At 46.4% G+C, this 70152-nt stretch overlaps 3 protein-coding genes across 4 annotated transcripts; 2 read left to right on the forward strand and 1 right to left on the reverse strand.

Annotated features, from left to right (window-relative positions):
* Window positions 1–5711: 5711 nt before the first annotated feature.
* Window positions 5712–12729, forward strand: LOC309326646 (snaclec rhodocetin subunit delta-like). 2 transcript variants are annotated; one of them, XM_081835529.1, is made up of 6 exons: window positions 5712–6150; window positions 7088–7156; window positions 8417–8526; window positions 9332–9451; window positions 11067–11206; window positions 12202–12729. In XM_081835529.1, exons 1-6 carry the CDS (start codon window positions 6084–6086, stop codon window positions 12224–12226), a joined length of 531 nt encoding a protein of 176 aa, XP_081691655.1. In that variant the 5' UTR covers window positions 5712–6083; the 3' UTR covers window positions 12227–12729. The 2 variants fall into 2 exon arrangements, with proteins under 2 accessions (XP_081691655.1, XP_081691654.1); XM_081835528.1 differs by having other exon boundaries at window positions 11067–11193.
* A 299-nt stretch (window positions 12730–13028) lies between these two features.
* On the reverse strand, window positions 13029–23208 carry LOC309326570 (extracellular calcium-sensing receptor-like). The gene is made up of 5 exons (XM_081835413.1): window positions 22908–23208; window positions 20232–21044; window positions 17215–17442; window positions 15010–15133; window positions 13029–14263 (listed from the first exon to the last, which is right to left on the reverse strand). The coding sequence occupies exons 1-5, from the start codon at window positions 23163–23165 to the stop codon at window positions 13350–13352; spliced, it is 2337 nt and encodes a 778-aa protein (XP_081691539.1). The 5' UTR covers window positions 23166–23208; the 3' UTR covers window positions 13029–13349.
* Window positions 23209–31686: 8478 nt separating this feature from the next.
* On the forward strand, window positions 31687–49638 carry FIS1 (fission, mitochondrial 1). The gene is made up of 5 exons (XM_081835533.1): window positions 31687–31849; window positions 41379–41511; window positions 43747–43823; window positions 47260–47365; window positions 48215–49638. The coding sequence occupies exons 1-5, from the start codon at window positions 31805–31807 to the stop codon at window positions 48310–48312; spliced, it is 459 nt and encodes a 152-aa protein (XP_081691659.1). The 5' UTR covers window positions 31687–31804; the 3' UTR covers window positions 48313–49638.
* The last annotated feature ends 20514 nt before the right edge of the window (window positions 49639–70152 follow it).

Here is a 70152-nt window from a genome sequence, read left to right on the forward strand (position 1 = left end):
TTTATGTGGGGCGATTCCCTGCCAACCCGTTCGGGTTGTCTTGTGTCTCTCTCTTCGTGTTGTTTAAAGAACCAGTGGGGTTGCGCTGACCTAGGGTGTGGTGGGTGGGGGGCTAGTGGGAGTAGAGTGAGATTTGGGTTAAAGAGTAGGGGGTAAGTTGTAGGGAGTTTCCTATATATAGTCATATAGGTGTTTGTTTGGGGTATTTTGGGCCATCTGGCATTTAGCCGGTTGGTCCTAGGTCTCAGCTGGTGTGGAAGGCCATGTTCAAGGACAGGCCATCTCCCCTGTTGTCTGCGATAGGGGGTGATCAGCGAGACAGTGTGAAGTGACTTTGTAACGTCGCTGTCAGGTATAAGGTTCGTAAGCAATGTTGCCAATGTTATAAGCAACATTGTTGGTGTGTTGGGGTGGGGATGTGGGTGCTGGTACGCTCTGGTGCCACCATATTGCTGGTTGGGTATCAGATTTTAGCCTGATTGTGGGTTGTGTTATTAAGGTTGGAGTTGTTTTTCCTTAGTATGGAGTATGAGGATGTTGAAGGTGTGGGTGATGGGGAATGTGGTTGAGGTCGTCTGGACTGGTGTTGGGGTGGGGGTTTCTGTGGGGGTGCGGGGCTGGGGGGAATGTTGATGGTGTTAACTAAATCTATGTTTTGGGGGGGGGAGAGGGGGAAAAGGGGGGGGGAGAAATCACCAGTCCTTCGGTTTGTGGGGTTTTTTCCTGGTTGCTTCATTGAGCTGCAGTTGTTGTTGTGCTTGTCTGTATTGGTTTGCGTTGTTCTGCCGCTTCTGTTGTTTCTTTTTGCTCTGTACCGTCGTCCAGTTGCTTGCTGTTGTTTCCTCGTGGTTGGGGCTGTCACTTGGTGGATTTGTCGGTTGCCATTCCGGTGGGAGGTCGAGTTCAAGGTTCTTTAGTAGTTGCAGGGCCTCAGGTATGCTGGTAACCATGTGTTGTGTTGTATTGGTTGTTACAATGAGACGGAAGGGGAAGCCCCATCGGTATTTGATCCCTGCTTGTTGGAGACGCTGGGTGCATGGGCGCAGGCTTTTCCTCCGGTTTAGAGTATCCTGAGATAGGTCCTGTAGGGCCAGAATGGGGGTTTCTCCATATCGAAGGTTGGTTGAGTTTCTGAGGTTGTTCCATACCTCTTCCTTCTTTTTGTAGCGCGTGAAGCATACAATGATGTCTCTTGGGGGGGCGCTGGGTTTTGGCATAGGTTTTAGGGCTCTGTGAGCCCTCTCCAAGTCATCTGCCTCAAGTTTCAGGCCTGGGATTGTGTTTTTCAGCCAGCGTATAATTAGGTCTGTTGGGCTTTTCTCCTCTGCTTTTTCAGGAAAGTTGCGGAAGCGGATGTTACAGCGTCTATTGCGATCTTCAAGGTCGGCTTGCTTAATTTTCATCTCTCTGTGTTCTGTTTCCATTTGGTTTACCAGTTCGTCCAGTTTCTTGTTCACACGTGCGTTCTCCTCCCGGTATTGCTCTATTATTTTTTCTTGCATTTGGTTTTTGTTCTCTAGAGCTTCCACTTTGGAGGTTAGATTGTTGATTAGTACCTGCATGGGAGCCATTGTGGCCTTCAGTGTTTCTTCTAATCTTGCTTCCATTTCCCTCAGATCTCGTTTCGTTATTGGGTGGTCATCATCTTGAAGGGGAGTTACCATCTTAGCATTGTTTGCCATCTCCCTGGTTGGTGTAATCTCAGTCTCCCTGATAGTTTTGGTTTGAGGTTGGCTTGGCGTCCACTTGGGGTAGGGCGTGTGGTGGTTAGGAGTTGTGCCTGTGGTGATTCCTGGGTATTGTTGGGTTGTTGAGCTGATCAGGCTTTGTTGGCTGGTGGCTTTTCCAGAGCGTTTGGATTAGGCGGTCATTTGTGTCACTTCTAGCCTGTGTTTTAAGAACTTCTCTTGGGTTTTCTGTAGTTGCCTCAGCGGTGCCGCCGAGGCTGGGGGGGAGGGCAGGTAAGCAGAGGTGGGTAGACTAACGGACAGACAGTTCATATAAAGGGAGGGGGGTTAGCAGGTAGAGATGCAAGAGATTAGAGGGGTGGGGCCAGGGGGAATATGTGTTTAGGAGGGGGTTGTATATACCCAAAGGGGTACTGGGGTCCAGTTAAGGTGGAAATTGGGGTTGGGAGTGCGCTTAGAAACAGAGACAGACAAATAGGCTATATGTAAAGGGTGGAGGGAGAAAAGGGAAGAAGAAGAAGAAGAAAGAGAGAAGAAGGGGGAGGTGGGGGGGAGAAGGGAGACTGGAGTAAGAGAGAAGAGAGAGAGACAGACAAAAAGAGTTGAGAGGAGAGATAGTACAGTAATATCAGAGGTATTAGATTGCAGCAGTAGTTTTAGCTATAGTATGAGGGGGCAAATTATGATAGGGTGATATGAATGTGTGTATGTGTTTCCTTTAGGGGAAGGAGGGGGATGGAGAGAGGGAGGAGGGAGAGAGAATGAGGGGAGGAGGGGGAAGGGTGGGGGAGGGAAGGAGAAGAAAAGAGAGGGGGAGAGGGGAGGAGGGAGGGAGGGTGAGCTGCTGCAATGGTATGGGGGAAAGTCTTATTTCAAAAGAGGGGGTGGGGGGGAAAGGGCTCCCCTCTCAAAAACAAACTGACGGACAGGCTAAAAAAGGGGGGGTTGATTTTAAAAAATAAAAGGGATAGAAAAAAAAAATTGGGGGTGGAAAATGAAAGGTGGGATAAGGGGAAAAATGAGGAGGGGTGAAGAGAGAGAGGGGAGAGCAAAAAGGGAGAGAAAAATAAAAGGGGGGAGTTGAGGGAGAGAGTATCAGTAACAATAGCAGTGATATAGAGGAAATTTTTGTTTTAAAAGAGAGTGGTGGTCGTAGCTGGGGGCGAAAGATTCCCCCCTCAAGAACAAGCCAACAAATAGACAAGAACGGGCTTTAAAAAGAGAGAGGGAAAAAAATGTGTGGTGTTTTTTTTTTAAAAAAAAATAAAATAAAATAATAATAATAATAATAATATTTTCCCCTAATTATTGTTGTTATTTTTTATTTGTAAAAAAGTAATTAAAAATGTACAGGTAAAAGATAAAAATGAGAATTAAAGGTAAAAAAAAAAGGGGGGGGTTGTCTTTAGAGAGATAGATAGAGCTTTTTATTTAAAAATGAAAATAAAAATGAGTAAAGTATAGGTAAAAGAGGATAGGTAAAAGAGAGTGGAAAGTCTGGGGCGAAGTGGCAGTCCCAGGAAATGGCCTGTGATGGTTCAGGGCTGTTTTCTGGGTACTGCCATTTTAATTCTTAAGAGGGGGGTTTGAGGTGAAAATAAAATGAGGTTTAAATTGAGGGTGTGTGTGTGTGGAAAAGTGTGTCTTTAAATAGTGTGTAGAAAAGATAGAAATAAAAATAGAGATTCAAATAAAGGGTGGCTGCAGCAGCAGTGGCCCCTCTCTTAAAAAGAAAAATGATAAAAGTAGGTATATGGGGGGGGGGGAATAAAAAAGAATTTCTTTTTTAAGAAGGGGGGGAGAGGGGTAGGAAGGAGTTAAAAAAAGGGATTTTGTTTGTTGGCTGTTGTTTTTTATAGAAAAAAGGAGAAAAGAAGGGGGTAGTTTCTTCCTTTCTGTGATCTCCTTTGTCATGCGGCTTTGCATGGAGGGGTAGGCTCCGGTCGGCTCAGCCACGTGTTTTTTTTTTTTCCGCAGCGTCCTTTGCCTTCCCGTGTTCACCTACCTCCCCTCTTCCTTGTCGGCAAAGCTAGGGCTCCTCTTTCTTTCTTTCTTTCTTTCTTTCTTTCTTTTTCCCTTCTTCCTTCCTCCTTCTCTTTTTCTCCCTCTCTGCGTTAGCTCCACTGTCTTCCTGGATTTGGAGCTCCTCTCGGCTGTTGGGGGGGCGGGTCGGGTGCCTTTCCGGCTCAATCAAGGTCGCGGGGGGGTGTTTTGGCTCCCTTGAAAGACGCCCCGGGCACCCCCGATTCCTCTCCGTTGGCAGTGCTGGCAGCAGCAGATCTGGGAGCCCGGGAATCGGCCAGACAGAGCCTTTCACTCTGGCTGGCTTCAGGAGCTCTTTTCTCAGAAAGACGTCTTTCTGAGACCCTGGAGAGCTGTTGCCATTCAGGATATTGTGTCCTTGAACTCCGATAATGCCTCACACGTACCTGGATGGAGAAGGGTGTGCGAGTTTGTGTAGGAGCTCCTTCTTTCCCAATTCTGAACCAATCAGTTGTTCCATATCCAGTTGTAACTGTAGCTTCTTGTCCCACATAGAGATTTCTCAGGAGACAGATGAGGTAATCAGGCACTCCCATTTCTTTAAGAACTTGCCATAGTTTGCTGTGGTCGACACAGTCAAAGGCTTTTGCATAGTCAATGAAGCAGAAGTAGATGTCTTTCTGGAACTCTCTAGCTTTCTCCATAACCCAGTCCATGTTTGCAATTTGGTCTCTGGTTCCTCTGCCCCTTCGAAATCCAGCTTGCACTTCTGGGAGTTCTCAGTCCATGTACTGCTTAAGCCTGCCTTGTAGAATTTTAAGCATAACCTTGCTAGCGTGTGAAATGAGTGCAATTGTGCGGTAGTTGGAGCATTCTTTGGCACTGCCCTTCTTTGGGATTGGGATGTAGACTGATCTTCTCCAGTCCTCTGGCCACTGCTGAGTTTTCCAAATTTGCTGGCATATTGAGTGTAAAGGGCCTTACCCATCCTTTTATTTTCCATCTTAAGCAACCACATAACGTTGTTGTGAAGAAGTGGACAGGTTCCTTGTCCCCAGCTCCTTCAAGGAAGAGCAGGATTGTTGTTGTTGTTGTGGTTGTTTTAAAAAAATGGTTTTCACATTTATGACAAAGAAAAAAGAAAAACATTACAAGACATAGAACAAAGAAAAAAAGACATAAAAAAGAGTTAATACTTCAAATCCCTAATTTCATTACATTAATAACTGACTTCCTCAAATCCCCTCTAACTGAATTTCATTATAACACCTGTTTAACAGTTCTCCAAATTCATATTTCCAATAATATTAACTCCTTTCATTTACTAACCTCTTCTCCTTTATTACTATTCTAATCCTTAATATTTACTAGTACATATTCTTATTCTACCCCTAAGCCTAATAATTTCTTCCAAGAATTTTCTATTTATCTTCTATTACTATTCTTATTCTACCCCTAAGCCTAATAAATGTTTTGAAATGAAATAAATAAGCAATGGGTTCCCGCTTATTATCTTTTTAAAAAATAATATTTATTCAAAATTTTAAAGGTTACAAAAAAGGAGAAAAAATAAAAATAAAAACACAGAAAAAATACAATCATTTAAAAAAGAACAAGAACAAATCAAACCTTTACATAGCTTTCTTCCTTTACTTATTTCCTTGACCACCTCACACCTCCCATTTTTGTATTCTAATTCAAATTGTTATTTCAGCAAATTCTTCCAACCTTGTTTTTATCTTAATAATCCGTTTTAATATACTGTAATTTTACGTTTTCTCTTTCATCAATTCATTTTTACTTAATCCTTTATATCATTTCTGCCAAAACCACATAATTTTCATTTTCCAACATCTTTCTAACAATCCTTAATTTTACAATATTTTTGAAGATAAACTTTAAATTTTTCCCAATCTTCTTCCACCGACTCTTCTCCTTGGTCCCGGATTCTGCCAGTCATCTCAGCCAATTCCATGTATTCCATCACCTTTGTCTGGGTTCCCGCTTATTATCACACAGTTCTTGAAGGCAGATCAGCCCAGTCACGCTTAAAAACAAAACAAAAACCACTTACACTAGCACTAGCTCTTATGGTTGCATAAGAGGAGGGAAATGGAGTTTTCTCAGCGGGAGGACCCTGCAGAAAACCTCACCTCAACTTAGGTCACAATGTACACCATACATGATAAGACATTTATACCACTTTTACAGTCATGGTTTTCCCCAAAGAATTCCAGGGACTGCAGTTTGCCCCTCGCAGAGCTACCACTCCCAGCATCCCACTCGGTATTTGGGGGGACGATGTGCTTTAAATGAGAGAGGTTGGGGTTTGTTTGGAAGTAGTTTTGCCTTTTTCAGCATCGTTTGCTTCCGTAGCAGAGCTTCCACGTTCCCGAATCCTCCTCATCAGAGATGGCGGCTCGGCTTGCCCAAGTTCTCCTGCCCATCGCTCTGGTGATTGCAGGCACCATGGTGGCAGGTAAGGCTATCGGGAAAAGACAGGCAGAGATGGCTCTGGGGTTGTTTTTCGGAATGGAGGTGGTAGGCAAAGCATCCTCTGTTGTGCCCCACACCTCAGTTGCTAGTCCTTGGTGAGCTTGCCTCATATTATTTATGATAATAATAAAATAAGAATAATAATGAAATAAGAAGTTTGGTGATGATGAGATACCATATTGCGTACTTTAAAATGAGAGTTAAATCTCTTCTTTATCCTTGTGGGTTAATGGCTGTGGGTTGTATCCAACTAAGTCCAACTTGGAGTCGAGTACCGAAATTCATGCACCTGACAGCCATGCCCACTAGTTGTAGTAATAATAATAATGATAATAATAATAATAATAATAATAATAATAATAATAATAATAATAATATAATATATTTATACCCCGCCCATCTGGCTGAGTTTCCCCAGCCAATCTGGGCGGCTGCCAATCAAGTGTTAAAAACAATACAGCGTTAAATATTAAAAGCTTCCCTGAACAGGGCTGCCTTCAGATGTCTTTTAAAGATAGGATAGCTGCTTATTTCCTTCACATCTGAAGGGAGGGTGTTCCACAGGGTGGGCTCTCTGTCTGGTTCCCTGTAACCTTACTTCTCACAATGAGGGAACCGCCAGAAGGCCCTTGGCGCTGGATCTCAGGGTCTGGGCTGAACGATGGGGGTGGAGACGCTCTTTAATGGGTTGTATTCAATTAAATCTGACTCAGAGGAGACTCGTAGAAAACCTCAGTTGGTCATGTCTGTTAACTTCAGCGGGTCAACTCTGAGTAGGACTAGTATTGCATGCCACCCAGTGGGCTTTCTCTGAATAGGGCAAACAGTAGATACAACCCAATATGTTACTCTTCTTCTTTCTGCATGCTTTTTAAAAAAATTACTATAACAAAAAAAGAAAATAGATGTTTTCTGCTAAGGTTCTGGAGACTCCATGGAAACAGTTGAGGACAGTGGTGAAGACGACGACAGATCTATGGAGAGGACAGGTCTGTGTGTATCATTTTGCTGTGAGTCAATAAGTTGTTAGGGCCAGAATTGAGGGTTAGCGTGGTCATTCATCTGCCCAGGGTCCATATACAATGGTACCTTGGTTCTCAAAATTAATCCATTCTGGAAGTCCATTCGACTTCCGAAACGTTCGAAAACCAAGACACGGCTTCTAGTTGGCGCAGGTACCCCAGAAACAATAGCCGACGACCGCATCAAACGTTCGGCTTCTGAAAAGCGTTCAAAAACTGGAGCACTTACTTCCAGATTTTTGGTGTTTGGGAGCTGAAATATTCGAGAACCAAGGTTCCACTGTACTCTGGATGAATAAGCTCATCTGATCATCGCCTCACTTTCTTAGTTCCCATGGAGGGAGACTCATCACCAGAAAGACATCAGCTGTCAAAAGTTTTTTGTCAAGTCTGCCTGCCTACCTGCCTGCCTAACATCTATCTTTCTATCCATCTCTATCTCTATCTCTATCTCTATCTCTATCATCTCTATCTCTATCTCTATCTCTATCTCTATCTCTATCTCTATCTCTCTCTATCATCTATCTATCTATCATCTCTATCTATCTATCTATCCATCTATCTATCTATCATCTATCTCTATCTATCTATCTATCTATCTATCTATCTATCTATCTATCTATCTATCTATCATCTATATCTATCATCTCTCTCTCTCTCTCTCTCTCTCTCTCTCTCTCTCTCTCATCTATCATCTATCTATCTATCATCTATCTATCTATCTATCTATCTATCTATCATCTATCTATCTATCTATCTATCTATCTATCTATCTATCATCTCTATCATCTATCTATCATCTATCTATATCTATCTATCTATCTATCTATCAATCATCTATCTATCTATCTATCTATCTATCTATCTATCTATCTATCATCTATCTCTATCTATCTATCTATCTATCTATCTATCTATCTATCATCTATTTATCATTTGTCTATCATCTATATATCTATCTCTTTCCCACCCTTTTAAAAGATCCCTCAAGGAAGAAATTTGCATAAATTCACCCCCTGAAATGAGAGGCGCTGAGTTAGCCCACAGGTCAATTTAGCTCAGTGCTGTCTGCACTGACTGCCAGCAGCTCTCCAGGGCTTTCAGAGAGCGGATATTCCCATCCCTACCTGGAGATGCTGGGGACTGAACCTGGGACTTTCTGTATGCAAAGAAGATGTTCTGCCCTTGTCCTGTCCTCTCATAGAAAACTGCTTCCTTCCTTTCCAGGACTCATTTGTCCTTGCACTCAGGGATGCTGTGCCAATGCCTGGTTTCAATACAAAGATGCTTGTTACCTACCAGTCACAGGTGACACTCAGGACTGGAGTACAGTTAAGGTACATTGTGTGTGTGTGTGTGTAAGAATCTTCAAACACCAGTGGATAGATTAGGAGATCCAAACATATGTGATCCTAACTTTTTGTGGATGGGATATTTTAATCCTGCCTTTTACAAATGTGGACATGTTTTAGATTTTTCTATGCTTTGTTTTGTGATTATTTAAAGGTTTGCATTTGCAAGAAAACTAGTAAGTTGATGATGATGATGAGAGCAATAATAATAATGGATTAACAAATCTGTCAATTTCACTTTCTATAAGTTTATCATTTTCCCAGGCACAGTGATTGACATTTCTGTATCAATTCGTGTTACTTTTTTCAAATTAATGAAAACTCATTAAAATCGTCGTGAAAATTCACCAGCACCGTGGTGCAAATTTCTCCTAATATTTATTTATTTATTTTATTCGGTCAATTTATATACCTCCCTATACCAGGAGGTCTCAGGGCAGTTCACAGAACAAAATAAAAATAAAAAACACCTTTTTGTATGCAATTTTGCCTGAAATACAGATTTTTGGTAGGTATTTTCCTGCATCTAATGCATTTTTTTGTTATTTTTCACCAACAGATGCATTCTTATGCATGCTTTCTCCTAATTTGTGCATTTCCCATTATTTCCATTAAACATTACAAACAGCAAATATAACCACACAAAGATAATGCATATGGACCTTTGTACAGATTATTTAGTTAGAGAAACCACACCACAAGATTAGAAAAACTGTGACTTTTTAAAGTTTTTCATGCTCTGGAAAGAGATTGCAGTCCCACCAATGCTACTCTTCTTATTTCATATCAGGAGAACTGTGAGAGATTCGGTACCCATCTAGCCTCTGTTCATAGCGATGACGAGCAAAGCTTCATCTTTCACGTGATGGGGCAACGAACGCGTTACTGGATTGGTGCAGAGGGAACTGATGTAAGAACAAGGGAGTGGGCGGGATCCACTGTTAGTATTGCACATAAAGGTAAAGGTAAAGGGACCCCTGACTGTTAGGTCCAGTCGTAGCCGACTCTGGGGTTGCGGTGCTCATCTCGCTTTATTGGCCGAGGGAGCCGGCATACAGCTTCCGGGTCATGTGACCAGCATAACAAAGCCACTTCTGGCACCAGAGCAGCGCACGGAAACGCCATTTACCTTCCTGCCAGAGCGGTACCTATTTATCTACTTGCACTTTGACGTGCTTTCGAATTGCTAGGTTGGCAGGAGCAGGGACCAATAAATGGGAGCTCACCACGTCGTGGGGATTCGAACCACCAACCTTCTGATTGGCAAGTCCTAGGCTCTGTGGTTTAACCCACAGCGCCACCCGTGTCCCACAATGAGTATTGCTCATATCCACAGCTTATTATACCACGGGAAGTGCTGGTGGCAGATTTACCTGTCTCAGCATTTCTGGACCTCTGAAAGTTTTTGAGGGAAGTCAGTTTTGACTTTGGCCAACACATCTGTTGGTGGTGGTAGGTGAAGCATCTTCTGCAGGGCAACCGATTGGGAAAGAGTGAGAAAACGCATCAAAGGTTTTCTTCAGGTTAGTTGTCTACTTGGGGCAGACGAGTGGGGAAATTTCAAAAGCTCTTCAGAAAGGCATATATAGATAACTTCCTGTACAGTGGTACCTCGGGTTACAGACGCTTCAGGTTACAGTCTCCTCTAACACAGAAATAGTACCTTGGGTTAAGAACTTTGCTTCAGGATGAGAACAGAAATCGTGCGGCGGCAGCGGGAGGCCCCATTAGCTGGTACCTCAGGTTAAGAACAGTTTCAGGTTAAGAACGGACCTCCAGAATGAATTAAGTTCTTAACCCAAGGTACCACTGTATATGACACTGATGTTCCTACCTTACTTCTCGTGACTTTAAAGAATCCAGTATTAAACGTGTCTATTCTAGAGTAATTTTCCTTTTTTAAAATTTTTATTTATGATTTTCAGTTTTATACATCTCAATAATTTTACAGTCATTTCAAAACTCGACTTACTTTCCCCTCTTTCTGTGGTTCCTTAAATCTGTTTTTTATATTTTCTGCATAGTTCAAATTAACTTAATCATTTATTCATCTACTTTAAATGTATACGCTTATAAAACTGTAGGTTATTACAATAATCCTTCCAATGTTCTTATCAGTTTGCAGTTTATTTGTAAATATTCGATAGACCATTTCCATTCTTTTATAAAAAGTTTGTTATCTTGATTTCTTATTTTTCCAGTAAGTTTCACCATCTTTGCGTATTCCGTAATTTTTTGTGTCCATTCTTCTTTCATCGGGACTTCTTCTTCTTTCCAATTTTGGGAAAACAACATTCTTGCCGCTGCGGTCGCATATTCTAGAGTAATTCCAACTGAGTTCAATGGGACCTACTGCCAGGAAAAGGGGTAAAGGGTTGATGCGTGAGGCTCAATTACCTGGGGGTAAGTTCGATTGAATTCAACGCGTCTTACCTCTGTAGGTATAGGAGTGTTTCCTCAATTTCTCAAGCAGTGGCCCCTCCTGGTTCACAACGCTAATTCTTCTTTCACTGTTTGTTCCGTAGGATCCAGCCGCGCCCTGGAGATGGACCGATAACTCCACGTGGCGGTATGAGAAATTTGGGCAGCCTTTACGAACGAGCAACCCTCTGATACCCATGGCACTGGCAGTCGACAGATCAAAAGATAAAGGTTCGGGGCAGGGGTAGGCATAGCCGGGTGCACACCTTGAGTGCACTCAGCACATATCAGCCAACCAACTTCCACTGTTGCATGGAAGTAATGGAAATGGATGGTGGAGAGATAGAATGACCTTTGAAGCAGAACAGAGGTGAGGTTTGACTCTGTACGATTCTTGTGCTATGTATTTATTTCATTTCTTTATACTGCCCCTCAGCACAAGAGTTGCAAGGTGATGTACCACAAAATAAAATGCAACACAGTGCACTGCCGAAATGAACCTAGGAAACTGCCTTAGACTGACTTTAAGTTTAAGTATGTTTCTGAGCACAATTCCAAGTGTTGGTGCTGACCTTTAAAGCCCTAAATGACCTCGGCCCAGTATACCTGAAGGAGCGTCTCCACCCCCATCGTTCAGCCCGGACACTGAGGTCCAGCGCTGAGGGCCTTCTGGCGGTTCCCTCATTGCGAGAAGTGAGGTTGCAGGGAACCAGGTAAAGGGCCTTCTCGGTAGTGGCGCCCACCCTGTGGAACGCCCTCCCATCAGATGTCAAGGAAATAAACAACTATCTGACTTTTAGAAGACACCTGAAGGCAGCCCTGTTTAGGGAAGTTTTTAATGTTTGAAGTTTTGTTCCGTTTTTAGTGTTTTGTTGGGAGCCACCCAGAGTGCCTGGGGAAACCCAGCCAGGTGGACGGGGTATAAATAATAAAAGTATTATTATTATGAGTGGGGCTCGGCACTGACTGGCAGCGACTCTCTAGGGCTCCAGGTAGGAGTGTTTCCTGGCCCTATCTGGAGATGCTGAGGATTGTGCCCCGGCCCTTGTGCATGCAGAGAAGATGCTCAGCCACTGAGATACTGGAAATGAGGCTTGGATAACCTCTGGCCCACAGGTCAAACTTGACCCAAGGAGGTCATTTCCCCCAACCGTGCACACCTGCCCCACACCTGATGTCAGATATACTGCTACTCAGATTTCTTGGTCCCCCTTTTCAGCTGCCTCACCTTTCTTTCAGGTATCTACTGGATCAATGTACCTAAGAGTAATCAACACATGTACGTCTGCAAATACCTTCTGTATTGAGGATGCACCCCAGGGATAAAAGAGAATTGCATCTGGTTTTAAGAAGCTATTGTGTGCCTTTGCTTAGCGACTATTATTCCGGTAGCTGAAATTGTTCTGGAGCAGATGGATTTCCAAACAATTGCTCTCAGATCATAGCCAACCGAATAGTGAACTTTTGAGTTTCACAGTTAGGAAAATGCTTCTGACCCGTAGAGAATTTTTGACTTATAAGGAGCCTTCAGAAGTGTGATGCCCCACTTGCATTCTGAAGTGAAACAGTCCAGCAATGAGTGTACTGTGTACCTCTTTTGAATACTAGTTGTGAGAATGTTCCATCTGTCAATGGAACAAGGGAAAACCCAGGAAACTAAATGGGAAGCCGCTACACTATTTATTTCGCATTTGCAGGATGGGCTGAAAATGTACATGCATGTTTTCTGAAGTGATTTGGAGCAAATATTAAAAACAAGGGACGGCTTGACTGTTTTACTAAATTTATCTCTCGTACTTAAAAAAAAAAAGTCTGAAGGGGCTAACCAAAATAATAAATCGCACAGTATATATTTTTAATCACACAAAACTATGACATCACAACCAACAAAATGAAATCCAGATTAAACTCCCCCAAAACTTGATAATCACAACAGTAACGATCAAACAATAAAAGGACACATTCTACTCATGTAAAAACACGTTGATTCCCGGATCATCCGCAGGCCGGATTTAGAAGGCAATTGGGCCAGATCTGGCCCCCGGGCTTAGTTTGCCTACCCATGCTCCAACCCCATCTCCCTAAATGAAAATATTAAATGTAGATTTCTGGGGATGTCTCCCACAGCTCATCTTTGATGTGTCTTTTTTTCAATTTGCTGTAAGCTTCATCCTTGCAGTAACACCGTGAACAAGATCACTTCTACCCCCATTTTCCAGAATGGGAAAACTGAGTGTTTGATGCATCCGGCTTGCGCCTGCCCGAGCCGGATTTGTTTCACCGACCTCTTCAGATACCAACAGGTGAATCTTGAGAATGAGGGAGAAACACCCGTGGGCAAAACTTGGCATCTCTACAGTCTTTTCCCGCTCGTGCTTAAGGTCACGTTAAGCGCTGGCGTGCGTTTCCCTTCTCATGAGGAACCTCCTGGTGTTCAGCTCAGGGTGCCACAACAAGATGTAGCACTTGGGGAAAAACATCCCGCAAAGCAAGGCTGAGCTGGAGGCTAGGATGGCAAAGGCCTCTGTGGCTGCTGTGTACCACGCTCTGGAGGTGAGGTAAGCGGGGACGAAGCCCAGCCACACCCCGAGGCAACCCAACAAGCTGAAACAGATGAGCCAGGCCTCGTTGAAGGCGTCGGGGAGATTCCGTGCCAGGAAGGCGCCGGCCAAGCTGAGCGCCGCCAGCAGGCTCAGGTAAGCCAGCATGCCCCAGAATGCACTGGGAGAGCCTTCATCGCAGAAGATGGATATGGCGTGAGGGATAGAGTGAAAATCTCTCTCAGGGGAGGGAGGGGAGTTGGCCAGCCACGTGGAGCACAGCAGAAGCTGGGGCAGGCAACCCAGCAGGACCACGGCACAGGGCGTCCTGGACCCGAGCCACAGCTTTGCGGGGTTGCCAGGGCTGGTGGCCCGGAAGGCTGCCACCACCATCGCCGTCTTGGCCAGGATGCAGGAGAGGCAGAGGGCAAAGGTCAGCCCAAAGGCAGCCTGGCGCCACAAGCAGGACCGAGGCGTGGGCCTCCCGAGGAACGGCAGGCAGCAGAGGAAACTGAGTGCCAGGCCTGAGAGAAGGAGGTAGCTGAGCTCTCGGCTGTTGGCCCGGACCAGAGGGGTCCCCCGGTGAGTGACGAAGAGGCCGAGGATCAAGACGGGCAAGAGGGAGCCGCAGATGGAGGCACTGGCCAGACCGGCTCCCAGAGGCTCGTGGAAATGAAGAAAAAGCTCCCTTTTGGGTACACATTGTGTCTGCCCTGCACCAGGCCACTGGTCTTCGGGACACCTTGAGCAGGCGGAAGAATCTAGAAGTAAAGAGGGATTCGGAGAGCATCTCATCACTGCACGAACCAACGAATTCCCCTCCCTTCCCCCCCAAAAAGAAAGGAAGTAAAACCTTCAGGTGCCCTTCATAATCCTTAGTTTAGCTTCTATTTGACCTCATTAGGTTTTGCCCTGCAGCCTGTGTCTAACGCTGTGAAAACCCTAAAGCTACACTAACCCTAAAGCTACACTAAACAAGGGAGTCTCTGGGTGTACACAGAATATATCGCTGGTACAGGCTCAAAGCATAATTCGAGTGTGTCTGGAACTGTGGTGTAGGGCAAATGGGTTAGAAATATCCCCCTCCCCAAAATACTAAACTTGGCCCTGAGCAATTGATTGGCAGGAGAATCATCACAGATGAAGGAGAAATACTTCTTTATGGGATGGACCATGCCATTAATTTTGGGAACTCTCAGCTGCAAGATATGGGAACAGCCCCTAGTTTAGGGCCAAGCTATGTGTTATGTCAATCTTCCTTCCTTCCTTCCTTCCTTCCTTCCTTCCTTCCTTCCTTCCTTCCTTCCAATATGTGATTTGATGCCAAGACGGCTTTAAAAGAGTATTTGGTGAGTTTATGGAGGACCAACCTATCCACAGCTATTAGCAATGCTAGCTGAATGCCATGGGGGGCAGCCAAAACAGCAACCACAGGTATATAAAACTGACAGATATTTGTAGCATAGATAATCTTTCCCAGAGTGACTATAGTGGGCATTCCACGCACCGGTCTGGTTTGAAATTTCCCCGCTTGCACACGGCACACATTCAAAGCAACAAGTAGCCATATCTGAGCGCTGGGTTTTGTGGTGGCCCATGGGGCAACTCGGTGTACAGACTGAGACAGGGACCTAAATGAGAGAGGAGAGGAAGATTTGCCTGACTTGATATTTCTCATCGCAATGCCAATGTTTACCTGCATTGTGACAGTTAAAATGACCATGAATGACAAAGCACACTCTGTTTTAAAATACCACATCTATATGAAAAAGGCTTAAATTGGTGTGTTATCAGCTCAAGCTTCATGGCTTCCCCCCACCCAAGAATCCTAGGAACTGTAGTTTTGGCGAGCGTGCAGAGAATTCACTGGTAGAGAACACTTGTGGGGCACCCCAGTCTCCTGGAGATGTGCCACAGTTGCATAACCCTCCAACATTTCTCTGATGAAAATAGGGACGTGTTGTCTCATTCCATAATTTTCATCTTGCTATTTATACCCCACCCATCTTGCTAGGTTGCCCCAGCCACTCTGGGCAGCTGCCAACACATATAAAAACATAATTAAACATCAAAAGAACTTCTCTATGCAGGACTGCCATACCCGCCAACATTTCTCCAATGAAACTAGGAAAGTGGGACATTCCGGGAGCAAATCAGAAACTGAGGTGGTTTCTCTAAATCAGGGGTGTCCCTGGAAAAAAGGGACACTTGGAGGGTCTGCAGTTGCCTCCAGGTGGGAACTGGGCCCATGGCTGCTGCTCCTGCCCACTGAAAGAGGGCAGTTGTGGAGTACGTTTCGTGAAGGAGCCAAATACCTACCCTCCAGCAGCCTGCAGATCAAAATCGGGGTTCTGCCCAGAAGCCTTGAGTGAGAAAACTCAGGACCCTCCTCAACCCTCTCTGGTTTATTATTTTTCTCTTTTTGTTTTTAAGAGCAGCATACACTGTACTCCACAGGATAGCTGCAGCAAAGAGTTTCCTAGGAGCTGCATTCTAAAGAAATCTCAAGATGCACCTCAGGGCACACAAACACAGGAAGCTGCCTTTACTAAGTCAAACCATATGCCCACCTAAGTTCAGTATTGTCTACACAGACTGTGTCTCTTCTGGGTTTTGAACAGGCCCATCTGGAGATGCCGGGAATTGAACCTGGGACTTCTGCACGTGTTATGTACTGCGTTGAATAGGATCCAAAACGCAGCAGCCTGATTGGTCCTAGAACAATAGGAATCAGAATGCAGCCGTCTAATTGGTCCTAGAACAATAGGATCCAGAATGCAGCAGTCTGATTGGTCCACAAGAGCCACCCAATCCAGCTCCAGGTAGAAGTGAATCCGCAACCTGATTGGCCTACAGGAGAATCCCGGAATTAGCCAATCACGTGGGGCCCATTGTGTAAATAATGTATATAAAGCAGACATTCTGGGGGAAATTCCGTTCCTCTTCACCACTGTGAGCTGAATAAAGAGCATGAAATCCACCACGCCAAGCAGATGCTCTGCAACTAAGCCACAGCCCGTCCCTCATGTGCCCTGTCACATCCAGTCCTCACACAGGAACTGTCCCCTGGGGAAGAGTCAATAAGCGGTTTAGAACAACCACGTGCCTCCTCCTCTGCATATCTACATATGCGGGGTAGATATGCCCTTTGAGGAGCAAAGGTGGGGACAAAAATGTTTTTGGTTTTACAATTTAATTGCCATATTTTTCGCTCTATAGGACACACCCAACCATAAGACACACCTAGTTTTAGAGGGGGAGAACAAGAAAAAACAATTCTATCCCTCTCTGCACAGCACCTCTCCAGCGAAGCCTCCGGAGGCTTCAGGCGGCTATCCCTGAAGCCAGGAGAGTCTTGTATATATTCACACATACATTGGAATCCCAAAAGAGTGTAGCATTCTCTTAATTTCCGGACTTCCTTCCTCCCCTCTGTGGAGTCCGCCGACAACTGTTTCCCACTGCATATCATATTGTCCTCTATTAGTCCATAAAATTCTGTTTATACCCACAGTTCCTTTCACGTAGCAAGTGTTATTTCACAATGGTGAACATCTGGTCCTTCCTCCAGATGCTGTTGAACTACGACTCTCATCAGCTTTAGCAAGCATGGCCAATGGCCAGGGAGTTGTAGTTTAGCAGCACCTGGAGGGCAAAGTGTCCCGTCCCCCCGTCCCCCCGCACCTGCCTTGGAGGAAAAAATCTGTCCTACCTGCGTCTTCCCTCCTGTCCACATGATGGCGCTGTCGTCCACCTTCAGTTCCTCGCCTTGTGAGGGGCTGAACGCAATCTGCCCCACTGGCACAGCTTGGAATTGCTTCATGGAAGGGTAGCGTGTGTTGAGGACATCGAAGAGGGCAGGGGGGTCACCGTGCTGGTCAAAAGAGACTTCCTCGCCCACCTTGTTCTTGAAACGGACTTTCCTCAAGTAGTGAAGCAACTGGAAGCAAGGCAGGGAGGAAAGGGGCAGGCATCAGTTTTGTGCTCTATGTAAATACGCATTGTATGAGTTAAGGACATGCAAGGAACCACTTGCTGGGCCAGATGGGAGTTCAGCAACAGGGAGAAATGTAAAGTATTGCACTTGGGCAAAAAAAAATAAAAAAAAAAAAATGAGAGGCACAAATACAAGATGGGTGACACCTGGCTTGAGAGCAGTACATGTGAAAAGGATCTAGGAGTCTTGGTTGACCACAAACTTGACATGAGCCAACAGTGTGACACGGCAGCTTAAAAAGCCAATGCAATTCTGGGCTGCATCAATAGGAGTATAGCATCTAGCTCAAGGGAAGTAATAGTGCCACTGTATTCTGCTCCGGTCAGACCTCACCTGGAGTACTGTGTCCAGTTCTGGGCACCACAGTTCAAGAAGGACACTGACAAACTGGAACGGGTCCAGAGGAGGGCAACCAAAATGGTCAAAGGCCTGGAAACGATGCCTTATGAGGAACAGCTAAGGGAGCTGGGCATGTTTAGCCTGGAGAAGAGGAGGTTAAGGGGTGATATGATAGCCATGTTCAAATATATAAAAGGATGTCACAAAGAGGAGGGAGAAAGGTTGTTTTCTGCTGCTCCAGAGAAGCGGACACGGAACAATGGTTCTAAACTACAAGAAAGAAGATTCCACCTAAACATTAGGAAGAACTTCCTGACAGTAAGAGCTGTTCGACAGTGGAATTTGCTGCCAAGGAGTGTGGTGGAGTCTCCTCCTTTGGAGGTCTTTAAGCAGAGGCTTGACAACCATATGTCAGGAGTGCTCTGATGGTGTTTCCTGCTTGGCAGGGGGTTGGACTCGATGGCCCTTGTGGTCTCTTCCAACTCTATGATTCTAAGATTCTATGATTCTAACACCTGAAAGGCCAAAGGTTCCAGGAGCCTGAGTTTTAAAGGGAAGAGATTAGGCTTTCTGCTCGTATGTACATGCTGCCCTAGACTGGTTAACTGGCCAAATCGTGTGTGGCTAGTTACCCGGAAGTAAGTGTTCTGGTTTGTGAACTTTCTTCGAAAGCCAAACGTGCTCCATTTTGAGTGTTTCACTTCCGATTTGAATGCCACACTTCCGTTTTGAGTGTTACGTTGAGGTCTGTCTGTTTTTGCTATTTATTTTGGGTTTTTGTTTTTGCGGCTCTTTTTTTGTTTGTTTTTCAGCTACTGATTGCTTGATCGTGTGACTGCAGTACATTGTATATTGCTTTCATTTTATGGATCAACGGTCTCCTTAGATAGTAAAATTCATGTTAAATTGCTTTCTTAAGGGTTGCTTTTTAAAGTCTGGAACGGATTAATCCATTTTGCATTACTTTCTATGGGAAAGCACGCCTTGGTTTTGGAACACTTTGGTTTTGGAACGGACTTCCGGAACGGATTAAGTTTGAGAACCAAGGTACCACTGTGCCTTGGTATCTTCTGAACCAGCATCAGTGTGAATCTCTTAAAACAGCGGTAGCGAGTGAGATACCCTCCAGATGCTGTTGGACTACAGTTCCCATAATTTCTCACCATTGGTTGTGCTGACTGGGAACTGTAGCTCCAGCAGAGGATTGAAGCACTGGACTTAGATCGCTGTGGTTTAGAGTGCTTGACAGCCAGGTTCAATTCCCGAGTAAACCATTAAGTTCGCTGTGTGATATTGGACCAGCCTCTATTTCTCTGTGGCCAAATTAAATTCTGCCACAATTACAGTGGTACCTCGGGTTACATACGCTTCAGGTTACAGACTCCACTAACCCAGAAATAGTACCTCGGGTTAAGAACTTTGCTTCAGGATGAGAACAGAAATTGTACTCTGGTGGCGCAGTAGCAGCAGGAGGCCCCATTAGCCAAAGTGGTGCTTCAGGTTAAGAACAGTTTCAGGTTAAGAACGGACCTCCGGAACAAATTAAGCACTTAACCTGAGGTACCGCTGTATCTTCACTGTTATTAGGAGATTTCACACTGTGCGTTTCATCCTGCCCTGTTTGTGCTCAGGAAGGATTTACGGTGTTGCTGAAAACCCACAAGAGGGGCAAAGGAAGGACTCGCCACATCTCTTCTGTAAAAGGAGAACATATTCTAGTTATTCAGAGCTGCTTTTTCATGTATTAACCCTCTCTGATCTTTTTTTTGGGGGGGGGGAGAATCTGATAAAGAAGAACAACATCTGGAGGTATCCACCTTAGGCTGCACCCATTCTGGAAACCCCCCAAAAGCATTTCCATGTAAGAACATTAAGAAGAGCCCTCTGGATCAGGGCATTGGCCCATCTATTCACCATCCTGTTCTCACAGTGGCGGCCAGATCCTGCTGCAAACTCTCAAGCCAGGACCTCAGCACAAGAGCACTCCTTCTGTGGTTTCCTTCAGCTGGTATTCAGAAGCACCTGTGGCAGGCTGATCGTAGCTACCACGGCTAGAAGCTATCCATAGCCTTCTCCAACGCGAATTTGTCCAATCCTCTTTTAAAGTCAGCATACGATTGGAGTCAGATACTGTGGTATCTCTAGTTAAGTACTTAATTCGTTCCGGATGTCAGTCCTTAACCTGAAACGTTCTTAACCTGAAGCACCACTTTTGCTAATGGGGCCTCCTGCTGCCACCGCGCCACTGGAGCCCGATTTCTGTTCTCATCCTGAAGCAAAGTTCTTAACCCGAGGTACTATTTCTGGGTTAACGGAGTCTGTAACCTGAAGTGCATGTAACCTGAAGCGCATGTAACCTGAAGGACATGTAACCCGAGGTACCACTGTATTACCTTCCAGGGCTCGATCCCAGGAACTCCCCTTTTGGTCCTCTCCAGGCCCCTCGGCTCCTCTTGCGCCATGTCGTGTAGGGCGTGGGCAATGGCATAGACGGCGTTGTGGATGTTGAAGGACAAGCCGAACCCCATCATGCCGACAAAGGAGTTCCTGCCGTCCCCCAAGTTCTCCTTCCCTGTGCAGGAATGGCTGCTGTTGTTTCCCCCCTCCTCTGAGCTCGCACCCCACCAGCAATGGAAGACTTCGCCCCAGAACTCCTGGATGAAGATGTCTTCTGGAGAAGCGGAAGGGTGGAGCTGGACTACGAAGTCCCTCAGGCCGGGGACTGGCTGTTTGCGAGGGGAGATGGCCAGCGAACCGCTGAGCATCAGCAAGGCCTGCCGGTTCCTGTAGAAGGTGATGTGGCTCATGGCTTCGGAGCAGAGCCAAACCTTCCCTGTCACCCCCTGGCTGTGCAGCAGGAGAAGCAGAGGCTGAGCTTCAGACCCACAGAAGGTGACGATGACCTGGCTCTTGGATCCTGCGACCCTTCTGGCAACTCTCTCGACGTTGCCCATGTCCGGCGGTTTGTCGAGCAGCTCTGAAAAGGCAATGCAGGCCCCGTGCCGGACAATCTCCTCCTGTACAATCTCGATGCCTTGCTTCCCGTATTCGGAGTCCGTCGTGAGCAGGCCGACCCACGTCCAGGCAAAATGGCTCACCAGCCGAGCCAGGCCCAAGGCCTGCAGCCTGTTGCTGGGGACGGTGCGGAAGAAAGAGCGGAACTGAGAGCCGTCGTCGGCCACCGGGCCCGTGGCAAAGTAACTGATCTGGGCGCAAGAGGAGAAAACCACCCGTCTGTTAAACAAAAACGCACGCCGGTCCCCCTATGCAGACACACTTGTCAGACGAACCTTCGGTTATTTGAACGATGGACTTGCACCCTCACCATAACTGTCAACTTACAGATTTGAAAATAAGGGACCAGCAGCCTCGAAAATAAGGGATCAGCAGCCAAAACAAGGGACTTTTTGGGCACAGATATGTTCAACTTCTGAGCCCCTCTGAGCCAAAGGCAGAAAGCCCAGCCATCAGCCAAACAAGGCCTCAAGCAGTGGTTCCCACAGCTCAGCAACCCGGCAAAGGGGATGCAGCAAGGAAAACCACCGTCACCTCTCCGCTGGGAAGCGCTGAGCAAAGGCGAGTCCCCAGGCAACGTGGCCAACTTGATCGGCACAAGGCATGCAAGCTCCACCCCCCCAGTCGTTCTTAGACTCCTTATTGGGTGCAACCCAGTTGGAGCCTCCCTCCTCCCTGGCCGGCAGGGAGGGAGAGGAGCTGCTTCCTTTGAGACCTGGGAAATTTAAGGGACATCATCAATAAGGGACAGCAGCAGGACACAGCGCTGGGATAAGGGACTTTCCCGCCAAATAAGGGACGGTTGACAGCTATGACCCTCACCGTGGTACGCGAACATCTGATTCGGATATCCGAAGCGTGGGACTTGCGTGCATGCGAATATCTGAGGCAATGGCTTTCTTTAATGCTGCCATTTTATTTCTGCTGACATTGCGCTCAGCCAAAGAATCACTGAACACACCACCTTATAAACCAATATCATTTTGACTTCAAAAAACCTATAAACCTATATCATTTAGACTTTAAAAAAAAATGGAACTGACATCGCTTGGAAGAACAGAAAAGTCTCTAGGATGCAAAAATTTTTGGAAGGGTGCTGGGAGAGACAGTAATGCAAATAGGTGCACCTAGATACCGCATGAGGCCTAGTCATGGTGTTATCATATAAGGCATTTTTCATGGAAATAATAAATCCACACTAAACAGCTCCCAGCCACAGGCTAATAAATACAGGTACAATAATGCTCCCACTCAATCCATGCAACCACTTTGCCCTCTACTGGCCCTTCCATGCAACTACAACCATCTGCCAAAATTGCAACACCCTTAAAAGACTACCGATTTTATTATAGCGAAAGCTTTGATGAACTGCTCAAATCCATTTCTTCTGCTTCTTTTTTAAAAAACAAACAAGCCTTATTGTAAATTTTTAAAAACAGTTATGAAACATAAGGTGCTGTCTTCCAAAACAAATACATGTACAGTGGTACCTCGGGTTACAGACGCTTCAGGTTACATACGCTTCAGGTTACAGACTCCGCTAACCCAGAAATAGTACCTCGGCTTAAGAACTTTGCTTCAGGGTGAAATCAGAAACCGTGGTCCGGCAGCGCAGCGGCAGCAGGAGGCCCCATTAGCTAAAGTGGTGCTTCAGGTTAAGAACAGTTTCAGGTTAAGAACGGACCTCCGGAACGAATTAAATTCTTAACCAGAGGTATCACTGTACAGGTGTTAACACTGTACAGGTGGAAACAAACTCAGAAAATCTTTCACATTACAGATTAGGCTCCCATCTGCATGGGCTACATCGGTCTAAAGCGTTAAGTTATTCACTTCATCCAGTGCATCTAAGTCCATAAAAGCACACACCACACAAAAAAATTGGTTACTCTTTTTTAAAGTCTCACAATGCTATTTGCTCCTTTGCCACAACTTATGTGAAACACACAGATATCGTGTGAAATCGGTTTTATCCTTGTGGGGTCTGGCATTTTGCAAAGTGCAAAAGGACAGCTCCCGCCTCAGGGGAACTCACAGCCCCAAACCACTCCTACCTGAGGGTATTTATAGAGATCCAGCCACCTAGCTATCGTCCTGGACTCGGTTATGCCTGCCTCCCCTATAAGACCAGCTTGAGGTGGGGTGTGGCCGCAGTGAAAGTTGGGGATGGGGTTTTGTCCGCCCGCTAGAAACTGTGTGGCACCCAAAAGGGCTCTTGAAAGAATCTGGCAAGAATCGAAGATCTGGAAACCGAGAGTGATGTTGGGCAATAGGCTTGAATCCTGGTTAATCTCTTTGATGGCAAAGACCATGGTTTGGATGAACTTGTAAAACCAAAGCACCAAGCTGTGGGAAAGCAGGAGAAAATGCAGGGGATTCCAATCAGAACACAGGAATTGATCTTCGGACTGCACAGATTATTACTGGCTGCCAACTGAGATAGACCTGCCTCAGATGTTGTTCAGTCAATAGCTAATGGACATGAATGGTAAATACAGTGGTACCTCGGGTTACAGATGCTTCAGGTTACAGACTCCGCCAACCCAGAAATATTAACACAGGTTAAGAACTTTGCTTCAGGATGAGAACAGAAATCGCGCAGCAGCAGCGCAGTAGCAGCGGGAGGCCCCATTAGCTAAAGTGGTGCTTCAGGTTAAGAACAGTTTCAGGTTAAGAACAGACCTCCAGAACGAATTAAGTTCTTAACCCGAGGTACCACTGTAAATGTGTCTTCAATGCGTTCTGATGATTGGTGGCTACTAGCTACTGAACACAGATACCAGTGAGTGTAAGGAGAGTGTATAAACACCCACCCACCCACCTTTAATTAAAATTATATTAAAAAATAAACTGAAGCAATTTTCTATTGTTTTCTGTTATTAGTACAAACAATTAAATCCAGATTTTGCTGGTTTTACAAAAAAGAAAAGAAAAAGAAACCAGCATTCTAAATATCTGGGTAGGCTTGTAAAATTTCAACAGTCGCCGAAAAGAGTCTGGTGAAGGCCACTAAGTAACCGCTAATGCATTATTATGAGGTTAAGAAAATGTCACAGAAAACGGTTCCAAAGAATTTCCAGTCTGGTGAGGCCCCAAATTCGAACCCAAGTCTCTCCCAGGTCCCTGTTCCACACTTAACCGCTACACCATCACAGGCTTGGTCGGAGAGGCCCTGGGTGACCTGCATGCTTGTGTGAGTGAACGAGCCCTCCATAGGCAGAAGAGAAAAGGAGAATCGTCCACCCACCCTGCTCCAAAGCAGCCCAAACACCCCAGATTTACCTCGAGGGATGTCTTCCATTGACAGTTCCAGCAGTATCCTTCGGGAGGGGCTGCTGGCGCCGCATTGAGGTGTGACAGTATGTGGGATTAGGCGGCATCGTAAAGGTGATGGCCACAGCATCGCTTGATGTTTGGTGATGCAGCGGGAAAAGCCCTCCGATGAGGATGTCTCCCCTTCTCTCAAAGGCCTCCATCCTGAGGGCTGGCAGCTGACACTGGCGCCCATCAGTGCGGACCACCAGCATGAAAAATGGGAGTCCTATGAAGTTCATGGATCCGCAAGCAGATCTTCAGTATTCACCTCTCGCGGAAAATAGATGTGACATCCAAAGAAGGCGGCCCTCTATAACGCGGAGGTCTTTCTTCGCTCTGAATCTTGGTTGACGGCAAATATTAGTAATATTTCACATCGTGTTAGCTAGCGAAAGAGGAATAGAAACTAGCAGCTCCCTTGGCTATGAAAACGGAATGCACAATTAATCTCCCGGACCCCCAAACGCCCTTTTTCAATTGACTCGGAGAGCAAAGTAATATGTTGTTGGCTCTTAACATCCCTGGAGCATTGCTGCAAAATGGAAAATTGTGGCGAGTTGAGGAAGCCAGGCAAGATGAGTGACGGGCCGCCACCCGCCACAACGGAAGGGCACATTTGAAAATGGATTCTCTGGAGGGCTGACAGGACACTGGAGACTCCAGTTGCTCAGCAAGGCAGCCTTTGGCTTCTGCATTCACAGCAGTTAATAGCATAAAATTATTCCCCCACCCCATCCTCTGAAACTTTTATCTCCTAGGGGGTTATTGCAGATGATCCAGTCAGGCCAGAGAATCCCGTAATTGTTAATTCTTTCACCCAGGAGATGAAAGAAGAAAGATGGCACATGTGTCGTTTTCCTTTGTCACCTGGATTGGGTCCCTCCCGGTAAATGCCTGGACTGTATTGCATGTATGTATGAATTCTGGGTATGTGCAACAGCGTCACATTAGTGTGAAATTTTGTGTCTGGTGTGGACTTCACCCTCTTTCGTTTTCTTTTGAATAGGTTTCTAGCCCTCATGATGGCCAAGGAGGCCAGAACGCTGTGAAATCTTAGGGGCTGTGCAAACACAAAGCCTTTCCTTCCGACCAGTGGTGAGAAACCCAAGTGAGAAGTGTTAACCAATGGCTAAGGTTCAGAAAAGGGCAACCAAAATTATTAAGGGGATGGAGCAACTACCAAATGAGGCAAAGTTACAGTATCTGGGGGTATTTAGCTTAGAGAAAAGGGGAGGTGGAGACCTGATGCAGAGCCATAACAATGTGCGTGGTGTGAAAGTGAAGAAATCCCCCCGCCCTCATGCTTATTAACACCAGAACTTGTAAGCATCCAATAAAACTGAATGTTGGAAAATTCAGGACAGACAAAAGAAAGTACTGTATTTTTCTGTGTATAACATGCCCCCGTGTATAAAATGACCCCTATTTTTGGGGACTCCAAATTAAGAAAAGGGGGGGGAGATTGCCCAGAGTTGTTAAGCTTTTTTTTGGGGGGGGGAGGTGACCAGAGTTGCTGAGCCTTTTTTTGGAGGATTGCCAAAAATCAACAGCAGGCCTTGGCTGACAATCGTCCCACTTCTGCACTATCCATTATTTTATAATTTAAAAAATTGTCTTATACACAGAGAAGTACAGTACTTCTTCCCACAGTGCATTATTAAACTACTTAATTTGCTCCCCAAAGATGTAGCAATAGCTACTGAAATATACTCAGAGTCAAGTGTGGATTTCATGCTCTTTATTCAGCTCAGAGTAGTGAGGAATGGAAATTCCCCTGACATGTCTGCTTTATATACATTATTTACACAATGGGCCCCACATGATTGACTAATTCTGGGATTCTCCTGTAGGCCAATCAGGTTGCGGATTCACTTCCACCCGGAGTTGGATTGGGTGGCTCCTGCGGACCAGTCCGACTGCTTCATTCTGGATCCTATTGTTCTAGGACCAATCATACTGCTACATTGTTCTAGGACCAATCATACTGCTGCATTTTGAATCCTATTGTTCTAGGACCAATCAGATTGCTGCATTTTGGATCCTATTCAACTCAGTACATAACAGCTACCAACTTTGGATGCTTTTAAAAGAGGATTTTGCAAATTCATGGAGGATAAGGCTATCAGCGGCTACGTTTCCCTTCAACTGTCAGATGTAGTATGTCCCTGAAAGCCAGTTGCTGGAAATCACAAGTGTGCTGTTGTGCTCAATGCTTGTGGGTTTCCTATAGGCATCTTGTTCTAAGAACAGGAGGCCAGACCAAATGAGCCTTTGGCTCTTCTTCTGTTCTTAACAGAATGAAAAATCTACAGAGATCCTATGTGAACAATCAGGAGCAGGCAGTGATCTATCGCTCAGCCATTCCTTTTTTTTTCCATTAAATTTTTATTGGATTTTCACATTTTATAACAACACATACAAAAAAACAAACAAACAAACAAACAAACAAAAAACACCACATGAATATTTTCATATCCTTACTTTCCCTGACTCCCCCCCCCATACATCCCAATTTCCATATTTGATTCAGCAAGTTCTTGTTTCTCTCCTTAACCCTATTCTTATTATGTTTAAACTTAATTCTTTCTGTTAGGCCCAATTTATTGTCCCATTCACTTATATACATTAGATCCTTTATCTAAGATCGATCAAGGTTCTTATACCATAAATTTCCCTTTTTTATATTAAAATATAAATCAAAATTATAAAACCCCAAAATGATAAAATTTTTGAATTCTGTTTTTCCCCCTTCCTCCCTGCCCAGGTATCTGTCCCTTCCCGAATAACTGTCCTCCCATGAAACTCCTAGCCCGGATTCCTCACATCAGAGGCCTTTAAGTCTCTTTCAGTCTCTCTCTGTCTGTTCTGTTGGTAGTCTTTTTTGTTGGTCTTCAGATCTCGAGGGATGTCTGTCACAGTCACTTCATCTTTTCTCGAATCAAACCTAATTGGAAAAGCTTGCTGCCAGGGTTCTGCCAGGGGTCCCCAAATTTCAGAGTCATCCAAGCCAGAAAAGAGGAGGAAGTCCCAGTTATGTTTCTTTACTCTTTTAACTTCCCATGTTCCATAGTGTCCAATGGCTTCCTCCTTTGCTTTTCTCTTCTCATGGTTTGTAATCCAAAAAACTTCTCTGTTCCCTGACTGCAAAAGGTCCTGTTCAAAAATTTTTATCTGTACTTTTTCCCCTCCAGCCTCCTTTTCCACCAGCTCCAAATATATCTTTTCTGTTTCAGCTGCAGAATCTTTCAGAGTCAGATCCTTAGTTCCATCAGCAAGATTGCTTGTTTTAGCGATCAAGGTCGTGAGTTGTTTGTCCATAGCCATGGCTTGCTCTTGTAAAGTTCCCACGAGAAAAAAGGCTCTTTCTATTTGTGCTAGTAATTTTCCTTCTGCAGCCATTGTAGTGTCACTGGTTCCCCCTAGGGGGATTGCCATTGTTAGAGTTCTTTGCCAACAGTCTTATACCTTGTTATTTACTTTGTTTCCAACCACTTCTAGTTAAATGTAACACCTTAAAATCAGAGAGATATAAAGTAATGCAGTTCTTATCTTGATCCAGCCGTTTGACAGCTCAATTGACAGCTGTCAAACTCCTGTTCTTTCACGCTAGGTTGATGCAGGACGCTCCCGGGCCGGGGGGGGGGGTACACAAAAGTTTTCAAAGTTCACCTCTTCCCTCCAGCGCAACTTAAAAATAAATAAAAGCTTGTTCTCACAAATTAATGGAATCTCTTATCAGTCCCAAAAGACACGAAATTTTTTATTCCGATCTTAGGTTTTCGCTCCTTGCTTTAAATTGTCTGTATGTAGGGGGGTGCGGACTTCCCTTTAGCACATCCCCCCGTTCGTTCCAAATTAAAGGTATAAATTTCTTTTAAAGTCCGACTTCCGGGTCGGCGCCATCGCCGAATGGCGGACTCCCTCCGAGCTCCGGAGGGAGCCTGCACGGCAGGGGCTGGGTCCTACCGCACCGGCGATGCGGGGACCCTTAAAAACCACGGCCACGGGGGCCGTGGACATGGAGACTCGGCTGACACCATTAGCGCCCTCCCGACTCGTGAAGGAGCCTTTTTAAAGGCTACGGATCGGGTGCCGGGGAGAAGCGTGGTGTTTTGAGTCCTCTGCTATCCCTGCCGTGCGAAGCCGCATGCCATTCGGCGGAGAGCGCTGGCTTCTTCCTTTGAAAATTCGGACCTAAAAGAACAACCTGTAAGTAATTGGAACTTGGATTAAAAAGAGGGACAAAAATTTTAAAAATTTCGGAGCGAGCGGGGGAGGCGCAAAAAAGGAAGTCAGCCACCCCCTCCATTGTAGAAGGGTCAAAGCAAAGGATCTGATAACTAAGATCGGAGTAACATCATTTTGGCAAGTTTTTAACCTCACGAGTGAAGAATATGAGATTGAGCTGGAGGAGGAAAGTAGAATTCGGACTTAAAAACAACCCCCCCTGGAACCCCGGGAGCGATCGATGACGGAGTTTGGAGAGGAGAAAGGCAAGTTTTGACAGCTGTCAAAGAGCTGTCAAAGCGGAAAATATGATAGAGACTATGTTACAAGGACTTTGCTGGTTATATTTGTTATAAATTGAATACAAATTGTTTTAAATAAGGATTACAAAGTTACTAGGGCTAATGGATGTGATCTGGAAGAGAACTCAGCTTTTGCAATCCACCTAGAGGAGCCGAGGGACATTACAAGTTTTAGCTGGAAATTGGAACTGAACTGTTTATCTCCTGGGAAACTGCAGAAATGGAACATTATTATGACTACAGAGGCTACTACACCGAAGAAGACAATGGAATCATCTGTTGTGGAATGAAAGGAACTTGACGTAATGTTTTGTTTCTGAATAACAAGCCTCTGCAAAGGAACTAACTTTTGGAATTAGGACATTTGTGCAGGAAAACAGGGACAGAAAGAAATAGAAAGAGGAGTGTGATCAATAAGAACAACAAAATAACAAGAATTGGACCAAGTTAAAAGTGGGGACATTTGGGACATCCAGATTTGACAAGCTTAAGGATTATAATTTGGAGTTTTTTACTCCTGGATATAAAAATCTGGATGGAAAAAATGGGCCTCTCTTTGAGACAGAATCCTTCCATGATTGGACATTCGAAACTAAAGAGGACTGGCAAAGGACTATGATTTAGAGAGACGTGGAAATATCGGACATTGAGGAACATTGGGAACGCAACCGGGAAAAGGGGGGGTGGGAAATGTGGAATCCTTAAAGGCGTAAACTACGTTTTATTTAGGCTATATACATCTACATGGTATTCTAAAGGGGGGAACTCGTGGTGGGAATAAGCCGATTTTAGGGGAATGGAAAATAATGTTTTTTTTAAAAAAAATTTGGGTTAAGGATAACAAGTTTGAATTGAGGAGAAGAACTTGTTGAGATTATTTGAGAGATTGGGAATACAAGGGGGGAGGGAAGGGGAAGTCCTGAAGGGATGTAATTGGAAAAAGATTTGAAATTGGATGTTTTATTAATTTGTAATTAATTGGAAAACTTTAATAAATATTATTAAAAAAAAAAAAAAAATAAATTTCTTTTAAAGTCCAAATTTCCTTCTACTCACGGGGTATTTATTTCCAGTCCAAATATCGGGAAGAAAGTTGACGCTCTCCGGCAATGGCTTGCGGCTTCACTCCACTGAAGTAGCGGTCTACTCCCAGCACCACGCCATTCCTCGTACCCTCTCCGCAGCCTTTAAAAAGGCTCTTCGATTGTCGAGGAGGGCGCTTAAGGTGCCCACTGAGTCACCAAGTCCACAGGTATCAGCACCTGTGGTTTCTAAGGGTCCCCGCATCGCCGGCGCGGCAAGACCCGTCTTCAGCGGAGCCGATTCCCTCCGGAGCCCGGAGGGAATCCGCCATTAGACCGATCGCGTCAACCCGGAAACTATCGCTCAGCCATTCCTAATAAACTACCACATTTTCAGGGGCAGAGAGAATATGGAAATTAAATGGGTGCCGCTTTTTCAGGTCGAGAGATGCATTGGTGGCGAAAGCTCTGCCCCTCTTGGGTTTCTGCCCCTTGCCCAGCTGTAAAAAGCACAGGAATCTCCACGTGCTCTACTTGAGGACAAACTTTTGAAACTTTTGCAAGTGGGTTGTCCCTGTTTGCAGATTTATTCCCAGCTGCTTTATGTAATTAAACCAGTTCCTGCCCTAAAGCTAATTTTGTCTGATTAACCAAATAAGGCAACACATTACTAGCTCAGGCAACGCCCTCATCTCCACCAAGGGCAGATAAACTGCATGTGACAAGGGAATAGTTAGGATTATTTTTATTCCAATTACCATTAGGAAAATAGCAGATAAGTGCATGTAATTGAGGGCAGGTTCAAACATGAAGCAGAACATTTGAGCTGCACCTCCCTGTCCTAATTAAGTGCCTGCTAACTAGTGTGTGTGTTTTCTAGGGAAAGAACAGTTATCACAAAGAAATGGACATTGCCATTGGTCGGCAATGGGCAGCCTGTCACGTTATGGCTGCAAAAACACCATACATTTAACCACATGCATTTAAAAATCCTGGGAACTGTAGTTTACCCCTTCACAGAGCTATAATTCCCAGCACCTGTAACAAACCATATATGGTTCCCTGGAGTCTTTTTTTTGGGGGGGGGGGGAGATGATTTAAATATATAGTGTGGACTTGGCCTGTGCCAGATGAGGAACTGTATCATCAGAGAAGATGGCAAAAATGGGACCAAATGTGGTCCTACACTGCGGGCAAATACCCCCTGGAATCTAATGCACTGGGCAGAGTTTGGGGTGGCTCCTAACAATATACTACCGCAACAGCTGGAGGGACAGATTCCCCACCATTGCCCTTATCCACCTCAGGCCTTTGTTTTTGCGGCTCTTTTTTTTTTTTGCTTTTGTGACTGTGTGGAACCCAGTTCAGCTACTGATTGATTGTGTGACTGCAGTGCATTGTTTATCGCTTTCATTTTTTGGATCAATGGTCTCGTTAGAGCAGGCATCCCCAACCTGGGGCTCTCCAGATGTTCCAGCCTACAACTCCCATGATCCCTAGCTAACAGGACCAGTGGTCAGGGATGATGGGAATTGTAGTCCAAAACATCTGGAGGGCCGAAGGTTGGGGACGCCTGCGTTAGAGGGCAAAATTCATGTTAAATTGGTGTTTTAGGGGTTGTTTTTAAAAGTCTGGAACGGATTAACCCATTTTGCATTACTTTCTATGGGAAAGCGCGCCTAGCCAATGACGCTTCCTGCTCCCCAGGTTGCCATGGCAGCCTCCTATGGGCGTTTGGCTTTGGGAACACGAGGAAGCGCGCTTCCTGTTCCTCCAGTGAGCGTGAAGATGGAGGGAGGCGGCGGCAAAAGACTCCTCCCCCCCCCGCCCTCCCCGCTGCCGTGGAAACGGACCAACGCACAAACAAGCGCGCGGGCGCATTTAAACCTCTCGGGGTTTCCCTGCGGAAGGGAGCGTGCGCAGGCGCGCGAGGTAAGGGGGCGTGGCTGCACTAAGGGAGAGTTGAGAAGGGACGCCATAGAGACAGCCTCCCTCTCCCGTCCTAGAGCGACCGAGTGGGATTTTTTTTAAAGTTCCGCTTCCGTCGCAGGACCGCTTCCGGCCCTGCTTCCGGGATTGGGCGCGATGGAGTCGGTGCTCAGCGAAGTGGTGGCGCTGGAGGATCTGCAGGTGAGTCGGAGCCTTATTCAACAGGAGGAGGAGGAGCGCGCGGGTTTGGGGTTTGTGTCTCCCTCTTCTCCTGGCTCTGGTCGCGGGCCGCGAGATTGAAGTGGAGCCTCCAGGTCCAGGGGCAGTCTACCTTGGGCTACTGAGTGCGGGCGGTGCCTTTGAGTTTCGTGGAGTCAGCTGGGCTTGGACGGGCCTTTTGGCCCAGCATAGCCGCCCTCTGCTCTCCGTCCTGGTCGCTTCGTTCTCTCTCTCCTGTAACCTTTTCCATTTGTGCTGTGGGTCATATGTCTGGTCTGAAGATGAGGTGGAGCCGGAGCTTCCTCTCCTTCAGCGGAAATGCTTCATGGTAGCGACTAGGAAGAGGCATCACTCTCCTCCGCTGAAGTGCTGGGCAGCCACTCCGTATGGAGAAGGGAAGTGCTGGGAGTGACTTGAGTGGATTCAAGTGAGGGAAAGTACAAAACACCCCCTATCTCCCTCAAGACGTTTTTGCCTGGCTTAGATGAAGCATTAAACTATGAGGCTGTAATAATGCCTCTTGCTTCTCTGGATACAGGCTGGAGAGTGAGTAGCTTCTATATGGCTAAAATGTAGCTAATGTAAAATCTGGCCCCATGCATCACTGGAATGTGGCCCCTGGAAGATTGCCTACAATGCAATTTGGCCCTCTGGCTGGAAAAGGTGTGATCCTCTCAGCACACACACACACACGGACTCTCTCTATTAATTTAGTGTGATATGCAGCTAAGCCGTGATCAGAGTAGCACTACTATGGCTTAGCTGGATGCTACTGTTTATGATTATGAATATTAGCTACAAACTGGATTTTAAATTATGTAGGTAAATTAATTTAGTTAGCTACTTATGCTATACATAGACTTGTATGTTCTCCATATGTTTTGTTCTCCTGCTCCCTCATCAAGGTGTCAGAGGGAGCTCAAGAAAAAAATGGGCTGGTTTCTCCTGTTTCCCTGTCATCGGTCATTCCACCCCCACCCTCCCGTACACATTGAGGCAGTTTCATGGCAGTGACTTTTTCTGTTCTCCAGTTAGGATGTCTGGACGGCAGGGTTTGCTGACAGCTGAGGTATATACTGTATACGGGGTTTGAAATTAGCAGGGCGCCAGGCACATTTTGCGCCTAAAGGTTCTCCATTTGCGAGCACCTCAAAATGTCTGGGTGCCATTTTTTGCGCCTGGATGACACTCAAGGATTACTGGAATGTATGTGCTTTGAAGCCTTGAAGTATATGTTAAGGATAGACAATACGTTAAGGAGTTTAACAATAAAGAGTAGCATGTTTTGAAAACTGAAGTTTGGTACCAATATTTTTATTGCAAACACCAAATTAAACCTGTATTAACAAATTCTGTTTAAAATGTGATATTAACAATGTGTCACTTATGTGAATTGTGTATTAGTTCATGCTTATCAAAATAATAAATACAAAGTATTATCAGTAAGTATTGATCTGATGTGTAGAGATCTTTCCTATTCTGCTTAATTCAAAAGGGTTCTGGAAGCTTCTCTGTGTGAAAGAAACAAGCAGAAGGTTCATGATGTACATCTGGCTTAAACTAATTCTGTTATCTCTTCTGTCAAGGTCATGCTGACTATAAAAGTAGGGGCAGAAGGAGCCTGAGTTTTACTTTCTCTTTCTATCTCTTTTCCTTCTGGTGTGGTGTTTTATATGCAGTTGTACCTTGGATCTCAAATGCCTTGGCTCCCGAACAAATCGGCTCCCAAACTATCAAAACCCGGAAGCAAGTGTTCCGGTTTTTGAACGATTTTTCGGAAGCCAAATGCCTGGCACGGCTTCTGCGGCTTCTGGAACGCATTCTGTTCGAGAACCAAGGTACCACTGTATAGTTTTTAGACTTACTATAAGTTGTTGTAAGCTTAAGTTAAATCTGCTGTAACTGGATTTCTTATGAACAGTGCCGATCCTGAATGTATTGGATTTATAACCATTATGCTCATTTGCCTTCAATAACAGTAAAGCTCTGCTGGATGAAATACAACTGCCTCTGGTCTATTTTTTGGGAATCCTACAATGTATTTAAGTTTTTACTCTGCTAACTATAAATTGGAATCTGCTCTGGATTGAGTAGAATTTCATGACAAGGTGTCCTCCAGATGTTGCTGAAATACAGCTCCCATCATTCCTGATCACTGGTCATGCTGGCTGGGGCTGACAGGAGTCACAGTTCAGCCACATCTGGGGGAACATTGGTTTCCCATTCCTCTTCTTACATAAATACAGCATCCTAGAAGGTGCCCTGTGCTTTCCCCCACAGTTCTGTATTGCAGAGAGTGTTTGGCAATGGAGCTAAAGATGGGAGCAGTGCATGCATACACCCACATCCATGATAAAGAAGAAGAGGTGGTTTCTTAGATGTGTAAGATCAAGTAATTGAAGCCTCGTGGTTATAGAAGGCAGCATGTTAATAGCCTATAATCAAATGATTCAAATCTCTAAAGGGCTGTCACATGGACGATGGAGCAAGCTTGTTTTCTCCTTCTCCAGAGGGTAGGACCCAAACCAAAGGATTCAAGTTACAAGAAAGGAGATTCTGACTAAGCATAAGGAAGAACTTTCTGACTGTAAAGCAGGCATAGGCAAACTCGGCCCTCCAGATATTTTGGGACTACAACTCCCATCATCCCTAGCTAACAAGACCAGTGGTCAGGGATGATAGGAATTGTTGTTCCAAAACATCTGGAGGGCCGTGTTTGCCTATGCCTGCTGTAAGGGCTCTTTGACAGAGGACACGACTCCCTCAGGAGGTGGTGGACTCTCCTTCCTTGGAAGTTTTAAAACAGAGGTTGGATGGGACATCTATCATAGAACCATAGAGTTGGAAGAGACCACAAGGGCCATCGAGTCCAACTCCCTGCCAAGCAGGAAACACCATCAGAGCACTCCTGACATATGGTTGTCAAGCCTCTGCTTAAAGACCTCCAAAGAAGGAGACTCCACCACACTCCTTGGCAGCAAATTCCACTGTCAAACAGCTCTTACTGTCAGGAAGTTCTTCCTAACGTTTAGGTGGAATCTTCGTTCTTGTAGTTTGGATCCATTGCTTCGTGTCCGCTTCTCTGGAGCAGCAGAAAACAACCTTTCTCCCTCCTCTATGTGACATCCTATCATATCACCCCTTAACCTCCTCTTCTCCAGGCTAAACATGCCCAGCTCCCTTAGCCGTTCCTTATAAGGCATCGTTTCCAGGCCTTTGACCCTTTTGGTTGCCCTTCTCTGGACACGTTCCAGTTTGTCAGTGTCCTTCTTGAACTGTGGTGCCCAGAACACGACACAGTACTCCAGGTGAGGTCTGACCAGAGCAGAATACAGTGGCACTATTACTTCCCTTGATCTAGATGCTATACTCCTATTGATGCAGCCCAGAATTGCATTGGCTTTTTTAGCTGCCGCGTCACACTGTTGGCTCATGTCAAGTTTGTGGTCAACCAAGACTCCTAGATCCTTTTCACATGTACTGCTCTCAAGCCAGGTGTCACCCATCTTGTATTTGTGCCTCTCATTTTTTTTTGCCTAAGTGCAATACTTTACATTTCTCCCTGTTAAAATTCATCTTGTTTGTTTTGGCCCAGTTCTCTAATCTGTCAAGGTCGTTTTGAAGTGTGATCCTGTCCTCTGGGGTGTTAGCCACCCCTCCCAGTTTGGTGTCATCTGCAAATTTGATCAGGATGCCCTTAAGTCCATCATCCAAGTCGTTGATAAAGATGTTGAATAAGACCGGGCCCAAGACAGAACCCTGTGACACCCCACTAGTCACTCTTCTCCAGGATGAAGAGGAACCATTGATGAGCACCCTTTGGGTTTGGTCAGTCAGCCAGTTACAAATCCACTGAGTGGATCCACTATCAAGGAAGCTTAATTGAAATTTTTGTATTGCAGGGGGTTGGACTAAATGACCCTTGGGGTCCATTCCAACTCTACAATTCTGTGATTTATTTGTGAGGAAGTAACTGGCATAAGGGACGCGGGTGGCGCTGTGGGTAAAACCTCAGCACCTAGGACTTGCCGATCGCATGGTCGGCGGTTCGAATCCCCGCGGCAGGGTGCGCTCCCGTCGTTCGGTCCCAGCGCCTGCCAACCTAGCAGTTCGAAAGCACCCCCAGGTGCAAGTAGATAAATAGGGACCGCTTACCAGCGGGAAGGTAAACGCCATTCTGGGTGCTGCGCTGGCTTGCCAGATGCAGCTTGTCACGCTGGCCACGTGACCCGGAAGTGTCTGCGGACAGCGCTGGCTCCCGGCCTATAGAGTGAGATGAGCGCAAAACCCTAGAGTCTGTCAAGACTGGCCCGTATGGGCAGGGGTACCTTTACCTTTATGTAACTGGCATAAGAAGTGAAGCAAATCCACTAGGGGGCATCAAATCACTTCCAATAGCTCTTGAGCGCTTAACTGCCCAAGCCTAAATGTGTACACTTATGCATGGGTATTCTTGAATTCAGTGTAGGTTTCATTCCAGTAGGTACATTTAGAGTTGTAGCCTTATTTGTTCTAGAGGAGAGCACTGATTCAGTGACATTTTTTCCGACAATGCTGCTGCTGTTTTTGCAGTCTCTGAGCAGCAGTTTGACTTTAAAGAATTGGTGCTTTGTTTGATCCTACGTGTTGCATTTACATTGAATGTGCTAACTTGGGAAAGAAAATACCATAGGTTTCTATGGCTGTGTGCAGTTGGAATTGGGCATTCAGAGTCAATTGAGTCACTAAGGAGGAAAGGTATGGAACAATAAGGAATTTCCAGGATGTCTGTATTAGCGCCATCAACTTTGTTGTGAATGGCTACTCTTAATAACATAATTATTAGTCTTGTACTTTTTCTGCGTTTCATTCCTCTCTGACCTCAGTGATGATAATACCTTGCCCCGTCTATTAACCTTAAGTACACCTGTAACCTAGGATGACATTTCGTACATCTGATGAAATGGACGAAAGCTTACGCCGTAATAAATTTGTTAGCCTTCCAGGTGGCACAAGATGCTTTGTTAGTTGGTTTCAGCCAAGCTACCCCTCTGGAAATAGGAAAATCGCATGGCATGTATGTCTTACACAATGACAAACGATCAGGGTGTATTTTAAGTGACCACAAATAAGGGCTGGTTTTTCAAATTGGAGACTTGAATTGTGGTTTTGGTGTTCTCATTCATATATGGTTACTCCACAACAATGCATGCTAATGTTTTATCATAATGACCAATATCAGCTTGCAATGACCTATGCTAGTTCTGCTGGGAGTAGAAATACTGGCATGATGAGGTACCAACAAAGCTTTCTATAGTGCACAGGAATGCAGTCTAAAACTAGTTTCCTTTTGTATTGCAGAAACTATCTGCATTTAAGGGAGCAGTTGTGAAATTAAGCACTTTTTCCTGGCACACTCTTTACATCTGTAAGGTACTTACCCAAATCAGAAGCAGGAGCTGGTGGATACAGGACAGAGAGAGTCATGCATCTCCATGACTTGGAAAGCAAATCTTACTATTGTTTATTGTTCAAACCATGAATATTTAGACTCCTTGCCTTTTGGATGTGTGAGAGCGAATTATTGTATTTCCATGCCAGTTTCCATTAGCCTGGATACCAAAGTAGCTTTCATACAGTCAATAAACATTACAGTAGAAGATCACACTAAATATAACAGGACATCAAAATTGCAATGCTTGAACTCCTGGGAGCTGCGCCTGTCAAGTCATACAATACTGTCAAGGAATCCACAGTTCAGTTTGGTGTCCCATGGTATCTGGAGAGTCATGTGCTTTCGAGCCCTGTTTTTTAACATCTGAACTGTGTTGATGTGTTTAAGAGTTGGGGGGGGGGAGCATGGATTCATTTGAGTAGCTGCGGGAATACTTAATATAAAAAACATCTTAATAATAATAAAATCCCCCTCCCTGAAATTTACTCACTATGGTGTGACCTATTTCCTGTGATTGCTGCTGAGGGCTAGTGGAGAAGGATCCAAGAGACTTTGTTGGCTGTGACCAGGGCATGTGTGCTTCTCTCAAAACATAAGCCAGTTTTAAAAGGAAACCTCCATTTAATACAGAGGCCTGCCTCTTAAAACGCCAGTGCCTGATCTATGCATGCATCTGACTGAGATGGCTGAATCTTGAGGTGCAGGAGTGGCCAGTGCAATTTCAGGCTATAGATGGATGGGTGTCATTTTTAAAGAAATGTTCCTTGTATTAATCCAATCTCCCTGGAGGTTGTAGAGCTAGTAGCCTGTGAGCTAATTAGGCCTGGGATGCCATTCCCGACCCCCCCCCAGCCCCCCCACCTGTTGTCATCTGGTGGGCAGGTATAGGGTTGCCATATTTCAAAAAGTGAAAATCTGGACACAAAAATCTCAAACAAAAAGAGAGCTATTTTTAAGGAAATTTGCCAAAATCTACACTTCCAACATGGGTTGCCATACGTCCGGATTTTCCAGGACGTTTAAGCGATTTCCTCCAAGACACCCTTTCTGATGGCCGAATGCCGGCTGTGTCCGGGAAATTCTGGACGTATGGCAACCCTAGGCAGGTGGACATGCCTTAAATTCTAAAGACGCTTGCTGTTGGCGATGGCTGCAGGTCTGCAGTGATCAGTTCCCTATGAGGAGTGCCATGGCATAGGCAATGCCTAAAGGTGTAGGGATGCCTTTTTAAAAATGCTCCCCAGGTGGTAGTATATCCTTTTCCTTTTAGGAAGCTTCTGTTGGGGGTAATTCCCCCCCCCCAAAGCTTCTCCCTGAAGATAACGCTTCAGGTGGACTCCAGTCTGCAGAAAGTTGTGCAATAATAAATGGGGGGGGGGTGGTGGTGGTACTGGTGGGAGAACTCCTAGCTCAGCCTCAGAGTATTTATTTTGGATGTCCTCCTTGACCTGCAGGGACTAACATGCCTTCTTCACTGGCGCTGGGTTCCAGGCACTGTCATCCTATCTCTTGCCAAGATCCTCCATGGAGCCTACAGCAGACTCCATGAGAATTTTGGCTTCTCAAGTTAATCTGTTTCATAATGGGGGAAAACATGACTTAAATTGGTGTGCCTTTCAGTTGATTTATTTCTCTGTCTCCCCCCCCCCCCCCGCTTGGTGGTTTAAATCAATGGTTTTTATCCTGCTTGGATTTAATTCAGTCCACATACTACCAAGGGGGCCTGGGCTCTACCATCACACCCTGCAAGCTGGGTGGGATCAGTGACCCTTCACCAGATGCTGCTGAGCCCCATCTCTCCTTAGTCCCAGCAAGCTTGGCCTAGTGGGGAATTGGAGGCTCCAGCAATGTATGGAATCCGGAGCCCTCAAGACATTGATGGAGCCTCCAATTCCCCACCCTAAAGTGAACTGGCAGCAGATTCCATACATTTCCTCCCCCCCCCCCCATTGCCTCTGGGCTTGCAAGTGGAAGGGCGGTTTGCTAGTTGCTGACTCCTTTCTGCCAGTTCCCACCCCACAGAGGACAAGGTGCTTTTCAGGTCTTTTCTTGGCCTCCTTTGGGTGTTTTCAGGCTTTTGAGCAGTGGTGTTGCAACCAGAGTGTTGTTTAAACAGTTCTGTTTCCTTTCCGATGAAATTAAAAGGGCGCTTTTATGGCAGGTGACATTCCTCCTTGAGCGGCTGTTTTTAGTAAACGTGGGTTTTTGAGCAGGCTTCTGAGAAGTCATGCAGCCACTTGGACAGATCTTTGGCTGGTTTAGCCATCACTTCAAACCTCTTTACACCACCGCCCCGCTGAAGGTCATATTGTTTTCGTTGTGAGAGTGAATGATCTTTATATTTCTTTATATTAATTTTACTGATTAGCTGGAAAAAGTACCCATAAAGTATTATGGTAGTGTGCAGCAGTACGGAAATGTAAAAAAACCAACAACCCACAATTAATAGTAGTACGGAACAATCATTAAAATGACTGGCTACCCAATAAAATTGTAAACAACTCCATGGCCCTGTTTAAATGGGGGTGTCTGTGTCTTATACTGAGTGGGAAGATTGGTCCACCTAGCTCAGTGCTGTCTGCACAGACTGCCAGCGACTCTTCAGGTTTTCCAACAGGGAGTGTGTCTCAGCCCAACCTAGGGATGTTGGGAATCGAACCCAAGACCTTCAGCCCGCAAAGCAGGCACTCTGCCACTGAGCTACAGCCCTTTCCCCTGCACGTTCCCTTCTGAGCCCTTTCATGAAATGGAGTTTGAATGGTTTGTGTGCCTGCGGAACGAAGAGCCCCCTCTGACTTTCCAGCACTAAACAGCCTGGCAGCCTTGGGCGGCAGTTGGTGCGACCTGCCCAGACCAAATCCATTGATGGGAGACAAAAAGACCAGTGTCTGGTTTCGGAGGTGCTTGTTGTTCTCTTCTTGTTTTTTCGATGCTTGCGTAAGGCTTCATAGAAGATCCGGCTGCTAAGCCAGGGTCACCGGTTCCTGTTGGAGCAATTCCTCATCTGGGAATCATCTGTCCTTACTAGGTACTCAATGCTTTAAAATAATAATAAATCTCCCAACTGGTAGAGCTGAATTCTATGACCTTTGTCGAAATTTATGTGCTTGTACATCATTCCTTTTGCATAATTGGTTCTGCACCTGTCCCCTTCTATTTCTGAAGTTCGGTGGTGAGTAGCCGAGATGGCACTATCCACGCACAAGTACAAAAAATTATTTAGGGTGGTGATTATTTTTTTTTGAAAAGCCAAAAAAGGAAATTCTTGGATCTGCCAACCCTTTCGCTGTTGCCCTGCAGAGAAATGGCACCAAATGTTTGGAATTCCGAACTGCTTCTCCTCGTCTTTCCTCCTCTCCTTCCCCTGCCATCCATTGCCAGTAGTTTTCTGTTGGAATCAGCAACATTTTTTTGGTTATTCCATGGTTGCTGACATGGTTGTTAGGTGCATGGATGGGAGATTGCTTGAAAAGTCCCTGTGAGTCAGTGCATCCTGCTCATCTGGATGAAGAGGTGTGTGTGTGTGTGTGTGTGTGTGTGTGTGTAATTCTTGACATTTGCATGTAGGCTGTTGGCACACCTGTGGCTCCACCCACTTCTGCTCCTGGCTCCGCCCACCACAGACAAGTGGCCCATTGGAAGCCGCTCTCCCATAGGCCAGAGCAGCATTCAAAACTCCCATTGTTCTTGGTGCCTTTTGCAGAGGAAGGACTAGACCATGTGAAAAATAAACATAATATTTTAGCTGCAGTTCATTCATTTTCAGCTGTGTATTCTTGTTATAAAAAAGCGTGCCTAGACATTCCATTGTTGCGCCCATAACCTAGGTTTGAGGTCCCATTTAGCTTTCATATCTCGGCTTCTAACACTGGGCCAGAGTCCTTTGTCACTCCTTCATGATCTGTAGGCCTGCTACCTGCCCTCTGGTGGCCAGGATCGTGTCAGCTTGACCCCTGCTGACGTATTGTTCTCAGGAAAAACCTGTGAATTGGGTGGGCGAAGTGGGGCAGAAAGGCACATTTTGCCTTTCCTGGAAGACTGGTGTCAGCTTAACCATCCCTCTCTTCTTTTCCACAGAGATTTGAGAAGAAGTACAATGCTGAGGTGAGCTCAGGCAATGTCTCCAAAGGGACCACATTTGAGTACGCCTGGTGCCTGGTCCGCAGCAAATACAACGAGGACATCAAGAAGGGCGTTGTACTCCTGGAAGGTGAGCAATAGATCAATAGACCAGAACATCCACCGAGCCACCTCCTTGATTTCTCTTGCCAAACAAGACATCCATTAAGCTAATCGCAAAGCAGTGTTTGAAACACCCACCCCATTTTGATTTGATTTATTTATTTGAGCTCCACAATGTGTCCTTTTTATATACTCTTCTTGGTTATTTTGTAGCTTTTATTACAAACATCCCAGTGCTTGAAACTGGCCAGGCATATTTTGCACCTGGCTATCGACTGCTTGCAACCAAGTGAAGAAGCCTGAGCGCCAGAATGGTGCCCGACATCTTCACCATCTGGAGGTGCATGACTGGGGATCCTAATGCCGCATCCTATCTGTTATATTTTATTTGCGCAATCGGAACCAATTTCAGGAACCAAAATGCTTTTTCTGTGCAGCCTGAGCAGGAGCAGTGGACAAAGTTATGGTTAATTGTTGTAGTTTGTCTTCACGTACCCCATCCCACTGCCCTGGTCACAGTTGTGGAGAATATTTCTACCTTATGAATGGTTTGTGTCACCATGAAGAAAAACAGGTAGGGATGGGCCAATATATATGTGGACTGTCCCTGAAGTCCTCCAAGTTATTAACCTAGCTCAAGGTTGTCATTGGAACTAGCCTGATGTTTCAGTGAGACTCAATCACAGTCAGTCTGTCATTTGCAAAAGAAGACTGTAGAGCTGTCTTACCCCATAAAGCGGGTGGCGCTGTGGTCTAAACCACTGAGCCTCTTGGGCTTGCCGATCAGAAGGTTGGCGGTTCGAATCCATGTGACGGGGTGAGCTCCCGTTGCTCAGTCCCAGCTCCTGCCATCCTAGCAGTTCAAAAACACGCCAAAAAGTGCAAGTAGATAAATAGGTACCACTCTGCTCTGGTTTCAGAAGCGGCTTAGTCATGCTGGCCACATGACCCGGAAAAACTGTCTGCAAAAAAACGCCAGCTCCCTCGGCCTGCAGATGAGCACTACAACCCCAGAGTTGTCTGCAACTGGACTTAACTGTTAGGGGTCCTTTACCTTTTACCCCAAAATGGCAACTAGGCATTCCATTTTGGCATCTACAACCTCGGTTTAAGGATCCATTTGGCCCCTAGCTTATATGCAATGGTATCTTGGTTTATGAACTTAATCCATTCTGGAAGTCTGTTCTTAAACCAAAACCTTTCTTAAACCAAGGCGTGCTTTCCCTAATGAGGCCTCCTGCCGCCGGTGCCCTTCCACCGTTCGGATTCCATTCTTAGACCGAGGTGAAGTTCTCAAACCAAGACACTATTTCTGGTTTTGCGGTGTTTGTAAACCAAGGTACCACTGTATCTGAGTTTCCAACACTGAAACATCGCCACCTGCAAGCACTTGCTCTAATAAGAAGAGCCTTACTAGATTGGACCGAAGGTGTTTCTAGTCCAGCATTCTTGTGCCCGGCCCCACGGCCAATCATATGGCCTCCAGCAAGCCCACAGGCAGGGCGTGACTAGCCCTTCTCCCCCAGCACCTGGTAATCAGCAGCACACTGTCTCTGAACGTGGAAGTTCATCTACCAAACGTGGCTGAGATTTGCCCAACCCTCTTTCACAGCCACCTGAACCCACCACCACATTAACTGGCAAAGAGGTCCACGTGCCAATTATCCTTTCTGCAAATAAGTACTTTTTTCTGCGTGGTTTGCCCTGAATCTGCTGCCAGTCAATTAATTGAGCAGCTCCCACGTTCTGCCATTATCGGTTGGGGAGGGGAGAAAAAAAACTAACTTCTCCACACCATAAACTTCTGCTATGAGTTTCCCCCCACCTCCCTTGGAGTATCAAAGGATCTTCTGCACTGTGGGGAGAAAAAACCTTTTGTGTGTACGGGTGAGATGCCTCCTGTTCTTCCGCCTCTGCCACATTCTCCCCCTTCTTTTTTTTGTGTGTGCATCTGTCCCATTCCTGTCTTTTCATCGACCGGGCGTGACCTCCTTGGCACAATGTCCTTGCTTTCCTTGCACGGCAGCTCCCCGTACACTCTCTTGACCTTCGGCTTGCCAAAGTCCAGGCGCCGGGGTGTCGTTTGGGATTCGGTTGTCAGGAATCCAGGTGGGGTTACTCTAGTTCCAAGTTCAGATTTTTGTGTGTTGTGTCTGCATGTTTTGTGAGCTGTTGGAGGCAGGTAAAATGGAGAAACCCTCAGACCCATCTCTCTCTAAACAGATATAGGTAGACGTTACACTCTTGACCCTTTTATTTTCAGAGCTGCTGCCCAAAGGGAACAAAGAGGAGCAGCGTGATTATGTCTTTTACCTCTCGGTGGCCAATTACCGGCTCAAGGTAAGTCTTCTGGTGGCCCTACCTGCTTCCTTTGGCTTGGACCCGCTTATATTTGTACCTCTGTTGTTCAGGCAAGATGGGATCCTCATGAGGCTAATAGTTAAAATCCACGAAAAGTTTAACTTTTTTTAGGGAGGTAATTTCCTCTAAAGCAGCAGTGGGGTCACCTCCAGCTCTCGGGCCTTATTAGGCCCACCAAGACTGGCTATTTGGGCTGTGAGACTGTTCATTGAATCCACCCACCCTATATCGTACGAGATGTCAGGGGTAGGTCAGGGAAAGAGCAGGCTGAAAGGGGGTCTGCCGGCCCCACTGATCTGTGAAAAGACTCATGCACAGTGCTTTGTGAACCCTGATGATCAGCCAGTTGTTGGCACTTGCAAAGCCCGTGGGAGCAGTGTGGTGTGATGGTTAGAGTGTCATACATGGTGGTTGCTGTGGGGATTGCCTTGCAGTTGGACTAGATGACCCTTGTGTTTCCCTTGTGAGTCTACAATTCTATGAAAGGAGGAGGCATGAGAATCATGTAAGCCACATTGAGCTCCATCGAGAATGCAATAAATAAACAATAATAAATGTTTCAATTCCAAGTCATGTAGGCAAAAAAGGGGATGAAAAATGGGTAAGACTTTCACTTGAGAGCTGCTGCCAGTCAGTGCAAACTATACTAAGCTAGATGACCCAATGGTCTGACTCGATATGTTCCTGGAGTCATTGTGGTGCCAGGTGATTCCCACCTGTTGAGCTTGGTCTCTGTGCAGGGGGTGGGGAGATGATGATCTGGCCAAATCCAGCGCTCCACCTCTGCTCTGGAGGAGAACATCCGACATTGAGTCAGTGGGACAGAGGCAAAGAGGGAAGGAAGGTTCAGATCCGTTCTTCCTTTCTTCAAAGTGGCGTCAAGCAAGCGAGCTCTTCTTCCTCAATATCTCTCCCAGCTTCTGCCCCTTTCTCCCAAACTGGAACCGATTTGGCCCAGGGCTGCTAGTTGCTGATCTCTCACTTTTGTGCTTGGATAGCATCCACAGGGGTAGCTCCACAGAACGCTCCGCATAGCATTTGTTTGTATCCTCAGGGCTCCGATGACTGAAAAGAGATATTAATATTAATATTAATATTAATATTAATATTAATATTAATATTAATATTAATATTAATATTTTTTATTTATACCCCAGCCTCCCCAGCCAAAGCCGGGCCGAGAAGAGCAGCAATTGGCATTCAAGAGGATTCAATCAGGCAACAGAAAGCTGGAGGCTGCCTTAAGTCTTCCCCTGTTCCATCCTCTGTCCCCAAATCTGACTTAAGGAAAGCTGAGCTTCTGTTTTTCACCCGCTTCCTCCTTACACAGATTGGAAAGCTTCAAAATGTTTTGCATCCTGCAGATTTTTGCAGATAGGCAACAGATGTGTTTTCTCCCTGGGTTGCCAAATGGGCGAGCGGGGGAGAGATCCTCAGTCAGAGTTTGAGACTTTGCCTATCTTTCACGCTCGCTTCCCAGCATGTGAGGGAGAAGTCAACTCTCCTGTCCAGGGTGAAAGTCCTGCGTTTCCCGTTACCTCAGGCCCTTTCTTATCTCTGGCAGCTAATCCCAACTCCATAAACCTTGTCAAGACCAGGGTGGTGCCCACATGTATCAGTCTCAGCTGGGCCTTTTATCTCTGCGCTTTTATAGACTGCGAGAGCAGCAGATCATAACCCTCTTCAGTCATGGGGCGTATGTGTGGAGGCAACGGGGCGAGATAAGCAGGAGCTTGGGCCCAGAGGGAAGGAGCGGTGCAAAACACAGCCGATCTTAACCGTGCAATCCTGCGCAGGGAGTTCTATTGCTTGTAGTGGGTCTCACACTGTCTGGGGTTGCAGCCCTGAGAGCGTCAGTGCAAATGATGGCAAGCTGCAGTTGATTGCTGGGGTCTGGGTAGTGCTACGGGAAAGTGTTAGGCTTGCAGCCAAGAAATCCGGGGCAGAGTCCAGCAAAGTAGCTGTGCAATGGAATCACCCCAAATCTCTTCATGCATCCTCCATTCTGCTCTGAGACTCCCCAATCCTGCAGAGCAGTTGGGGGCACATGGGGAGAGGGGAGTTCCATTGAGCAGCCATGCACTAGCAGAACACCTTGGTGGGATGCTGCCCTGAATCCCCCCCCCCACTTCAAATCCTGTCCTTCTCAAAACTTGTGGCAGGGGCAGGGAGCCTCAGGCCCAAGTGTGGCCCTCCAGTCCTCTCTGCCTGGCCCCTGGGATGCTCCCTAGCCACGCCCCTTACTCACTCTGCATCAACACCCCAAGTGTTTTTTGTCTAGCAGACAAGTGTCTTTTAATAATGCCTCCTGCAAGTGTGCATATAGAAACTAGCCTCCTCTACAAAGGTGGCATTTGTTGCTCCACCCACCTCTGGCATGTGGACTTCAGAAGGTTGCTCAAGCAGCCACTGCTCTCCCTGTCCCCCTCTCTATGGGGTCTGCATCTCCTGTGCAGGTTAAACTCCTTGCCTTGAGCTAAAACAGGGAATGGGAGAGCTTAGCGTCCTGAGGCAGGAGACTTTTGAACTGTCCCTGTTTCCCCTGTAGAGGAATTCTGTCTCCTTAATAAGGACTTCCTTAGCATACTGCCCTCGGCAGTGGTCATCCAGATGACCTCCTGGAAGCTTGAGAATCAGACTGTTGCCTGTTGTTTGTCCCTGTTTTCCGGTCCTTGGAGGCATCCTTCCTTTTGAATGTGGAGGTTTCATTGAGCTGTTGTTGCTAATGGACTTCATTTCTTGGGACCTTTAAAACCCACTTCAGCAGCCATTGCATACCGTATATACTCGAGTATAAGCCTACCCGAATATAAGCCGAGGCACCTAATTTTAGCACAAAAAACTGGGAAAACTTACTGACTCGAGTGTAAGCCGGTTCACCACCTCACAAACCTGGTGGTGGCAGCAGCGGTGGAGGAAGAACAAGCAGCCCAAAAGGGCTCCTTTCGGGCTGCTCGTCCCTCCGCCGTCACTTCTGCTGCTGCCTGCATTTGCGAGAGGCAGGTGGCAGCGGCGGGACCAGCGGCGAGAAAGGGCTCCTTTCGGGCCATTCATCCCTCTGCTGACACTGCCTGCCTCACCTGAGTATAAGCCGAGGGGGGCTTTTTCAGCATAAAAAATGTGCTGAAAAAGTTGGCTTATACTCGAGTATATACGGTAGGTTAGCTAAGGTGCTCTGTGTCCAGTCTGACCACAGTCGTGGTCCACATTGTTGGGTGACCCTAGTTCTAAGTGTACATAACTCCTTTCCCCACCTTCCTTGACTCTCCCCAAGCCTCCATCCAGCTCATCACTTTCTTTTTCCAAAGCTAGAAAGCCCCACATACTGATTCCCTCCATTTGTGGTGGGCAACAGGGTACTGCACATGATGTCCCCAGACACAGGTGCATTAACGCTCTTCTCTCTTTCTCGTAGGAATATGAGAAGGCTCTGAAGTATATCCGGGGGCTGCTGAAGACGGAGCCAAGCAACACGCAAGCCATGGAGCTGGAGAAGCTCATCAAGAAGGCCATGCAGAAAGGTTAGGGGGCCAGGTGTGGGGAGCGCAACCCTTTCCCTCCCACCCTTTAAGGCTCTGTTCAAACACAGTAACTCTGATCCCGGTAAACCATGGTTGGGGCATTTCTCACAAACCAAGTGATGACTCCACATAGGAAACTGAGGCCTGTGTCAGTCCGCTTAGCACAGCGCACTGACTGGCAGCAGCTCTCCAGGGTTTCAAGAAGGGAGTCTTTCCCAGCCATAACTGGAGATGCCAGGTCTTGAACCCTGAGACATTTCTTCATGCAAGGTTTGTGGGGATCGCCCAAAACCGTTTCCCAGTTTGGAAGCAATGGGGGAAATGTGGTTAAACAAACCGAGGAGGCTTTTTGTTTTTCAAGTGTGTAGGAATGGGGAGAGCGCAGGGACGTTCTTCGTAATTCCTTGCCCAACAAACCATCGTGCTTTGGACATGTACACTAAGCCGATGCGTTCAGAGAGCAGAATGCATTAAAACACCCAACCATCATTGAGCGCCTTTTATGAAATGCCTCCTAGTATTTCTCAAGGAGACGGAAAGGTGTTTCAACAGCTCTTAAGTACCAGCAATGAGGACCGGGTGCCTCGTTTGGATAAGACGGCACAGGGATCACTTCTGCACTGCCAGAGGCCAATGAGAGGGTGAGGGCCGTCGGCCTGGGAGGTGGCAGCAGCTATTCCTCCACCACCTCCTCTGAAAAGGTGGTGATGGAAAAAGTTGGTCCCCATGGCAACCGGGTTGGTCCAGCCCCCCTCCCGCAGGCTTCAGTCCAAAGATCTCTTGAGGAGCCTCTCAATCCTTAACTAGCGTTCCAGGATGACGCCTTTCTTCCCTCTTCTCTCTCCACAGATGGCCTGGTTGGCATGGCGATCGTGGGCGGCATGGCTCTGGGCGCAGCCGGGCTGGCTGGTCTCATCGGCTTGGCCATCTCCAAATCAAAACCTTAACTGGCTTGGTTAGGGAGGTGGTGGGGTCCCACCCCCCACCCCCTTTCGCACCCGGCCAGAGCAGCCTGGCCTTGGCAACTCACAGCTCTAACCCTGCAGGGAAAATGAGGGACGATTAAAAACATGCTCGGCAGCCACTAATCCGACCCTGATTCCCGGACTTTCCCCTCCCCTCCTTCTGTGATGCCAAAGTGGCCCTTTCGGTAGAAGACTGGCCAAATAGGAACATGGGCGCGCATGGCTGCGGGCCCTTCTAGCTCTCAGTCGCCCCAGCCCCCTGTTGTGTAACTTCCTTTAGGTTCCTTGCCTACACTTCACCTATCACATGCTGACGTGAGGAAAGCACATGGGTTTCTCCCCGCTGCCCAGCTTTGCCGCCTCTCGCTTGTCGTGGGGCTTGGAGATTTCTCTCATCTGAGACTTAAGATACAAAATGCCAGGAAAGGACATCATTTTCAGAAGATTACAGTTGGATTGGGTGGGGCGGGGGGAAGCCCCCCGGTCTTGCAGTGTGCGGCTTAGCTTCTTGTTGCTGTGAACGATGGTCGAGGAGAAGGCTTTCCAGGACAGAACCTTTCCCTCACTGTCAGACTGTGTTTTCTCTTGCACTTAATAAACACACACATGTGCCTCCCTCTCTTCCTTCCATACACAGTGCATCCCGCTAGTTTGCACTTCCTTTGCATGGTGCCTCTTGACCCTCTTAGCTCCGTAGCAGCACTGGGTTCCCCCTAGAGGAGCCTGTGGCCCTTCATATTTTTGTTGAACTCCCATCAGCCCCAAACAGCATGGGCAGTGGTCAGGGACGATGGGAATTGTAGTCCAGCCCCATCACTGGAGGAACATAGGTGCCCCCACTTCTTCTTTGGGGTCTTCCTCTGCCTAGATAGCTATCTTCTGTTGTCCCCTTATTTATTTGATAAGAGCTGGTGGGGGCTGCCAACATGAGAATTAGGTCACCTCTCTTGTCTCGCAACAGATAAAGAGAGCGAGCTTCTTGGGACATGGAGAGGAAACAGCAGAAAAGAGGGACACTCAAAGCAGCCTTATATTGGAAAGTATCTGCTTCTAAGCTGACAAGGGACGGGGTCCTTTTTTAGGTTGGCAAGTGAAGACCCCACACCAACCCTATGGCGGGGCTTCCTTCGTGCAAAGTTGACGTTCCAGTCGCCGTTCAGAGACTACAGATGTATTGAAAACACTTCTCTCCTCCTTTCTGGAAACTTGTAATTTCCCTGCGCACTGAACAGGTGCTTTTATATGGTTTTCTAGCCTCTGACTGGTGTGAGGCAGGGATGTCAATAAAAATAAAAATACAGATGCGAATGATTTGGATTGTCTGATTTGCGCCTCTCGTGAAGTTTGGGCCTCAGATGTCCTTAAGATGGTGAGCTGTTGTCCAATCCATCCTGTTTATGCTGTAGGCTGCCACTGAATTTTCTGTGTTTTTGACCATTTAGGAATCAATTAGACCATTGGCCCATCAGCTGCCGGCATTGTGGATGCTGCCTGGCAGCAGATCTCCAAGGTTTAAGGCAGGGAGCCTTATCCTCGCCCTACCTGGCGATGCCAGAGATTGAAGCTGTATGCAAAGCAGATGTTCCACCATGGGAGCTCTAGCCCTTCCCCCTATGGCCAGGGTCTCCCTCGATAATGAGCACCCGACAGCTTGCCTTGAACTCTGGATCCTTGGCAGCACCGTGTGTCTTAATTGCTGTACGACAGCTCACACCCAGGCAGCCCCAAGTGAGTTTCAGAAGTGAGCAAGGTGGCTAATTTCACATTGCGGATCAGCTGAAACCAGGCTGCTGTGCATGCAGATGTTGTGTGCCAGCATCCTGGCAAATGCCTCTTGACCTAGTGAATGCAGAGGCTACACAGTAGCCTTTGGACCGAGCCTGGCAAGCTGCAATTCCCCCTCCCCCCGCTGGCTGCAAGAGTTGCTGAGCAAGTGGAAGCAAAGCGATGGCTTGATTCGATGGGCCTCTTTCCCATTCTGCAGCTGACGTGCGTTTGGAAGCAGGCTGAGAACGTCCCATTGCGCCAGGGTCTGTCTAGGACATTGTGTCTTGAAACGTCCCTTTCCAGTCCTCGCTCTCCATTTCTGACAGCTTGCAGAATTGGGTTTAAATTAAGGTGATTTGAATAGTTGTGGTAGACGTGTGTGCTGTGGCAAGGGAGGGATAATATCTCCGGTGGGGGGGGGCATTGTACTCTTGGGGTAGTTTGTCCACCTTTGCCCCCCCCCCACTCAGTTCTCACTTGTGGCTCCTAGATGCTGTCAGCATGTGACGGCGGCCACCCCGGGAACAGCTTCAACTGGCCAGCTAAACCAGGTGAGGGTAGCTCATCTAGGAAAAGGAAAACGCTGGTCCTAAACCTTTGCTGCAGTATGGGATATTTGGAAGAAGAAAACCCTACACAAATCATAAGGCTGTTGGATGGCGCCTTGTATGCCTCTTTCCAGCAACAACTGCAGCCAAGCTGGTACCAAACATCTTGTTCTTTCCTTTTGTAACCCAAGAAAACCTTTTTAATAAAAGCAATTTTTTAAAAAAACAACTGGGTCCCCAGATGTTGTGGGACTGCAATGTTTGAGGATGTTGAGAGCTTGAGGAATAATAATAATAATAATAATAATAATAATAATAATAATAATAATAATTTTTATTTATACCCCGCCCTCCCCAGCCGAGACCGGGCTCAGGGCGGCTAACACCAAATATAAAAACGATTGAAATACAGCTTAAAAAACAAGATTAAAATAGAACCTTAAAATGCAGCTTCATTTCAGTGGAAACTCAATCAAAAAACTTTTGGGGAATAAAAACGTCAAGTCTTCACCACGGCTAACTATTCAGACTGGTCCTACATGGGCCAGAAAAAAAGCCAGGGAAGTCCCCAAATAGGAGTTCCAACACAGGAGAAAGGAAAAAAGAAGGGGAGGGAATCAAATTGATTCCAAGCCAAAGGCCAGGCGGAACAACTCTGTCTTACAGGCCCTGCGGAAAGAAATCAGATCCTGCAGGGCCCTGGTCTCATGAGGCAGAGCGTTCCACCAGGCCAGAGCCAGAGTTGAAAAGGCCCTGGCTCTGGTTGAGGCTAATCTGACTTCCTTAGGGCCCGGGACCTCTAGGGTGTTGCTATTTATGGACCTTAAGGTCCTTCGTGGGGCATATCGGGAGAGGCAGTCCCATAGGTATGAGGGTCCTAGGCCATGGTATATTCTCAGGATTTAAATGCCAGCTACCCAGCTCATTCGCCCTTGCAGAGAGACTGCAGCATACTAGGAAACACTTGATTCCCTTATTTTTTGTTTTTCCCCTTCCTTCCCTGCCCAGGCCTCTAGTTTTCTTTTGGCAGTGGGGACTGGTTTGCTTTGTGTCGTCTTGGCCTTCAGTGTTGGGTTGTCCATGCATAGCATCTTCCAGAGGAGTGTGGTTTGCCCTGCTTCCCACCCAGGGAGTTTTCTGCATCTTTTAAGTGCAGCAGGCAGAAATTCACCAGGTAAAGTTGTTGCCAGTGCTGGATCTCTAGCCAGGCAAGAGCTTCCACCTGCTGAATGCAGAGGAGGAATATATTGGTGTGCTAGCAGAGGCAGCAGCTCCTTCATAAAGGAGACTGATGGTTCCTAGAAACTGGAAATGTTTTTCTAGCTTATCTCTTGTTGACAGTAAGTTTTTTATGTTGCATAATCTAGGGAAACTTTCTTTTGATGGTCCAGACTTCTGTATACTTCTTGGTCATGTTTAATTAATGATATGGCTTTAGAATGGATAGGGTTGTAAGTATATAGGAAGCTGCTGTTTTTCTGGGTCAGGTCCTTGGAAAATCTAGGCCACTGTTTTATTTTCATATCCCATTATTCCCAATGTTTAAAGGTGGCATCTTTGGTGAAGCTACAGCTCAAATGGGTGCTTTAACTTGCATTTGCGTGATGTTGCACACATCGCTTCCTATTTTAAAAGCACTGTTTAAGGAGAACGGACATGGATCGTTCTCCCTGGAGTTAGATCACAGCAGCTAATCGGATTAAATGCAAGGAAGAAAGATTTAGGTTGGGTAAGGGGAAGAATGTTCCAGTGATAAGAATAGTTGGACAGTGGAGCAACTTTCAAAGGCTGGTCACTTTCTAATCCACCTCAACCCCCCCCCCACAAATGGTTTAAAACTGTTGGGGCACGAGAGTGACTTCCTGAGGATGCCTGCCCCCTTTTCAAGTCCCCTCCTTCAGACCCACCTTTTCCATGAAGTCTTTGCCAAGGTCTTTGCTTTCCCCTACGGAAAGCAAGCCTAAAGTCCATTCGGTCTAAGTGAATCAATTGCCTCCCCTCCCTGTTTATCCTCCCAAGGCTGGTGCCGAGGGTTAGGCATCTGACAAGAGCCCCTTGGCCCTGCTGCAGTGAGGAGGGAGACACGCTGAGGGAGGACCCAAAAAGGGGTCTCTTAAACCTGGACTCATCACTGGTCATCACCCCTCTGTTGTCTCCCCTATGTTGCAATTCCAAGTTCCTGGCAGCAGAGATTTGTCAGTAATGTCGTGTCCAGTAAATTGGTAATGCCCATCTAAAATGACCCAGTACCTTTATATTAAAAGGCCACATTCACACCATGCATTTAAAGCATGATAGAATCGTAGAATTGTAGGGTTGGGCCATCTAGCCCAGGGATCAGCAAACTTTTTCAGCAGGGGGCCGATCCACTGTCCCTCAGACCTTGTGGGGGGCCGGACTATATTTTTTTTGGGGGGGTGAGAATGAATTCCTATGCCCCACAAATAACCCAGAGATGCATTTTAAATAAAAGCACACATTCTACTCATGTAAAAACACGCTGATTCCCGGACTGCCCGCAGGTTGGATTTAGAAGGTGATTGGGCCGGATCCAGCCCCTGGGACTTAGTTTGCCTATCCCTGATCTAGCCCAAGCCTGCTGCAATGCAGGAATGTGCAGCTGTCCCATCGAACCTGCAACTTTGTTATCAGCACCACGGCTATAACCAAGTGAGCAGTACAGTGGTACCTCGGGTTAAATACTTAATTCGTTCTGGAGGTCCGTTCTTAACCTGAAACTGTTCTTAACCTGAAGCACCACTTTAGCTAATGGGGCCTCCTGCTGCCACTGCGCCGCCGGAGCACGATTTCTGTTTCACCCTGAAGCAAAGTTCTTAACCCGGGGTACTATTTCTGGGTTAGCGGAGTCTGTAACCTGAAGTGTATGTAACCTGAAGCGTATGTAACCCGAGGTACCACTGTACTACTGTAAACAGTCGTGGCTTCCCCCAAAGACTTCTGGGAGCTGTAGTTTGTTAGGAAGTTGTTAGGAAACCCTCATTCCTCCCTAGGAGCAGCAGTTTCCAGAGTGGTTTAACCAGTGCTTTTTTTCTCTAAAAAATACACGTTTAGGGGTACTCTCATTTTCATACTCATATTGAAATACTGCCCCTCAATGAGGCCAAACTTAGATTCACAAAATGTTTAGGGATATGCACACCCCTGCGTCCCCCGAGAAAAAAAGCACTGGGTTTAACAACCAACCTTTCTCGCAGGGAACTCTGATTGGGGCTGGGGAACAGCTCAGTGAAAACTGTGCATGCTCAGTGGCCATGGAAATGCTGACTGATGGGTGAGGGGGTGTGGAATATGGACCCAATGGAGGAGATATGATGCAGGACAGCAGCACTTTACTCATCAACAATTCATTGCAAGTCACAGGCTTCCTCTTATGTCCCTACTACAGGCCCTTTGGGCTGCCGAATTAACACATAACAGGTGCTTATCTCTTCTGCTTGGCTGAGAGCTCTGAACCAATCATGTCCCACCCCAACATAACAGTTAAAAGTGTATTTCAGCTGCATTGCATTAGGGTGGGGTTATCTGACTTGGGCTACCCTTCCTGTGTTTGGTGTCAGGTTGTGGAGGGACACACACACACACACACACACAGAGAGAGAGAGAGCGAGAGAGAGAGAGAGAGAGAGAGAGAGAGTGAGTGTTTTGAAGCTCCTCTGCATTATCAGTGCTTGCTGGTATGTGCAGTATAATTTTACGAAGCAAGATCTTGCTACTTTATTTTGCTCGCCCTGAAGATATACAATGGTACCTCAGGTTAAGTACTTAATTCGTTCCGGAGGTCCGTTCTTAACCTGAAACTGTTCTTAACCTGAAGCACCACTTTAGCTAATGGGGCCTCCTGCTGCTGCCGTGCCGCCGGAGCATGATTTCTGTTCTCATCCTGAAGCAAAGTTCTTAACCTGAAGCACTATTTCTGGGTTAGCGGAGTCCGTAACCTGAAGCGTATGTAACCTGAAGTGTATGTAACCTGAGGTAGCACTGTATTTTGTTTTTGTAGCTTGATCAAATTTATTTATTATTTCATAACAGGTAGATAGTTAAGAGCTTAAGCGGTTTCAGCGGCGGGTGCCCGGCGCCCCCCAGAATTTGGCACCTGGGTGCCCCGCACCCCTTGCACTCCCGGGTAAAGACTGTCCTGCTTGGAACAGAGTTGACCGACACCATATCTTGTTCTTTGTTATAAGGAAGCTATTGCCATCGAATGCCTGGTGAGATGGGAGTCACATCAGTTCCTCTGGACTTAACACCTGTACAGTGGTACCTCTGGTTAAGAATTTAATTCGTTCCGGAGGTCCGTTCTTAACCTGAAACTGTTCTTAACCTGAAGCACCACTTTAGCTAATGGGGCCTCCCGCTGCCGCCGCCACGGAATTTCTGTTCTGATCCTGAAGCAAAGTTCTTAACCTGAGGTACTATTTCTGGGTTAGCAGCGTCTGTAACCTGAAGCGTATGTAACCCGAGGTACCACTGTACCTCCACCACATGCTCTCTCTTTCGAGGGTTGAGAAGCCACGATGGCTATCAGCCTAGCAAGGCTGTTTCTCGAGGCATTTTGCTGGTTGAGGTGAAGCGCAAGATGGTTTCATCTATAAAATCTCCCTCGTTTCATCTACAAAAGCTGAGCAGGCTGGCAATTAATGATGGGGACGGAATCCTTGACCCCACCTGGAGGTGGCTATATGTGTGTGTCTCTGTGTGTTTGTGTTGGCCACGCCACATAGCTGCTTCTACTTTAGCCTCTACCTCAGCTACCTGAGGCAGTCACCTCACTCTGCCTAATGGTAGGGCAGGCCCTGGAGCCCCATTTGGAGCAGCGATGCTCTGCCTCGTTTAATGGACTTTAAAACCCCTTAAGTCTGTTTGCAGCAGTGGTATATCCTCATCCAAGAAGCTATCTTTATCTGCCATAGTTCTGAAATAGCTAGGCTTTTTTTAAAAAAAATTAATTGAAGTAAAATATTTGCTAAACGGTGAAACGTTGCACTTGGGAAACTGTTGATCGGAGAAGGAGGAAGAAATGCCAGAAAAAATCTGACCACTTTCCCTGCTCTTAATCAGAGGGTGTTTACTCAGTACTCAGCATCCTGCCCAGCTCCCATCAATCTGAGTGAATCAACAAGAATCTGTTGACTGTTACATCTTGATATTTCTAATTAATTCCTTATCTGTATTGAAAGGAAAACAGCTAGTAAGTATTTTTGTAAGATTCTGGACCCTCTTCATAGAGGGGCTAGTTTCCTGCTACTACCTCCTGCCCAGCACTGCTGCAGCTTGCTCATTATTAGGATGGTCGTGCTTTTTTTAATTTAAAAAAAAAAAATAGATCAGGGGAGCTTCCAGACTGCTGTTTTTGGGGGTGGGGTGTGTGCTTGTGGATTCCGGCAAATTCAGGTTGCACAATTAGAAAAGTTTAGGAGGTCTTGTGTAACAAACCCACTTGTCCAAAAGATAAGGGCTCTTTTTGCGATAAGGAGAACACGTGGGATAACATTTGCTTTGAGGCATCCTCACCAACCTCCCTGCAAGGCAGGTGGGGGCTGCCTGGTGGTGATTGCGACTGGTAGGGCAGAAGGCAGGGAGGCGGACAGTAGGTGGCGCCAGAGCCAGTGATCAGCAGAGCCTGTGATCTGAGTGGTTGTAAGCAAGAAGGCCGGCCTGCAGGCAGGTCAGTGGGAGCTGGCTGAAGGTGCCCAGAGGTTGGTGGGGCAGTGCCTTGTAATATCAGTGTACTGGAAGAAGCAAAGATCACCAGTGTTGAAGCAATGATTCCTCAACATCAATTTCATTGGACTGGTCATGTGTGGATGCCTGATGATCTTCTTCCAAAGCAACTACTCTATTCCGAATAAGAATGGAAAGCGTAATGCTGGTGGTCAAGAAAAGAGGTTTAAAGACTGTCTCAAGGCAAATCTAAAAAAAAGTAGAATAAACACTGACAACTGGGAAACACTGGCCTCTGAGCGCTCTAGCTGGAGAACAGCCTTCAGCAAAGGTGTCATGGGCTTTGAAGACACTTGAACTCAGGACGCAAGGGAGAAACGTGCTAGGAGGAAGGCACGCTTGGCAAATCCACACCGTGATCAGCGCCCGCCCAGAAACCAATGTCCCCACTATGGAAGGACATGTGGGTCCAGAACTGGCCTCCACAGTCACTTACAGACTCATTGCTAAAACCGTGTTTATGGAAGACATTCTTATTCGGCTACGAGTGATCACCAAGAAGAATTGAAAGACAGAACTCGAGGCCCAGAGGGTTCCAGGAAGACTGACCAGCCTTCGACCTCCTGTTTTAAGTTCCACAAAGCTCCTGCATCATGGGCTTTCAGACTATGCCCTGGGGCTGCCTTCAGGGCCTTGGCTCGGGGCACCAGCTCAGGAATGTGCTGCATGCTCTTGCCCGAAAGCTTGATTGATTGGCGGAACGCCCCTTCAGTGGGAGATGGCAGGTACCGGCAGCTCCCGTCCCAAGCTGCGTGGCCTCTTGCCAGGAGCTCAGCCCTTCACCTGACCCTGTGGGTTAAGCTGCCCAGCCTGCCAAGAGTGGGAGGGAAGGAATCTTCACCGCGTCACGGATGGCCTTATGGAACATGAACTTCCTCACCTCCAGCCGAAGTGGACCTCAGCCCGGGCATGCCTCTCACGTCTTGGACTGTGTTTGGGCCAGTTCCACAGGTCTATGACTCCAAAATGACATTGGGGGTTGCTTGCCCTGCACCTAGTGCAATAGGGACGTCCTATTCCATCATCATCATCATCATCATCATCATCACTGTTGTTATTATTATATTCTGTCCATCTGACTGGGTTGCCCCAGTCACTCTGGGCATCTTCCAACATATAAAAAAGCGTAAAGGTAAAGGGACCCCTGACCATTAGGTCCAGCTGTGACCGACTGGGGTTGTGGCGCTCATCTCGCTTTATTGGCCGAGGGAGCCGGCGTACAGCTTCTGGGTCACGTGGCCGGCATGACTAAGCTGCTTCTGGCAAACCAGAGCAGCACACGGAAACGCCGTTTACCTTCCCACCAGAGCGATACCTATTTATCTACTTACACTTTGACGTGCTTACGAACTGCTAGGCTGGCAGGAGCTGGGACTGAGCAACGGGAGCTCACCCTGTCCCAGGGATTCAAACCGCCAACCTTCTGATCCGCAAGTCCTAGGCTCTGTGGTTTAACCCACAGTGCCACCCGTGTCCCTTATAAAAAAGCATAATAAACATTAAAAATAATACACTTCCCTATATAGGGCTGCCTTCAGAGGTCTCCTAAAGGTTGCATAGTGGCTTATTTCCTTGGCTCAGGAGCCGCATAGCTCTATACCCTCCCACATTTCTCTGATGAAAATAGGGACGTCCTAAGGAAAAGCAGGACATTCCAGGATTAAATCGGAAACTGGGACTGCTTCTGTAAATCCAGGACTGTCCCTGGAAAACAGGGACACTTGGAGGGTTGGCTACTGTCTTGGGAGCTAGAATCCAACGTCCTCAAAATTCCTATGGCGGTTTTAAGTTTCCAGTCCTCATGGAGGTTGGCAGGGAAAAGAGCCCAGGCAAAATACCAGCATTGCAGATGCTGACACCATGCTTGTTGGAATTTCCTCTTCCACACACGCCATCCCTGCCCTCTCATTTTCCCAGTGGCTTGTGTGTGTCCCTGCTGACAGTTCCGGCTGAGCTGGTTCAGCCGATAACAATGGACCTCTTGTCAGGTGATAAGGAGGTCAGTGGCGGTCAGGCATGCACCTGTTGTTTTTGTCCTCCTGCCATGGGCTTTCCCAAAGAACTGCTGCGGACGTCTTGATTCCCAGCAGGCTGATGACCCACACCTTCCAACGATGTAGGTATGGCAGTAATAGCAGAGGCAGTAGTTGCTACAACAGCTGTAGCAGCAGCACTTAAAACTAGGAGCAGTAGAAGCAGTGGTAGTGTTACCACCACTATTAGCAGTTATTATCAGCAATGGTAAATAGGCTATAGTGGTAAGGCTACTACCAATATAAACAGTAAGTAGTGCTTACTACCAGTAGTAAAAGGTAAGTAGTGGCAAGTACCAGCAGTCATGTTTTATACACATTATAAAATGGAATTTAAAATATTTATTAAGCAAAGTGAGCCCTTGGGATGTTTTTCTCATTCCCCACCCCCACTTTCAAATGTTTTATTAGTTTTCAGAACAGCAAAATACAAATTCAATTTATACAACATAACTTGCATAAACAATGGGTGAGGAAGGTATGCTCATTTTACAGTATCAAGAACGCGGTGTGTGTGTGTTAGGAAATAATTTCCCTGAAGCAAAAATAAGGGAACAGTGATTTTAGCAGTAGCGTGGGTCATAGAATGCCACATTTTCCGGCCCATTGAAAAAACCGATCCTATTTTTATTTTTTGCTTGTGGCTTTTATTCTCTCTCTCTCTCTCTCTCTCTCTCTCATCTCATCTCATCTCATCTCATCTCATCTCATCTATCATCTATACCCACCCCACCTTTCCTCCAAATTAATGAATACGTAAAGAATAGAAAGAATGGAAATGAAATGACGGTTAGAAAACTTACCTCAGCCCTTAACAGACAGGGTCTGAATGTAGTACGTGTGTTTATGGGCATTTCCCGTTCTATTTGGTAATCGAGGTTTCTGTGCTAGACCTACATAGGTGACACAGAAGTGTCAGAGTCATTATCTCATTCCTGGCTCGGATTCCCAGGCCCTGTTGGGTTATGTAATAGGCTGCTATCAGGCAGCTCCCATCTCCCCTCAGGGCTGAAGTTTCGTTGCAGGCCCTGTTAGGTGACCAAGCGACGGGTGAGATGGAGCGAACGCCAAGCCAGATTCCATCTTGAGGCTGTCAAGGAGCCGATTCAGTCCTTCCCTGACGGAGAGCAGATGGGGCTGAGTCAGACCCGCCCGTGATTACGAACAAAGCTCTGCGCACACCATTAACAAACTACAGTTCCCAGGACTCTTTGGGAGAATAAACGTATATGCTGTGTCGGTGGTCACAATGTCTGTGCATGCCCTGTCATGATACTACTGTATTATGGAGGTACGTTCAGACAACCTGTTGATTGAGCATTCAGCCTGATTTGATGGGATGATGGTGGCTATTTAATGAGTGGTTAGTTTGCAAGGAGGTTAGAGTATCTTAGGTCAAAATCTGGCGTTCTGCTACACTTTTAAGTGCATTTCCCCCCATTGCTTTTGTTATAAGAATTTTAAACCACGTCTGAAACCCCACAGATTAGGTTCTGAACAAATTGACCTCAAATATTTCTCTGCAAGGTCAAAGTGGGAAACCTCTCCATTGTCTCTTTCCTCACAAATCCTGTCCTCACAAATCCTGTCTTAAGGGCACATTCAAGATATGTACAGGGTGTGAACCTGTGACCTGTGATCTAGATTCAAGAATTAAGTAGTTATAATAACAAAAGATGAGTGCTCACTGGAAGGACAGATCCTGAAGCTGAGGCTCCAATACTTTGGCCACCTCATGAGAAGAGAAGACTCCCTGGAAAAGACCCTGATGTTGGGAAAGATTGAGGGCACAAGGGGAAGGGGACGACAGAGGATGAGATAGTTGGACAGTGTTCTTGAAACTACCAGCATGAGTTCGACCAAACTGCGGGAGGCAGTGGACAACAGGAGTGCCTGGTGTGCTCTGGTCCATGGGGTCACGAAGAGTCAAACACGACCAAACGGCTAAACAACAACAAAATAACAAAAGAGTGGCCAAAACCCAGATAATGCAATCAGGTAACTTGCCAGACGGGAGATAAACAACGCATTCAGATTTCTGTTGTAGACCGCCTTTTCTGTGATGTAGGTATGATGTTTCTGGGGGTGGTCTTGGACTCCAGGGCGGGCAGTTTAAAATGTATATATGAGGGCGGACACACCTTTGTTCTGGGTCCTCCTCCTCTTTCCTGCGTGTGGGGGAGCACCCTGTTGCAACAGTTAATAAAGATCAGGCTTACTAGATGCTTTGCTTCTCAATATTCTCTGGTTGGTCTCTGTATTTCCTCCTACCGATAGAGAACCTACAAAAGGACTCTATATGGGCTCTTGGGCACCCCATAAGGAAAAAGGACTAGTGGTTTTTGTTGTTGTTGTTGTTTTACTTATATCACTTTCCTTATCACAAATGTCTGATCGTTTGGGGAAGAAGAAGAAGAAGAAGAAGAGGAGGAGGAGGAGGAGGAGGAGGAGTTTGGATTTGATATCCTGCCTTTCACTCCCTTTAAGGAGTCTCAAAGCGGCTAACATTCTCCTTTCCCTTCCTCCCCCACAACAAACACTCTGTGAGGTGAGTGGGGCTGAGAGACTTCAAGGAAGTGTGACTGGCCCAAGGTCACCCAGCAGCTGCATGTGGAGGAGCGGAGACACGAACCCGGTTCCCCAGATTACAAGACTACCGCTCTCAACCACTACACCACACTGGCTCTCAGTGTGTTTGTTGTTCAAGCATGTTTGTTGTTCAAGACCTCCCAATCAGTCATAATATTGCAACCAGAATTTGCTGAATCCCACCTGAAAATAGCGACAGTCTGGAAGTGTTATGGGAAAGAAGAACACCTCCCTATCCGCTTTCTCTGCATACGCCTCTGTCATGATTTCTTTTCTTGCCTTTCCTATAAAGCTCCCAATATTGTAACCTTTCCTTATAGGGTTCAGCCGCTTGATCCTTTTCCTTGCTTTTTTCTGAACTTAAGAATTGCCTGCTGGCTTAGCCCAATGGCCCAGCGTCCTGTTCTTACAATGGCCAACCAGATGCAAGCAGGACCTTCAAGCACAAGAGCCCTCTCCCCTCTTGCTGCTCCCAGGAAGTGGCATTCAGAAGCATTGCCACCTGTGACCTTAGAGGCAGAGCATGGCTAGTAGCCATTGATATCCCCCATGGACTGGTCCAATCCTTTTAAAAGCCGTCAAAGTTGGTCGTCACCACTGCCTCTTGTGGGAGGGAGTTCCATGGTCTTAACCGTGTGAAGATGGTTCCTGTGTTGAGATTCCTGCATTGCAAGGGGTTGAGCTAGATCAGGCATCCCCAAGCTTTTGGGACTACAACTCCCATCATCCCTAGCTAACAGGACCAGTGGTCAGGGATGATGGGAGTTGTAGTCCCAAAAGTTTGGGGGTGCCTGAGCTACATGATCTTTAGTGTCCCTTCCAACTCTACGAGAGCCAGTGTGGTGTAGTGGTTAAGAGCGATTGACATGTAATCTGGGGAACCGGGTTCGCGTCTCCGCTCCTCCACATGCAGCTGTTGGGTGACCTTGGGCTAGTCACACTTCTTTGAAGTCTCTCAGCCCCACTCACCTCACAGAGTGTTTGTTGTGGGGGAGGAAGGGAAAGGAGAATGTTAGTCGTTTTGAGACTCCTTCGGGTAGTGATAAAGCAGGATATCAAATCCAAACTCCTCCTCCTCCTCTTCTTCTACAATTCTATGATTCCAGGATTTCTAAGTACTTTCTTTTATCTGTACTGAGTCTTCCAGCTCTACAGTATCCTTCTCGAGGAGAGGTGCGCTGTATTCAAAGCACCTCTCCTCGAGAAGGATACTGTAGAGCTGCTCCAAGCTTCCCAAAGGAAGACGACTTGTGCGTCATCATCCTCAGACACCAATTTCAACGCCTTTCCAGCAATTCTTATCTTGCTGGCAAACGGTCCAAGGCGAGGGTGTCCCTGATCCAGATAGGCCGCTATGTGTTTGCAGGACGCATAGATGATGACGCTGAACGTGTAACAAATGTGGCCAACAACTGATTCCCATTTGGCCCAAGCGGAATAATGGATGGGAGAATGTTTTCCAGCTTTGGTACATTATACTGGCAGAGTGGAGAGATTTATAGCACTCCAGAGAGAGATTAGCTTCAGCGGCTGACGGCGAAGAATCAGGGGGGCCCTATTGTGCATCAAAGCATGGGGTGGGGTGGGGAGATGTGGCTTTGGCCTTGCTCTTCTGAGGAAGCCGAGAGACAAAACAGAAATGGCTGGAAAACAGGAAGGGAGCAGCACGGAGAGGGATGTACAAGTCCATACGAGACAAGGGGAGCAGGGATGCTGGCCTTGTGGAAAAAAGGACCCCAGAGAAATGAGCACAGGCTGCTTGGGAAACGGAAGAGGAGTTTGCTCGGCGGTGGAAAAAAACAGGCCGCACTGCTTGCCGGTAGCCGTGTGACACAAAGAAGGAAGTAAGCGGCCCACCGCGATGGGAAACCAGTCCCCACAGATAGAGGCCTTATTGTATGGTGTTTATCTGAGGCACTTAATTAATAAGCTGCCAAGTCGAAACATCCCATCCGTCTTATATAGGGACAAAAGAGCAAACATAACAGGAGGAAAAAATATATTTAAAAAAATACGTGAGCTGGGCTGACATTCGTGGTGCATGTGTCCCTCCCACCCCTTTCCTCTAGCTATGAATAAAGACAGCATTTAACTCTGTCCTTGCAGGAAGAGCCACATGCTGCCGGAACAATGCAAAGCCATTTAGCATTTTGACATTTATTGGTGGTTTCAGCACACACACGGACACGCACAGGTGAATTCAGCAGGTCGCTCTGGTCCCTAAGGTGAATGTAAGAGGATCAGGGTTTTCCCATGGATGGAGATTCCCCACAATTCTAGAAAGCCCCCCTCCCCACTTGAGACAGACACTCTTCTGTTAGAGGGTGATGCGAATGGGGGTGGTAGAGGCAGCGCTATTGTCCACCCCCCCCATGTTTGCTTAGCACTTTATCACTATGCCCCAAGAGGTCTTGAGTTACACTTTGTTCCCATCAAAATCAATAAGACTTAAGCCATGAACATGATGAACTTGTCCCACTGATGTCCATGAAGACTAAGTTAAGCAAACTTGGGACTTCTCCAAGCAACCTATGCTGGTTTTCTTGCAGAAAGCTTACATAGAGATTAAACTATGGCTGTGTACACAATAACAATAAGATTGCTACAAAAGCCCGGTGCCTGCCCCTCTCAGTGGCAAGAGCACGTGGGGTCACAGGCGCACATACAGGGTCTGTGTCCCTTCAGAGAACAGAAGACGTAGCGGAGACTGTCGTGCTTTAAGAAAGCTGGTTTGCATAAGCCAGCCCAGGAATTTCTTTGCAGCTTGCCTCCTCCCTTCATACCACAAATAACCAAAATCCTAGCATTTATTAATTATAGACAGGTCTATCCTGTTTATAACGTTATTTGTACCCCGTCCATATGGCTGGGTTTCCACACCAGACGTTGGTGAATCATGGGAAATGCAGTTTGCTAAGGGGTCTTGGGATTGTAGCTCTGTGAGGGGTAAACTGCAGTCCTCAGGATTCTACGGGGGCAGGAAATGTGCTATAAATATATGGTGTACATGCAGCCTATATGCAGTTGCTACTAAGCATTCATTCTGATATCATAGAAGCATTGAATTGTAGAGTTGGGACGCTGGGGATCATCTAGTCTAACCCCTTGCAATGCACGGATATGCAGCTGTCCCACACGGAGATCAAACCTGCAACCTTGGCATTATCAGCACCATGCTCTAACCAACTGAACTATTCTGTGAGGATGTTATATAACAAAGAACACATCTCCTGCGTTTATCCTGATTAGCTCATGTGATGACTGTTATAAGAATTTTAATTATATATATTTTCTTATATATAAAATAGGTGTTCATAAATGTACCAAGCAAACACATACAAATATGTAAACCACATGTCTGAAACCCACAGAAAAGTCCTGAAACCGTTTTCTCTCTTCCAAATTGACCTCAAATATTTCTCTGCAAGGTCGAAGGAAAAGGAGAGCTTCCCTGTTGTCTCTTTGCTCACAAATCCTGTCTCAAGGGCACATTTAAGAGAATAGGGTGAGCCTGTGACCTGGATTCAGGAGTTGAGAAGTTATAATAATGAAAGAGTGGCCAGGATGCCCAGGTAATCCAATCAAGTAACCTAGCAGACAGGAGAAAAAACAACACACTCAGATTTCTGTTGTAGACCACCTTTTCTGTGATGTAGGTATGATGTATCTGGGGGGTGGTCTTGGGCTCCACGGTGGGCAGTTAAAAAGTCTATATAAGAGTTTGTGCGTATGGTTCGGGGTCCCTCCCCTCCCTCCTGTGGGGGGGGAGCACCCTGTTGCAACAGCTTTAATAAAGATCAGGCTTACTATCTGTTTTGCTTCTCAATATTCTCTGGCTGGTCCCTGTTATTGTCTTCTACTGATAGAGAACCTACAAAAGGACTCTATATGGGCTCTTGGGTACCCCATAAGGAAAAAGGAGCAGTTCTTTTCTCATAACATGATTCTTTACCTTCCTGTTAATTATTTATCCATCCCACTCTTTGCAGTGCATTTTCCCATCACTTTCCTAACCGCAAATTGTCCATCTTTTCTTTTTGTTTAAAGTGTTGCACTAGGTTGAGCGCGTTGATCCACTTTAAAGCTAAGGTTATGGTATGTGGCTTAGTCACGCCTGATAAACACTGGACCCAGCCCTATAATTCTAAACCACAATAACTGCAAAGCTGCATTCTGTGACCTGCATGAAGTACGTAAATTAATAAAAAATGCACATATCTGTTTATTTAGAACAGTCACGTCTTGCCTTTCTCTCTACCCTTCACCCCAAGGTGACTAATGGCAACAAAAACAAAAGCAATTCTGCCAAGTTAGTGCTATAAAAACTGATAAGTGGTAATGCGGCTGATAAGGAAAATCTAGTAGAATTGCCAGGCAGCCATTGAGATCAATGGCAGGCACAGTTCCTAGACCAAGGGGGGAATCCTATGGCAAGACCCTTCACCCAGCTTAGGATGCAGCAGATTTCCAGCTCAGCCAGCACTGAGTCCTCACCTTTGGCTCAGCCAAACACTCTAACCACTCTTTGGGAGTGAACAAACACAAAACAGCACAAAAATAAAGCAAATGCTTTGCTTTATTTACACTTAACTTTGGGCTCCATAGTGGCTTGCAGTTAAACCCCAAAACTTTCCTTTTTCCTCCCTGGCCAGTAGCTCTGCTGAAAAACGCAGATTGTGCACTTTCCCTTGCACTGTGTGTTTAAGAGTTGTCAACCAGAAGCTTAAAATAATAAGGAAATGCTCTCTTCTGCAGAGCCAGGGCTCCCGAACAAGGGAAGGGGGGGGGGGGCAAAAATGGCCTCACAGGGTTCTAAACTTTCCAGCCAAATGGTGCTGGCTTCCGCCTATGGCTGTAGTGAAAGTGCTCAGCTCCTCCACTGGATTAGGCCTCTGAAACAGGAGCCAGGAAATCAGCACAGATACTAGAAGGGCATTAAATTTCTAAGTAGCGTAGGAGGGGTGTAACAAGACACTTCCTTCCCTGTGCTCTGCTGCCAACTTGGAAGGATTTCTCGCGAATATTTGCTGTTCATTTTAGTTGCTTTCCCTCACTTATGTAACTGCTTGTAGCATAGGAGGTGAGCGCAGTCATATTTCCCTGTGTTTTCAACAATTTCTCTCTTTCCCCTTCCCTCTCTCTTATAGGCTGACTGCTCTGATGTAAGAGGGACTCCGGCGAGGGATGAGAGTCCCACCCCACTCTGGCTGCTATTGGCCTAGCTGCTCTGATCTCAGAGCAGCGCCAGAAAAGCATATGCGTCCTGGGGCCTCCCTGAGCTGCCATTGGCACCGCTATTCCAATACTAGGAGTCGTGATTGGCCAGCATTGGTCAGGTGCCTATTCTGCTCAGAATCTCTTTCCAGCCACTTATGTGAAACCTCATGTAAAGTTTAAGATCAGTGTCTCGGAACCAGTGCTGTCTTTAGCATATGCGCCGCAGGGGTGCAAAGATCCGCCCAGCGCCCCAAAATTTAGTTTAGCCCCCAAATTAACTTTCATTATGCTTATGTCAAACACCACGCTTAGGCCTTATCTCTTGTTTATGAAAGAAGGGAAGGAAAAGAAACAAACTTTTTTATTTGCTCATTTATTTGCAGTACACTTATACCCAAGTATACAACACCACCACACTTAAACTTATAGGTATTGTTTAGGCACCTACTTAGGAGAAACATCAGTCATGTCAAAGGTGCCACTGCCTTCGCTGCCGCATAGCAGCTCAATACAATTCGTAACATAATATTTTGATGTATGAGTTAATTTCACGTGCATGGTGCTGTTGTGAATGACAAGCGCGGTCGTTGAGTCTGATAAGCACCGCCGCTGGCGCGACGCGGCTTTGGTAAATGAGCGCACAAAGTCGAAAGTCCTTTAGTGAAACAGTAGGTATACATTTTGGTAATACCTAGGTATATATGTACAGTGGTACCTCAGGTTAAGTACTTAATTCGTCCCGGAGGTCCGTTCTTAACCTGAAACTGTTCTTAACCTGAAGCACCACTTTAGCTAATGGGGCCTCCTGCTGCTGCCATGCCGCCGGAGCATGATTTCTGTTCTCATCCTGAAGCAAAGTTCTTAACCTGAAGCACTATTTCTGGGTTAGCGGAGTCCGTAACCTGAAGCGTATGTAACCTGAAGTGTATGTAACCTGAGGTACCACTGTATTTTGTTTTTGTAGCTTGATCAAATTTATTTATTATTTCATAACAGGTAGATAGTTAAGAGCTTAAGTGGTTTCAGCGGCGGGTGCCCGGCGCCCCCCAGAATTTGGCACCTGGGTGCCCCGCACCCCTTGCACTCCCGGGTAAAGACTGTCCTGCTTGGAACAGAGTTGACCGACACCATATCTTGTTCTTTGTTATAAGGAAGCTATTGCCATCGAATGCCTGGTGAGATGGGAGTCACATCAGTTCCTCTGGACTTTGCTACCTCAAGTCACTGTGATCGAACGGTAACACCGCACCGTCCTTTAGAAGAAACACAGAAATTAGAGGGATGGGCCTTTTGTTTATCCTCCTGCTGCCTTTGCAGGGAGTGTATGCGGGGACTTCTGGAAAACTCAACAGCTGAGGAAAAGATGTCTGCGTCACTCAAGGCCTAGAGAGTTAATAATTAGTTGCTTCTGCCAAGGCCAGATAGAAAGCCTTTGTCGGAATCCCTTCTCCAAGAAGGGCATTTTCGGTTGCCAAGCAACAGGTTTTGGGCATATACCCAGGTGAGAGTAACCTTGGGCCTCAACCTCAGATGCTGAGGAAGGCTCAGGCATCAAGAGATACGCCTCTTTACTCTGGCCTTTGACACCTATTCTGTGACTGTAACTGTTTTTCAGACTGGATTTTAAATTGTAACCCACCCTGGACCAGCGAAGGACGAGTAATATTGTTACCATAAGGTTCCAGGTAATCACCCAGGGTCTGTGTTCCTTTGGAGAATTGAGACACGGTGGAGACTATTGTAGATATAAGAAAAATGGTTTATTCACCTATTTACTCCTTTGGTCTGCGTGTAGGAAGTCCAGATCGTGCAGCATGGTCATTTCAAGACGGCCCTGGAATCTAAGAAATCTCTCCCAGTCAGCCAGCCCAAGATGGATCCCAGTTTTTCTTTTTCCTCCTTCTTCCTAGAACACCTTGCTAAAAACTCTCTTTTCCTGTCACCTCACGCCCAGTTATCCTGGCAACCTTTCAAACCCCCCCCCCCCCGTCTCTAGCATTGCCAGTGGACCTCAGTGACCCCGCATTGTTCCTGAATAACCCTAGCTTAGCCAGGCTGTTTTTGCACAGGCTAGCTCAAGAATTCCTCTGCAGCTTGTATTTCTCCCTTCACATCCCAAATAATCAAAATCATACCATTGATTAATTTCTAGGGTTTGAATACATTTCACAATGGGAACAGATTTAATCATGAGAATAAGCTTTGGTGTGTCAGTGCAAAAGCCAAAGGGAGTAATGGCGCGAAAGTGGGACCGGCTCTTTCACAAGGCAGAGTGAGGCAGTGGCCTCAGGCAGCAGGAGCTATGGGATGGCAGCAAGTGTACATGTGTCACACGCCTCTCCCTATATTCCTGCTGCCTCAGGGACAATGGAGAATGTTGCCTTGTCGTGAGTGGTGAAATAAGATTCTGGGCCCATTTCAAAGTGCTGGTTTTCACCTATAAAGCCTTAAATGGCTCAGGACTGCAATACCTCAAGGACCGCCTCTTTCCATATGAACCTACCCAGACTCTGAGATCATCTTCTGAGGCCCTCCTTTGTGGGCCTCCTCCTCAAGAGGTCTGGAGGGTGGTAACACGAGAACGGGGCCTTCTCTGCAGTGGCTCCCCGTCTGTGGAATGCTGTCCCCAGGGTGCCTTCATTATACACCTTTAGGTGCCAGGAAAAACGTTCCTTTTTATCTGATTTACATCCTATGCCCTTTTAAAATGTGTTCTTTTGTGGCTATTAGGTTGTTGTTTTTATTTTTTATATTTTGATTTTATTCTGTGAACCGCCCTGAGACCCCTGGGTCTAGGGCGGTATATAAATTCAATCAATCAATCAATCAATCAATCAATCAATCAATGTTTCAACAACCAACCCAGTCAACCCCTGAGCCTCACTTAGGTAGATAGGTTTTCAGTCTTTTTCTGAGGCAACGCACCAAACAGCATTAGTTTAGAAAGAACAAGAGCTCCAACTCCGGTAGCCATAGACTGGCCCTTTCCCCAGGGCTGGCCTAAGTAATTTTTTTTTTTTTTTTGCCTGAGGTCCCTCTTCCAACTCTACAATTCTATGCTTTTATGATGAATGAATGAGAGGAAGATACAGAGCTGTGTTCTGCCTCCACTTTCAGGCAGTATGCTTCTGAATACCAGTTGCTGGAAACCGCAGGAGCGGAGAGTGCTGTTGCACTCAGATCTTTCTTGCGGGCTTCGCACAGCCATTGCGAGAACAGGGTGCTGGACTAAATGGGCCATTTAGACTTTTCTTAGGAATGGCAACTGAACATTTATATGGGTCCAAAAGGGACACCACCAAAAGGGACACCACCGGGTAGCAGCTGAGTAAGTTCTACTGCAAGTAGTCTCATCAGAATTAAAGGACAAAGAATTAAAGGACAAAGTCCTCTCCATTAATTTCGGTAGGTCTACTCTTGAGTAATGTTGAATACCGCCCAATGGGCAGAGAGAGCTGAATCTGTTTCAGGGGCAGCGTGGGGAAGTGGCTAGAATGTCAGACAAGTTCCTTGGAAGACCCCGGTTCAGATATTGCTGTTGTTTATTTAGCCAGACGGGCTTAAAGTTTTGCCCTTGTATTGATATTATATATTAATCAAATACAGTGTATACGTCTTTAAACCATTATTTGGCTTCAGAACACCGAAAATCAGGGGTTGGGTAGAACACTGTAAGCAGGCACATTTTTTCCTTTAAAAAGAAAACCAAAAGTTCAGCGGTAAGGGTTGGAATACCTTGGAAGGCAGGCATGGCTACAGCCTTTGAAAGATGTGACAGAAGAGCTGTACAGATATTATATACACAGGAGCCAGTCACGTGTTGCCCAAAAATCCACTTTAAAGAGCACATGCCCCCAGATGCACACAAACAATTTTAAGTACAAATGTAAAGCATTAAAATAGAAACAGCCATGTTCTACACTGTG

Source organism: Podarcis erhardii (genome assembly GCF_964252035.2).
Source record: "Podarcis erhardii genome assembly, chromosome: 13".
Classification (NCBI taxonomy): Eukaryota; Metazoa; Chordata; class Lepidosauria; order Squamata; family Lacertidae; genus Podarcis; species Podarcis erhardii.

What these genes read in the sequence shown, in the direction of transcription:
- FIS1 (XM_081835533.1), top strand. Translation starts at nt 31,805, where the DNA reads ATGGAGTCGGTGCTCAGCGAAGTGGTGGCGCTGGAGGATCTGCAG. An exon ending in TGGCGCTGGAGGATCTGCAG is followed by an intron (nt 31,850 to 41,378) that starts GTGAGTCGGAGC and finishes TCTTTTCCACAG; the next exon opens with AGATTTGAGAAGAAGTACAA. An exon ending in GGGCGTTGTACTCCTGGAAG is followed by an intron (nt 41,512 to 43,746) that starts GTGAGCAATAGA and finishes TTTTATTTTCAG; the next exon opens with AGCTGCTGCCCAAAGGGAAC.
- LOC309326570 (XM_081835413.1), bottom strand. Translation starts at nt 23,165, where the DNA reads ATGGTCTTTGCCATCAAAGAGATTAACCAGGATTCAAGCCTATTGCCC. An exon ending in ATCTCTATAAATACCCTCAG is followed by an intron (nt 21,045 to 22,907) that starts GTAGGAGTGGTT and finishes TCTTGCGCCCAG; the next exon opens with ATCAGTTACTTTGCCACGGG. An exon ending in CTGGGATCGAGCCCTGGAAG is followed by an intron (nt 17,443 to 20,231) that starts GTAATACAGTGG and finishes CCTTGCTTCCAG; the next exon opens with TTGCTTCACTACTTGAGGAA.
- LOC309326646 (XM_081835528.1), top strand. Translation starts at nt 6,084, where the DNA reads ATGGCGGCTCGGCTTGCCCAAGTTCTCCTGCCCATCGCTCTGGTGATT. An exon ending in CAGATCTATGGAGAGGACAG is followed by an intron (nt 7,157 to 8,416) that starts GTCTGTGTGTAT and finishes CTTCCTTTCCAG; the next exon opens with GACTCATTTGTCCTTGCACT. An exon ending in AGGACTGGAGTACAGTTAAG is followed by an intron (nt 8,527 to 9,331) that starts GTACATTGTGTG and finishes ATTTCATATCAG; the next exon opens with GAGAACTGTGAGAGATTCGG.